The sequence below is a fragment of the Pocillopora damicornis genome, chromosome 8 (genome assembly GCF_964200805.1).
Source record: "Pocillopora damicornis chromosome 8, jaPocDami1.2, whole genome shotgun sequence".
Lineage (NCBI taxonomy): Eukaryota > Metazoa > Cnidaria > Anthozoa > Scleractinia > Pocilloporidae > Pocillopora > Pocillopora damicornis.
In genome coordinates this window covers 1-65,689 of record NC_142677.1, presented here as the reverse complement: position 1 = coordinate 65,689, position 65,689 = coordinate 1, and the positions used below count along the sequence as shown (strand labels likewise).

At 39.3% G+C, this 65,689-nt stretch overlaps 2 protein-coding genes, 2 long non-coding RNA genes and 1 pseudogene across 9 annotated transcripts; 2 read left to right on the top strand and 3 right to left on the bottom strand.

Annotated features, from left to right (window-relative positions):
• Positions 1-32,193: 32,193 nt before the first annotated feature.
• LOC149040797 (uncharacterized) lies at positions 32,194-45,443 on the top strand (annotated as a pseudogene).
• A 322-nt stretch (positions 45,444-45,765) lies between these two features.
• Positions 45,766-47,454, top strand: LOC149040796 (uncharacterized). The gene is made up of 2 exons (XR_016188903.1): positions 45,766-46,406; positions 46,914-47,454. It is a non-coding gene; the product is annotated as an uncharacterized LOC149040796 (long non-coding RNA).
• A 2,421-nt stretch (positions 47,455-49,875) lies between these two features.
• On the bottom strand, positions 49,876-54,805 carry LOC149040795 (PDZ domain-containing protein GIPC3-like). Of its 6 annotated transcripts, none has more exons than XR_016179471.1 (6): positions 54,648-54,805; positions 54,149-54,528; positions 51,698-51,758; positions 50,953-51,007; positions 50,541-50,613; positions 49,876-50,092 (listed from the first exon to the last, which is right to left on the bottom strand). XR_016179471.1 is itself a non-coding variant. In XM_089181241.1 (4 exons), exons 1-3 carry the CDS (start codon positions 54,662-54,664, stop codon positions 51,703-51,705), a joined length of 453 nt encoding a protein of 150 aa, XP_089037367.1. In that variant the 5' UTR covers positions 54,665-54,805; the 3' UTR covers positions 49,876-50,092; positions 51,698-51,702. The 6 variants fall into 6 exon arrangements, 2 of the variants coding, with proteins under 2 accessions (XP_089037367.1, XP_089037368.1); XR_016179472.1 differs by having other exon boundaries at positions 50,541-50,595; XR_016179473.1 differs by lacking the exon at positions 50,953-51,007.
• A 1,196-nt stretch (positions 54,806-56,001) lies between these two features.
• On the bottom strand, positions 56,002-58,848 carry LOC149040794 (uncharacterized). Its single transcript, XM_089181240.1, has 6 exons — positions 58,554-58,848; positions 58,218-58,432; positions 57,557-57,866; positions 57,320-57,412; positions 56,702-56,835; positions 56,002-56,531 (listed from the first exon to the last, which is right to left on the bottom strand). The coding sequence occupies exons 1-6, from the start codon at positions 58,710-58,712 to the stop codon at positions 56,027-56,029; spliced, it is 1,416 nt and encodes a 471-aa protein (XP_089037366.1). The 5' UTR covers positions 58,713-58,848; the 3' UTR covers positions 56,002-56,026.
• A 5,113-nt stretch (positions 58,849-63,961) lies between these two features.
• Positions 63,962-65,511, bottom strand: LOC149040793 (uncharacterized). The gene is made up of 3 exons (XR_016179475.1): positions 65,406-65,511; positions 64,622-64,722; positions 63,962-64,178 (listed from the first exon to the last, which is right to left on the bottom strand). It is a non-coding gene; the product is annotated as an uncharacterized LOC149040793 (long non-coding RNA).
• Positions 65,512-65,689: the final 178 nt, after the last annotated feature.

Here is a 65,689-nt window from a genome sequence, read left to right as displayed (position 1 = left end):
AACTCGACCTCCTCAGTACAGAATTCTTTGGTTCCTTTAGTGAAAATCTTCCTAGGTTGAGCTTCCAAATACTATAAACGTAAAGCATTGAAATTCACTAAATCGCTTGATCCCTAAATCGCTACACGAATTTTCTCTGGGTCATTTCGTAAAAATCTGAGGATGAAATCTACGCGAAGGAGCTCCGATCTCATTAATACAATACAGTACAATACAATACAATATTTTTCATTTAACGAAGGCGACGTACTTACCCCATGAGTTATCTAACTTACGGCCTTGCGCTAGTAGTATAATAATCTGTATTTACGCTTCCACTAACCTGTATGATAGAGTTCTTTAAGCAACAAAACGAACTGAAACATGCAAGTTTAGCCTGTAGACAATTTGTATTGGAGGCGGAGGAACAAGCCAGGGCAAGATGTGATTACCTGATGTGTACCTAACATTGTGTTTATACGAGCAATGATTAATACTTACGTAAAACGGCATATGTACCCCTGCATTTATTGCAATGAGTTATACATTAGTGAAACAGGAAGACGAGTAGGTGACCGATTCCAAGAACACCTTCGCCACGTGGAAAGAAATGACAAGGACGCATCGAAACCAGTCTCGTACGTATGGCAGTTTGCAGCCTTTCCTTAAATCTAGGCAGTTCGGAAAGCCGCAAAACACTATTAATAACAAAATTTTATCTTCCAAATCGGCACTCTTAATCCCTACGGTATCAACGAGCGCTTTTCATTTAGCTAATTTATTCTTTTTTTCTTGTCACCATACACCCACCAATAACGTAGCTGCACTTTCTGCCTCTAAACCCAAAGACAACCCACAATTCCTCCAGTCGCTCTGACGAAGGGTTGACGCTCGAAACGTCAGCTTTTTTACTCTTTACGGTGGCCAATCTACGTTTTCAACTCAGTTGTTAACACTAAATTACTTGCTATACTCTCCCACCGACGCAGTACCACAGTTTCTTTAGAAAGTTACCCCCTTTATTCTTTCAGGAAAGAGCTCATTAACCCGCAACGAGCGACTACGACAAAAATTGAAGTTTTGTTACTTCCTTTTGAGTTTCGTGCAAAACTTTTGTACTCGTTGCGAGTCCCTTTTGTATTTTGTCTTATACAAAAAATAGAAGAACCTAAATGTTAATTAGCCGTTTGCGTTTACCATAACAAAATGTGCCTCTAATGAATGGTACTAATTAGAAAAATCGTACGCGCTAAAAACCCGTGCAGCTAGACGAGCCACTCAGGGAAGACTGAGCTCAATGACCCACGACGAATGACTACGACAAAAAATGAAGTTTTGTTACTCCCTTTCAGTTTCGTGCAAAACTTTTGTACTCGTTGCGAGGCCCTCGTGTCTTTTGTCTTAGAAGAAAAATAGGAGAACCCAGATGTTAATTTGCCGTTTGCGTTTACCATAACAAAATGTGCCTCTAATGAATAGTGCTAATTAGAAAAATCATACGCGCTAAAAATCCGTGCAGTTAGACGAGCCATTCAGGGAAGAGCTCAATAACCCACCTGCACGCATAAGTTTTAAAGGGCGCACTTTTTGAAATTATCACAAGATTATATAAATTCTTCTTCAGTCATCAATTCTTGTCACAATTTTAGCACTTACACAGTGTTTTTTTCCTCGGAAACCCTCTTTCGTTTCTCGTTTTGTCAAACTTAACATCACGTATCATTTCTGGCAACGGACAGAAGCAGGTAAGCGTTTATAGACGCTTATATTAACAAGTAAATCTGTATAAACTATAATTCCAAAAGAAGCCAAGCCATTAACAAATTCAAGAGGTCGAAGCTTCGTTTTATCAAATCGTTTAATTCTTTCCAGTCGCTCGTATTTCTGCCCAGAAGCTGTCAATTACTTCGCAGTGGAAATTCGGTAAAATTTCCGCACAGCCTCGTACTATTGTAAAACAAATCTGTTCTCCCACTGTCAATTTATTATTTTTTTCATTTTTCTCTCTATCCAAGAACTGAATGCATAATGTAGTATGGAGCTGTGCGGAATTTTTACCAGAATTTTTCTGCGTAATTTTTTTGCAAAGTCGGCGAACTTGAAATTCTGACATTGTTGTCGCGCGGAGGACCATTGCTAATCTTTCATCTTCTTGTCTGAAATTCCGCGTTAACAATGTGGCGAAAGCGTGGTTCGTGCTCTTAAATTTAAATTAGTTACAAGTTTGAAGCGAAACTCGGAGTGTAAAGTAATGCATATTAATTTTGTGACTATATTTATAGCTTGTTCATAGAGGCATTAGTTTTGAACATTGTGCGTAATATAGAGATGACGAGTGAATTAAGGAAATATTTCAGTTGACTTCCAAAGCAGATTACGAGAATTTCCTTCGTCTCAACTCTTAAATTCCAAGACCAGATCGTCAATTCTCCCTTTTGGCTGCCAAACATTTCCTTCCAATTGGTTGCAAGAATTTGATATCAGATCAAGATAACAACATCTGGGAGATAAATTGAAATATTCTCATTACCTGTTTGCTGGATAATGTATGAATAATACAGGGAGAGGTTACATGTTAATCACTTCTTAGAGTTAAAGAGTCAACGGCTTGTTATGAAAAGTGAAAAATTAAGTTCACACTTCTGGTTTTTTTCTTTTTAATCGAAACATCTGAATTATAAAAAATTCAGTTATACGGTTTTTACTCAAAGAAGGTTTGTAAATCTACTGATATTTTAGACGAAAAGCCCCTTTTTCCAAGCAGGTTTTGATTTTCGGACATTTAAGACAAAAAGCCCTTTTCTTTACTTAGTTGCTTTTATAAATTCAAATCTTGTTTACACGATTGACTGCTATCTCCACTATTTGCATAAGATTTTGCCTGTCTGTTTGCTTCTTTTCTGGGCTTGAAATGACGCGATAATCTGCAAATGTATAAATTCAATTCTACAATAAGATTCTCCAAATTTCGCAAGGAAAAATTAAGGTACGCCTCGACGTTTACATACCATGACTCAAGATGAAACTGATGTTTGGCAATATGAAGGGACCTTCGTTCTCAGACATTAGTCATTTTTTGGGTAATTTTTAAAACCAATTGTTACTAACATTTAATTTCTCGTTACATTACTACCCCTTAATCACAAATTAAGGTCACACACATAAGAAGAAAGGAATTAATCACCAACAAACGAAGCTCGTGATAGTTGAACAGGCTCTCCCTAAGAAATGTATAGAGAACAGTGTTGAGAATAAAAACACTGATGTAAAGGTGTGAAGGGCCTAGGATTAACTCGATCTAAAAAGTTTTTCCAATCTTATTACTCCCGAAGGTTACTCTGGAAAGATGACTTAGATTTATCGCATGTTGACCAACCAAGTTTTGCAATGTTTCAGTAAAGTGTCTGACAGAAAATACTTATGCAGTTCTTCTGATATGTACGATGGTTGCGAACTCAGAATGTGATTATTTTGCAATGTTTTCCACTTTTCACGTATTTTTTATTTCAGCAATATCTTTCTCATTTAGACATACGACACACTCCAGTCCAAACACCGCTCACTCCATTCCAGTCTAGCTAGTCCAGTTCACTCAACCTCAATCACGCTCACTCCATTTCAGTAGAGTCCAGTTCATTGTGAATTTAGTCCAAAACTTAGCGTCCAGTTCCATGCAGTCCAGTACGACCCGCTCCAGTCCTCGCCATCCCTTTCCATACGGTCCAGTCCATCATCACAAGACATGTGCTGACTCTCGTTACCTCATGGACGGGAAAGCGTGGAGAAGAAAAGGGCCAACGCTCCACTGGGTTTTTTCTTCTCTTCCTTTCTGTTGCATACGCGAAGGCTGGGAACAGATCTGTTAGAAGACGCTGATATCCGGCCGGTTAGTGAGATTCTGTGTAGGTTGGGATGAAGAGAGGGTTAAGAAATAGTGCCCTGCTCAAACCATAAAATCCAAATTCTACCGGAAGTTTTCTGCTTATGATTCGGCTCAAAGTAGTTAAAGTAAAGAATTTAGCCAGCTTAGTTTGCGGGTCCCCTCTGGGTTGGGCGAGGTCCTCCCTCCAAATTTTTTTTCTCAAGGTTTTTTTCTTTTAATCGAATACTGTTCAGCATATTTCCGGTTTGGATCGTCTCTTCTTCGTCGCTTCGGTTTGTCACAATATCGGCTTCATTTATATTTTAGCTCTTCATCAACAGGTCTTTCGGTGTTCATATGCATCAGTTGCTCATCGAATTTAGCGCACGTCATCCCTCATGGTTACTCCGACTGCGGCCAATTACATTTTCAGTTTTAGTTGATTGAGGGGATCTTCAACACCGTGATCGAGTAAGACTGTTTAACATGAAAAAAAGTTTGGCTCGAAGGTTCAACCAGATTTTAACGTTATTATTGGAAATCGGATAATTAAGTAATTCAGCTGTGACAGCAGATTGGAACTGAAAATTAGTCTTAGAGAAAAGGTTATGCATGCATTGATGAAAATTGAGATCGTGTTGCCTTCAGAGTTCGGCTTCACCTTCGGTTCGAATTTCACTTCACGCTGTCCATTTTCGGAAGCTCAAAAACTTTTCAACATTTTTTCTTTGAGTTTCCCATATCTGCAGCTCAACCTGATAGGCCTGTTTTCAGGGCTGTGCATCACTGAGACAGTAAGTCAAGAATTATCATAATTTTGACATATCGATCTGTTTAAGATGGGTTTCTTCGCTTGATAATTCAATAAGAGTAAACCTAATAAGTTGAAATAAACAAAAACAATGGGTCAATAAAAGATAAATTGAGAAATAAAATGTATATTGATAACATTGATTAATTCTCGAAGAACTGAAGAAATGATGAATTAAAAGGGAGATGAATGAATATGTAAATAAATTTATCTATGAATAAGTTGATAAATAAATAAATTATTCAATAAATACAATTTATCATATGGTCAATGCATTGAAAATCTTTTTGCAAAATATTAAAATATGGTACCACGTTGTCTTAAAAGTTTTCAAGTATTTTTTCTCATAAGACTCATTTTTCCCAAGACACGAGCAATCACAGCGTTGTTAGTGAATCATGGCAGAATTTGTAACACTGGGATATCAGTAGAGCAGGACAGGAATGAATAATCGTAACAACAAGCTGAGCAACAGCTGCGAGGAGAACCCAGAGCTAGGACATAACCACAGGTACGTTAAATTTCAGAGTGATGAGTTAAAAGCTAATCAAAGCAGATCGTCTTCCTCTTACAAAAGTACTGCTTGGTATAGTGTAGTATAGTATTGAAGTTAAAGCTGGGAAATCAGTAGAGCAGGACTAGCGTAATTCATAAAATGATAGCCATAACAACAAGCTGAGCTACAACAGCGAGGAGAATCCGAAGTTAGGACATAACCACAAACACGATAAATTTTTTCGATTTAAGAGCTTGAGACATATTAAATTTCTGCAGCTCCAGATAAGCTCATTTTCAGGGGCTTTGCATTACTGAGAGGGTAAGTAAAGAATTGTAACGTTGTGATACTAACCTGTGTAAGATGGGTTCGTTCGCTCATAGGAAAACCCTAATGCGTTGGATAGAGCAGTTGGAGGAAAATGTTATGGTCGATCAGCACCACAGGTCATCTGAAAGAGATAAGGCCGGCATCTTTTGATTGCAACAAGTTTTGCTGGAATTTTTCTTTTCAGATGACCTCGTGGCTCACTTCGGATCATGTCATAAAGAAGTAGCACATCGAGCGCTTTAAAGGTAATATGTAATCATTTATAACAATTCTTTTTTCAGGATTATCTGAAATTTTCTGTTTACAGAATCTTTTAGGTGGCTTTCTGATTAATTGATTTGATGACAACGTTTCACAACTAACAATGTGGCGTGTTGAATATTTTAACACGTTTTAGTCTCTCAACAGTTTTCTGTTTTCAGTGGAAAAAAACTAGTGTTTTTAAACAAGGTCCAATCAGCAGCCTATCAGAAAGGTCACAGATGACGATTAGGTATTCAGTTAAGGTGCAGTTCAAGAACAACTAACACGATTTCCGTTGTTATTTGTTTCGTATGCTCAAAACGCGAATTGTCTTAAAAAAAAGGACACTGAAACTAGCTTCATAATATAATTTAATTTAGTAGATCTTTTCTCTAATTATCAGATTGTTATCAGTCTTTATCAGCAGTCTTTTGCATACAAGTAAAGTGTAAATTAATGTAGTGCCGTCAACTAAATTGCAGTTTAGGCAATCCAGACCAATCCTTTTAGGTTATTTCCAGTGCTGTGCAAAGCTCTCATATGTGTTCTTGTCCAGTGGAGTAAATTCACGAGCAGCGCAGCACAGTCTTTATCAGTTTCATTTGGAAACATACAATGCAGTTTAGTGCAGATCAGTCTAGTGAGGTGCAATGAACTGGCTGTCCTGTAGTGCACTTTCCGATGCATTCCAGGGCATTGCAGTGTAGTGTCGTCTGGTAAAGTCAATCTCGGGCTAAGACAATCCAGTCCAGTGAAATGTAGTGCCGCCCAGTTCATTCCTCTCAAGTACCGTCCGGCTCAGTCTGCTCCAGTCCAGTCTAGTCCAGTCCATTCAGTGGAGTCTGTGCCCGTCCAGTCCAGTCCAGTCCAGTCCAGTCCCGTCCCATCCACTCCTGTCCGCTCCCGTCCAATTCCATTCAGTCCCTTCCAGTTAAGTACATTTGAATCCAGCGTAGCCCAGGTCCATATAAGTCAGAAGCAGTCGAGTCTAATCCAGTCAAGTGCAGTGCAGAGCAGTGCAATCCGTAACAGCTCAGTCTAGTCCCGTCCAGTCCAGAACAACTAACTGCTGTCGAGTCTAGCACATTGCAGTCCTGCTCAGTCGAGTTAGGAACAACCTAGTGCGTTGCGGCCCCATTGGTCGAATGAGGTGCTATTCGGAGAAGCCCACATTTAAGCCCAATTAAGTGTATTTCAGTCCAGTCTTCTCTTCAGTTGTCACACCGACACAATGGAGAGCGTCTACTTAATTGTCGTATGCAGATCTTTTTAATAATAACCTTAATAAAACCTAATAACTTGACAATAAAAAAAGTAATTGATCAATAAAAGATAAAAAAAACGCATGAATTGTATCTTAATAACTGATAACATAGATTTATTCCTAAAGAACTGAGGAAATGATGAATTAATAGGGAGAGGAATAAATATGCAAATAAATTGATATAAAAATACGTTGATAGATAGATAGATTGTTAAATAAATACAATTTTATCGTATGGTCAATGTATTAACCATCTTTTTGCAGAATATTAATATACAGTACCACGTCGTCTTAAAAGTTTGCAAGTATTTTTTTACTAACAAGACTCAGTTTTCCTATGACACCAGCTGACCTTTGGAAAGACACCAGCAATCAGTGTCGTTAATCATTTATGGCTGAATTTGCAACACTGGGATATTACAAGAGCAAGACTGGAATGGATAATTATAACAACAAGCTAAGCAACAGCTGCGAGGAGAATCCAAAGCTAGGACATAACCACAGGTCCGTTAAAAATTTGAGTTATAGATTACAAGCTAGTCGAAGCGGATTGTCTTCCTCTTACAAAAAGTACTACATAGTAAAGTATACCACAGTATTGACGTTAAAGGACGGATATCAGTAGAGAAGGAGTGGAGTGCTTTATAAAAAGATAGTCATAACAACAAGCCGAGCTACAACAGCGAGTAGAATCCAAACCTAAGACATAACCACAGGTAACTTAAATTTCTGAGTACTGGATTAAAGGCTAGACGAAGTGGATTGTCTTCCTCTTACAAAAGTACTACATAGTATAGTATAGTACAGTATTGAATTTAACGCTGGAATATTAGTAAAAAAGGACTGAAGTGCTTCAAGAAAAGATAGCCATAACGACAAGCTGAGCTAAAACAGCGAGGAGAATCCAAGGCTAGGACATAACCACAGATAATTAAATGTATCAGTAAAGGAAGTCTAGTCTATTCTAGTCTAGTGTAGGAGTTAAGGTTGCCTCGAGTTTGCCAGAATTAACATAAAAGAAGAGCGGGCCTTTTTTTCCATTTAAGAGCTTGAGACATTTAAACACTCTGCAGCTCAAGATAAGCTCATTTTCAACAGCTTTGCATCACTGAGAAGGTAAATAAAGAATTGAAACAATGTAATACTAACCTGGTTAAGATGGGTTCGTTGGCTGATAGGAAAACCCTGATGCGTTGCATAGATCAGTTGGAGGGAAAAGTTATGGTCTATTAGCACTACAGGTCATCTGGAAGAGGCAAGGCTGACATGTTTTGATTGCAACAAGTTTTGTTAGATTTTTTCTATTCAGCATGACCTTGTGGCTCAGTTCGGAGCAGAGCTGGACTGGAGTGCTTCCTGAAAAGATAGCCATGACCACAAGCTGAACTACAACAGCGAGGAGAATCCAAACCTAGGACAGGTATGTTAAATGTCTCAGTAAAGGAAGTAATTGTAACAATGTGATACTAACCTTTGAAAGATGAGTTCGTTGCCTGATAGGAAAATTCTGATGCTTTGCATAGAGCAGTTGGAGGTAAAAAGTGATGGTCGATCAGCACTACAGGTCATCTGGAAGAGGTAACACCGACATGTTTTGATTGCAACAAGTTTTGTTAGATTTTTTTCTTTTCAGCATGACCTCGTGGCTTAGTTCGAATCTGAACTACGACAGCGAGGAGAAGCCAGACCTAGAACATAACCACTGGTACCTTAAAGTTCTGAGCAATGGATTAAAGGCTCGTCGAAGCATAAAAGTATTTATCAGTGCAGTATAGTAAAGAATTAAATTTGAAGCTGGGATATCAGTCAAACAGGACTTGAGTGCTTCACGAAAAGATTGCCATAACAACAAGCTGAGCCACAACAGCGAGGAGAATTCAAGGCAAGGACATAACCGCTGGTGTGTTAGATGTCTCGGTAAAGGAAGTGCAGTAGTCTAGTCTAGTCTAGTGTAGGGGTTAAGGTTGTCTCGCGTTTGCCAGAATAAATAGAAAAAAGAGTGGAGAATCAGCTATCCAATCAGCAGCCCATGGGACCGAGCACAGATGACGAGTAAGTGAAAGTATTAACTCAGGGGACAATTCAAGTACAACTTACATGATTTCCATTGTTGCGTTTCATATGCTCGAGACGCAAATTGTCTTAAATATGTGCGACTAGCACTAGCTTTAGAAAATATGATTTAGCGGATCTATTCTAAATCCTTAGTATATTATCAGTCTTTCTTAGCAGTCTTTCGAATTCAAGTTAAGTGCAGTACCATTAACTCTATTGCAATTTGGGCAATCCAGAGCAGTCCTTCCAAGTTAAGTCCAGTGCTATGCAAACTATCCTGTATGGTGATTTCCAGTTCAGTCCAAGGCAGTGCAGTGTAACGCAGTCTGGTGAAGTCAAGCACAGTCAAGTGCAGTCAAGTGCAGTGCTGTCTGGTCCATTCCAGTCAAGTGGCGCTCACTACTATCCAGTCCCGTCCACTCAAGTGAAGTCTTATACACGCAAGTTGATTGCAGTGTATTTCCATCCGGAACAGCCTAAGTCCCTAAATGCCAACTGAAACAGTCCAGTCCAGTCTAGTTCCGCCCACTGAAGTACACTGCGGGGTATATCAATCTGGAGTGCAATGTCGAGAGCAATGCATTCCCGCTGAGTCAAGTGAAGTACAACCTACGATAGTGCAGTGCCGTCCATTAGAGTAAACTGCCATTCAGAAAAGGCCACATGCATGTCGAATTCAGTACAATTTAGTGCAGTCCAGTTCAGTGTAATCCAGTTCAGTGCAGTCCAGTCCAGTCCAGTCACATCAGCCCAATGATGTGTCTACAAATCCTGTGGGAGGGGGGGAGTTTCTCTAAATGATAGCTAATAAAAGTATACCTAATAACTTGAAATACACAAATAAAATCGATGAATAAAAAAATGAATTAATAAAGAAATAAAATAAATCGTAATAACTACTAACAGTGATCAGTTCTCAGCTAAATTCCTAAGAAGATAAAGAAATGATGACTGAGTAGGAAGATAATAAAATGTGTAAATAAATTAATAAATAACTAAAAAATAAATAACTATGATATTATTGTATGATTTATGTATTTATGATTTTTAATGCAGAATATTAAAAGCGGTTGGAATGCTTCAAAAATTTTCCAGGTATTTTTTTCTCCCAAGAACTAGTTTTATCGAGCAATCAGCTGATCTTTGGATGGAGACAAGCAGCCACAGGGTCGCCAGTGATTTCGTGGCTGAAATTTGTAGCACCAGGATATCAGTAGAGCAGTAGTGGAGTGCTTCACGAGAAGATGATCAAAATAACAAGCTAAGTTACAGCTGCGAGAAAAATCCAAAGCTAGGACAGCCACAGGTGCAATAAAATTTCTGAGTAATGAAAGTAAAAGCTTGTCAAAGCAGATTGTCTTCCTTAAAAAAAGCACTCCTGAAGGGTGATAGAGCATAGCCCTTAGATTAGTCTTAAATTGAAAAGAGAACACGGGTTTTCTTATTGCTTTCAAACTTGAGAATATGACATCTCACAATAGTTTTTATGGCAGTATAAATGAAATTATTACACATACATCTAAGTACTATACAGCAGAGTATGGTATAGTATAATATAGTATAGCATGGTTTGGTACTGTTCACTAAAGTATAGTATAGGAGTGAATGTGGTGTTAAGCTTAATAGAAAGAATAGAAAAGGGATTTGGGATGTTAACACTTTTTAAAATTATTCCAGCTCAAAATGGGCCCACTTGTGGGAGCTGTGCATCGCTGAGTAGGTATGTAAAAAAATATTATACTTTTTTTATACTAAACTGAGTAAGATGCGTTGGTTCAGTGATAGGAAAGCTCTGATGCGTTGCACCGAGAAGTTGAAAAAGGACTGAATATCAATTAGCTCTACAGATCATCTAAAAAGAGGTAAGGCCGGCATGTTTTGATTGCAACAAGTTTTGTTAGATTTCTCTTTTTTTTTTTTTTTTTTTTTCAGCATGACTTCGTAACTCACTCCGAATTACATCATAACTAAATAGGGCATCAGACACCTCAAAGGTAACATAAAAACATTTGTAAGAATTAATCTTGGTTATGTACTATCTGAAATTTCCTCTTTAAAAAAATTGAGGCGGCTTCCCGACTCATTGCTTTGATGTCAATGCTTAATAACTTACAAGGCAACATGTCAAATATTTCAGTCCTTAACCCTAAGCTAGAATATCAGTGGAGCAGGACTTGAGTGCTTCATGAAAAGATAGCCATAACAACAAGCTGAGCTACAATAGCGAGGAGAATCCAAAGCTAGGACTTAACCACAAGTATGTTAAATGTCTCAGTAAAGGAAGAATAGTATAGTCTACCTTAGTCTAGTCTAGTTTGGTACTTAAGGTTGTCTCGAGTTTGCCAGAATTAATAAAAAAGAGGAGCGGGCCTTTTTTCGATTTTAGAGCTCGAGACATTTTAACTTTCTGCAACTCAAGATAAGCTCATTTCAGCGACTTTGCAGCACTTAGAAGGTAAGTAAATAATCATAAGAATTTGATACTAACCTGTGTAAGGTGGGTTTGTTCACTGATCGGAAAATCCATAGAGCAGTCAGGATAGGAAAATCATAGAGCATTTGGAAGAAAAAGTTATGGTCGATCAGCACTACAGGTCATCTGAAAGAGGTAAAGCCGGCATGTTTTGATTGCAACAAGGTTTGTTTGATCTTTCTTTCCATCATGATCTTGTGGCTCAGTTCGGATCAGAGCAGGACTGGAGTGCTCCATAAAAAGATAGCCATAACAACAAGCCGATCCACAAAAGCGTGGAGAATCCAAAGCTAGGACATAACTACAGGTATGTTAGGTTTCTGAGCAATGGAAGTATAGTGTACTTTAGTCTGGTGGAGGAACTAACGTCGTCTCGAGTTTGCCAGAATTGATATAAAAGAAGAGGGGGCCTTTTTTTCGATTTAAGAGCTTGAGACATCTTAACTTTCTGCAGCTCAAGATAAGCCCATTTTAAGCGTCTCTGGATCACTGTGAGGGTATGTAGAGAATTGCAACAATGTGATACTAACCTGTGTTAGATGGGTTCGTTGGCTGATAGGAGAACGCTGATCAGTTGCATAGAGCAGTTAGAGGGCAATGTTATGGTCGATCAGCACTACAGATCATCTGAAAGAGGTAAGGCCGACATGTTTTGATTGCAACAAGTTTTCCTAGATTTTTTCTTTTCAGCATGACCACGTGGCTCACTTCGGATCACTTCATAAACAAGAAGCACATCAAGCGCCTCATAGGTTATACGTAATCTTTTGTAAGAATTATTCTTTATTCTAGACTCTAAAATGTTTTGTTTAAAGAACTTTTTAGGTGGCTTCCTGATTAGTTGGTTTGATGACAACGTTTCACTACTCGCTATGTTACGTGTTTAATATTTCAACACCTTTTTTTCTCTTATCAGTTTTCTGTTTTTGGTGGAGAAAAAGTAGTATTTTTAAACAAGACCTAGTCAGCAGCCCGTCAGAAAGGTCACAAATGACGATTAAGTGTCAGTATTCAGTTATGGGACAATTCAAGGACAGCTAAAACGATACCCATTGTTACATATTTCGTATGCTCAAAACACGAATTGTCTTGAGTATTTAAAACTGAAACTGAAACTGAAACTAGCTTCATAATATAATTTTTATTTAGTTGATCTTTTCTCAAAACATCAGCATATTATCAGTCTTTAGTAGCGGTCTATTTGCATGTAAGTCAAGCGTAGATTAATGCGTTGCCATCAACTCCATTGCAGTTTAAGCAATCCAGAACAATCTTTTTAAGTTACTTCCAGTGCTGTGCAAAGCTATCTTGTGTCGTCCAGTCCAGTGGAGTACATTCACCTGAAATCTAGTACAGTCTTTATCAGTTTCATTTGGGAACGTGCAATGCAGTTCGGTGCAGATCAGTCTAGCGAGGTACAGTAAACTGACTGTCCTGTATGGTACTTTCCAGTTCAATCCAGGGTAGTGCAGTCTGGTGAGGTCAAGCTCAGGCTAAGACAGCCCAGGGAAGTGCAGTGCCGTCCAGTTCAGTCTTCTGAAGTACTCTCTGGCTAGGTCTAGTCCATTCCACTCCGCTGACGTGCACTCCAGTCCAGTTTATTCCGGTCCAGTCTATCGAGTGGAGTTTGTGCCCGTTCAGTCGAGCCCCATGCCATCCAATTCTGTTCCTTCCCGTCTAATTCCTTTCATTCCCTTCCAGCTAAGTACATTTCAACCCAGCATAACCCAGGTCCATACAAGTCAACAGCAGTCGAGTCTAGTCCGTCAAGTGCAGTGCAGAGCAGTGCAATCCGTAACAGCTCAGCCCAGTCCTGTCCCGTCCAGTCCAGAACAACTAACTGCCGTGGAGTCTAGCACAACGCAGTCCTGCTCAGTCAAGTTAGGAGCAATAAGTATTGCGGCCCGTGAAGTCAAGTGAAGTGCTATTCCGAAAAGCCCAAATTTAGGCCCATACAAATGTATTTCAGTACAGTTTTGTCTTCAGTTGTCACACCAACACAATCAGGAGCGTCTACTTACGGCATTGTCGTAGACAGGCCTTTTTTGATGATACCTCAATAAGAGTATACCTGATAACTAAAAAATAAACAAGAATAATTGATAGTCAATATAAGGTAATAGAAATTAAATAATATATATATCTCAATAACTGATAACATTAATTAATTTTTGAAGAACTAAAGAAATGATGAATTAATCGAGAACTGACTATATATGTAAATAAATTGATATATAAATAAGTTGAGAAAAAGTTACGTTGTTAAAAAAATACAATTCCATCGTATGGTCAATATATTGACAATCTTTCTGCAGAATATTAAAATATAGCACCACGTTGTCTAAAAGGTTTGCAAGCATTTTTTGTCACATGACTTAACTTTACCAAGACACCAGGTGACCTTCGGAAAGACACAAGCAATCACAGGGTCGCTTGTGATTCATGGCTGAATTTGCAACACTGAAACATCAGTAGAGCAGGACTGGAATGAATAATCATAACAACAAGCTGAGCTACAACAGCGACGAGAATCTAAAGCTACGACATAACCACAGGTACGTTTAATTTCTGAGTAATGGATAAAAGGCTTAAGACATTTTAACTTTATGCAGCTCAAGATAAACTCATTTTAAGCGGCTTTCCATCACTGAGAAGGTAAGTAAAGAATTATAACAATATCATTGTATCCTGTGTATGATGGGTTCGTTGGCTGATAGGAAGACCCTGATGCGTTGCATAGAGCAGTTGGAGGAAAACGTTATGGTCGATCAGCAGCACAGGTCATCTGAAAGAGGTAAGGCCGGCATGTTTTGATTTCAACAACTTTTGTAAGATTTTTTTATTTTCAGCATAACCTTGTGGCTCAGTTAGGATCAGAGCAGAACTGGAGTGCTTCATAAGGAGATAGCCACAACCACAAGCTAAGCTACAACAGCGAGAAGAATCCAAAGCTAGGACCTAGCCACGAGTGCATTTAATTTCTGAGTAATGGATTAAAGGGGCTTTGCATCACTGAGAAGGTAAATAAATAATTGAAACAATTTGATACCAATCAATATTATAGGATGGGTTCATTCACTGATAGGAAAACCCTGATGCGTTGCATAGAAAAGTTGAAGGAAAAGGTTGTGGTCGATCAGCACTACAGTCATCTGAAAGAGGTAAGACAGGAATGTTTTGATTGCAACAAGTTTTGTTGGATTCTTTCTTTTCAGCATGACCTCACGGCTCACTTTGGATCACGTCATTAACAAGTAGTACATCGAGCACTTCATAGTATGTAATCATTTGTAAGAATTATCCTTTCTTCTGGACTATCTGAAATTTCCTGTTTAAAAAACTTTTTACATAGCTTCCTGATTACCTTAAACACTTTTTTGTCTCTTAAATCTTTTCTGTATTTAGTGGAGAAAAACTAGTGTATTTAAACAAGGCCCAATCAGCAGCCCATCAGAAAGGTTACGGATGACGATTAAGTGTAATTATTCAGTTATGGGACAATTCAAGGACAACTAACACGATATCCATTGTTACATATTTCGTATGCTCCAAACACGAATCGTCTTAGATAATTAGAATAGTTTTTATGGCAAAATAAGTGAAATTATTACTCGTGTCTAAGTACTATATAGAAGGATAGAGCAGAGTATAGTATAGCATAGTTTAGTAATGTTCACTATCGTATAGTATAGGAGTTAGTGTGGTCTGAAATTTAATAGAAAGAATAGAAAAAAGATTTGGAAGGTTAAAATATTTTTTAAATTATTGCAGCTCAAGATAAGCCCATTTTCGGGAGCTGTGCATCTCTGAGTTGGTAAGTGAAGAAATATTATAATATTATGATACTAACCTGAGTAAGATGGGTTGCTTTGCTGATAAGAAAACCCTGATGCGTTGAACTAAAACGTTGGATAAAAACTTAGTATCTATTAGCTCTGCAGATCAATCTAATAGGAGGTAAGACCGGCATGTTTGATTGCAACAAGTTTTGTTAGGCTCTTTTTTTTTCAGCATGGACTCAAAACTCACTCCGGACTACATCATAACTAAGTAGGGCATCGCACACTTTAAAGGTAACATAGAAACATTTGTAAGAGTTAATCTTTGTTCTGGACTATCTGAAATTTTCTGTCTAGAATTTGAGGTGGCTTCCCGTCTCATTGCTTTGCTGTCAGTGTTTAATAATTTACAAGGTGACAGGTTTAATATTTCAATCCTTTTTTATATTCTGAAAGTTTTCTTTTCAGAAGAGAAAAGCCATCAATGGGTAGTGCTTTTAAACAAAACCAAGTTATCCAATCAGCAGTCCATGGGACTGGTCACAGATGACAAGTAAATGTAAGTATTAACTCAGGGGACAATTCAAGGACAACTTACATGATTTCCATTGTTGCGTTTCATATGCTTGAAACGCAAATTATCTTAAATATGTGCGACTAGCACTAGCTTTAGAAAATATGATTTAGTGGATCTTTTCTAAATCCTTAGTATATTATCAGTCTTTCTTAGCAGTCTTTTAAATTCAAGTTAAGTGCAGTAGCATTAACTCTATTGCAATTTGGGCAATCCAGAACAATACTTCCAAGTTAAGTCCAGTGCTCTGCAAACTATCCTGTACGGTGATTTCCAGTTCAGTCCAAGACAGTGCAGTGTCATGCAGTCTGGTGAAGTCAAGCACAGTCTATAGAAGTGAATTTTAGTGCTGTCTGCTCCATTCCAGTCATGTGGCGCTCACTACAATCCAGTCCCGTCCACTCAAGTGAAGTCCTCTACACGCAAGTAGATTGCAGTGTATTTTCATCCGGAACAGCCTAAGTCCCTAAGTGCCAACAGAAACAGTCCAGTCCATTCTAGTCCAGCCCACTGAAGTACACTGCGGGGTATATCAATCTGGAGTGCAATGTCAAGAGCAATGCAGTCCCGCTGAGTCAAGTGAAGTACAACCTACGATAGTGCAGTGCCGTCCATTAGAGTAAACTGCCATTCAGAAAAGGCCACATGCATGTCGAATTCAGTACAGTTTAGTGCAGTCCAGTTCAGTGTAGTCCAGTTCAGTGCAGTCCAGTCCAGTCACATCAGCCCAATGAAGTGTCTACAAATTCTGTGGGAGGGGGGGAGGTTTTCTAAATGATAGCTTAATAAAAGTATACCGAATAACTTGAAATACACGAATAAACTTGATGAATAGAAAAAAAGAATTAAAGAAATCAAATAAATCGTAATTACTACTAACAGTGACCAGTTCTGAGCTTAATTCCTTAGAAGATAAGGAAATGATGAGTAAGTAGGAAGATAAAAAAAATATGTAAATAAATTAATAAATAAATAAAAAATAAATACCTATGATATTATTGTATGATTTATGAATTTATGATATTTAATGCACAATATTAAAAGCGGTTGGAATGCTTTAAAAGTTTTCTAGGTATTTTTTTCTCCCAAGAACTAGTTTTATCGAGCAATCAGCTTATCTTTGGATGGACACAAGCAACCACAGGGTCGCCAGTGATTTCGCGGCTGAAATTTGTAGCACAAGGATATCAATAGAGCAGTATTGGAGTGCGATCAGCACTACAGGTCATCTGAAAGAGGTAAAGCCGGCAGGTTTTCATTACAACGAGGTTTGTTTGATCTTTCTTTCCATCATGATCTTGTGGCTCAGTTCGGATCAGAGCAAGAATGGAGTGCTTCATAAAAAGATAGCCATAACAACAAGCCGATCCACAACAGCGTGAAGAATCCAAAGCTAGGACATAACTACGGGTGTGTTAGGTTTCTGAGCAATGGAAGTATAGTATGCTTTAGTTTAGTCTAGTGGAGGAGCTAACGTCGTCTCGAGTTTGCCAGAGTTAGTACAAAAGAAGAGCAGGCCTTTTTTTCGATTGAAGAGCTTAAGACATTTTAACTTTCTGCAGCTCAAGATAAGCCCATTTTCAGCGGCTTTGCATCACTGAGAAGGCAAATAGAGAATTGTAACAATGTGATACTAACCTGTGTAAGATGGGGTCGTTGGCCGGTAGGAGAGCCCTGATCCGTTGCATAGAGCAGTTAGAGGACAATGTCATAGTCGATCAGCACTACAGGTCATCTGAAAGAGGCAAGGCCGGCATGTTTTGATTGCAACAAGTTTTCCTAGATTTTTCTTTTCAGCATGACCTCGTGGCTCACTTCGGATCACGTCACAAACAAGAAGCACATTGAGCGCTTCATAGGTAATATGTTATCATTTTTAAGAATTATTCTTTCTTCTAGACTATCTCAATTTTTCTGTTTAAAGAACTTTTTGGGTGGCTTCCTTACTAATTGGTTTGATGACAACGTTTCACTACTCACTATGTGACGTGTTTAATATTTCAACACCTTTTCTGTTTTTATTGGAGAAAAATGAGTATTTTTAAATAAGGCCCAGTCAGCAGCCCGTCAGAAAGGTCACAAATGACTATTAAGGGTAAGTATTCAGTTATGGGACAATTCAAGGACAACTAATACGATACCCATTGTTAAATACTTCGTATGCTCGAAACACGAATTGTCTTGAATAACTGAAACTAACTTCATAATATAATTTTTATTCAGTTGATCTTTTAGTAGTCTATTTGCATATAAGTCAGGTGTAGATTAATGTATTGCCATCAACTACATTGCAGTTTCGGCAATCCAGAAAAATCCTTTTAAGGTACTCCTATTGCTGTGCAAAGCTATCCTGTGTGGTCTAGTCCAGTGAAGTACATTCACGTGAAGTGCAGTACAGTCTTTATCAGTTTCATTTGGAAACGTGCAATGCAGTTCAGTGCAGATCAGTCTAGCGAGGTGCAGTGAACTGACTGTCCTGTATGGTACTTTCCAGTTCAATCCAGGGTAGTGCAGTCTGGTGAGGTCAAGCTCACGCTAAGACAGTCCAGGAAAGTGCAGTGCCGTCCAGTTCAGTCTTCTGAAGTACTCTCCGGCTAGGTCCAGTCTAATCCACTCCGCTGACGTGCACTCTAGTCCAGTTTATTCCGGTCCAGTCCATCGACTGGAGTCTGTGCCTGTCCAGTCAAGTCCCATCCCATCCAATTCTGTTTCTTCCCGTCCAATTCCACTCATTCCCTTCCAGCTAAGTACATTTCAACCCAGCATAGCCCAGTTCCATATAAGTCAACAGCAGTCGAGTCTAGTCCAGTCAAGTGCATTGCAGAGCAGTGCAATCCGTAACAGCTCAGCCCAGTCCCGTCCCGTCCAGTCCAGAACAACTAACTGCCGTGGAGTCTAGCACAACGCAGTCCTGCTCAGTCAAGTTAGGAACAACCGAGTGCATTGCGGCCCGTCCAGTCAAGTGAAGTGCTATTCGGAAGAGCCCACATTTAGGCCCATACAAATGTATTTCAGTACAGTCTTGTCTTCAGTTGTCACACCAACACAATGAAGAGCGTCTAGTTACGGCATTTTCGTAGACAGGTCTCTTTTAATGATATCTTAATAAGAATATATCTGATAACCTAAAAATAAACAAAAATAATTGATAATCAATAAAAGATAAAATAAAAAAATGAAATATATATCTCAATAACTGTTGACATTAAGTAATTCTTGAAGAACTTAGAAAATGATGAATTAATAGGGAGAGGAATACATATGTAAATAAATTGATATAAAAATACGTTGATAGATAGATAGATTGTTAAATAAATACAATTTTATTGTATGGTCAATGTATTAACAATCATTTTGCAGAATATTAAAATATAGCATCACGTTTGCAAGTATTTTTCTCACAAGACTCAGTTTTACCAAGACACCAGGTGACCTTTGGAAAGACACAAGCAATCACAGGGTCGCTAGTGATTCATGGCTAAATTTGCAACACTGGGATATCAGAAAAGTAGGATAATCATAACACCAAGCTAAGTAACAGCTGCGAGAAGAATCCAAAGCCAAGACATCACCACAGGTACGTTAAATCTCTGAGTAATGGATAAAAGGCTAGTCGAAGCAGATTGTCTTCCTCTTAAAAAAGTAATCCATAGTATAGTAAGGTATTGAGTTTAAAGCTGGGAGATCAGTAAAACAGGACTGGAATGCTTCATGAGACGACAGCCATAACAACAAGCTCAGCTCACAACCGCAAGGAGAATCCAAAGCTTGGACATAACCACAGGTATGTTTAATGTCTCAGTAGAGGAAGTAAAGTATAGTTTAATCTAGTCTAGTGTAGGAGTTAATGTTGTCGCGACTTTGCCAGAATTAATATAAAAGAAGAGCGAGCCTTTTTTCAGATTTAGGAGCTTGAGACATTTTAACTTTCTGCAGCTCAAGATAAGCTTATTTTCAACAGCTTTCCATCACTAAGAGGGTAAGTAAAGAACTAAAACAATATGATGCCAACCTGTGTAAGATGGGTTCTTTGGCTGATAGACCCTGACGCGTTTCACAAAGCAGTTGGAGGAAAACGTTATGGTTGATCAGCACTACAAGTGATCTGAAAGAAGTAAGTCCGGCATGTTTTGATTGCAACAAGTTTTGTTATATTTTTTTTTTTCAGCATGACCTCGTGGGTCAATTCGGCTCAGAGCAGGACTGGAGTGCTTCATAAAAAGATAGCCACAGCAACAAGCTGAGCTACAACAGCGAGGAGAATCCAAATCAAGGACATAATCACAGGTTCGTTAAATTTCTGAGTAATGGATGAAAGGCTAGTCGAAGCGGATTGTCTTCTTCTTAAAAAAGTACTAAATAGTACAGTATAGTGTAATATTGAATTTAAAGTTGGAATATTAGTAGAGCAGGACTGGAGTGCTTCACGAAAAGATGGCCATAACAGTAAGCTGAACTACAACAGCGAGAAGAATCCAAGGCTAGGACATAACTACAGGTATGTTAAATTCCTGCGTAATGGAAGTATAATATAGTTTAGTCTAGTCTAGTGTAGGAGCTAACTTCGTCTCGAGTTTGCCAGAATTGATATAAAAGAAGAGGGGGCCTTTTTTACGATTTAAGAGCTTGAAAAATTTTAACTTTTGGCAGCTCAAGATAAGCTCATTTTCAAGGGCTTTGTATCACCAAGAAGGTAAGTAAAGAATTACAACGTTGTGATACTAACCTGTGTAAGGTGGGTTCGTTCGCTGATAGGAAAATCCTTATGCGCTGCATAGAGCAGTTAGAGGAAAAAGTTATGGTCGATCACCACCACAGATCATCTGGAAGAGGTAAGGCCGGTATGTTTTGATTGCAACAAGTTTTGTCAGATTTTTTCTTTTTAGCATGATCTCATAGCTCACTTCGGATCACGTAATAAACAAGTAGCACATCGAGCGCTTCATAGGTGATATGCAAGCATTTGTAAGAATTTTTCTTTCCTCTGGACTATAGGTGGCTTCCTGATTAATTGGTTTGATGACGTTTCACTACTCACAATGTGACGTTTCAATATTTCAACACTTTTTTGTCTCTTAACAGTTTCTGTATTCAGTGGAGAAAAACTAGTGCTTTTAAACAAGGCCCAGTCAGCAGCCTATCAGAAAGGTAAAAGATGACGGTTAAGTGTAAGTACTCAGTTATGGGCCAGTTCAAGGACAACTAACACGATATCCATTGTTGCATATCTCGTATGCTCAAAACACGAATTGTCTTAAATAATTGAAACTGAAACTAGCTTCTTAATATAATTTTTATTCAGTTGATCTCATCTTAAAACATCAGTATATTATCAGTCTTTATTAGCAGTCTTTCCGCATATAAGTCAAGTGTAGATTAATGTATGGCCAGTTTGCCAAAATTAATATAAAAGAAGAGCGGGCCCTTTTTTGGTTTAGGACATTTTAACTTTCTGCAGCTCAAGATAAGCTCATTTTCAGCGGCTTAGCAACACTGAGAAGGTAAGTAAAGAATTATAACACTGTGATACTAACCTGTGTAAGTTGGGTTCGTTGGCTGAATGCACAACCCTGATGCGTTGCATAAAGCAGTTGTGGGAGAAAGTTAAGGTCGTTCAGCACAACAGGTCATCTGGAGGAGGTAAGGCCGGCATGTTTTGATTGCAACAAGTTGTTAGATTTTTTCTTTTCAGCATGACCTCGTGGCTCACTTCAAATCACGTCAAATCCAACTGGCACATCGAGCGCTTCATAGGTAATTTGCGATCATTTGTAAGAATTATCCTTTCTTCTTGACTATCTGAAATTTTCTGTTCACAGAACTTTTTAGGTGGTTTCCTGATTAAATAGTATAATGATAACGTTTCACAATGTCGCGTGTTTAATATTTCAACATCTTTTTTTCTCTGAACAGTTTTCTGTTTTCAGTGGAGAAAAACTAGTGCTTTCAAACAAGGCCCAATCAGCAGCCCATCAGAAAGGTCACAGATGATAGTTTATTGTAAGTATTTATTTATGGGCCAAATTAAGCATAACTAACACGATACCCATTGTTACATATTACGTATGCTCAAAACACGAATTGTCTTAAATAATTGAAACTAAAGCTAGCTTCATAATATAATTTTCATTTCGTTGATGTTTTCTCAAAACATCAGTATATTATCAGTCTTTATAAGCAGTCTTTTTGCATGTAAGTCAAGTGTAGATTAACGTATTCCCATCTACTCCATTGCAGTGTAGGTAATCCAGAACAATCCTTTTAACTTGCTTCTAGTGCTGTGCTAAACTAGCCCGCGTGGTCTAGTCCAATGGAGTACATTCATGTACAGTGCAGTACATTCTTTGTCAGCTTCATTTGGAAACGTGCAATGCAGTTCGGTACAGATCAGTCTAGCTGTCCTGTATGGTACTTTCCAGTTCGATCCAGGGTAGTGCAGTGTAGTGCAGTCTGGTGAAGTCAAGCTCAGCCCAAGACAGTCCGGTCCAGTGAAGTGCAGTGCCGTTCAGTTCAGTCTTCTGAGGTGCTGTCCGGCTCAGTCCAGTCCGGTCCACTCCACTGACGTGCGGTCCAGTCCATTCAGTGGAATCTGTGCCCGTCCAGTCCAGTCCAGTCCAGTCCCGTACCGCCCAATTCCAATTCATCTCTAAGCTAAGTTCATTTCAATCCGGCATAGCTCAGGTCCATATAAGTCGACAACAGTCGAGTCTAATCCAGTCAATACCTTAATAAAAGTATACCTAATAACTGAAAAGTAAACAAAAATAATTGATAGTCGATAAAAGATAAAATGAAGAAATAAAATATATATCTCAATCACTTAAACATTGATTAATTCTTTGAGAACTAAAGGAATGATTAATTAATAGGAAGATGAATAAATATGTAAATAGATTGATATATTTATAAGTTCAGAAATAGTTACGTTATTAAATAAATACAATTTTATCGTATTGTTAGTGTATTAACAATATCTTTGCAGAATATTAAAATACAGCACCACGTTGTCTTAAATGTTTGCAAGTACTTTTTCTCACAAGACTCAGTTTTACCAAGACACCAGCTGACCTTTGGAAAGACACGAGCAATCACAGGATCACTAGTGATTCATAGTTGAATTTGCAACTCTAGGATATCAGTAGAGCAGGACTGGAATGGATAATCCTAACAACAAGCTGAGCAACACCTACTGGGAGAATCCGAAGCTAGGACTCAGGTGTGTTAAATGTTTGAGTAATGGACTAAAAGCTAGTCGAGGCGGATTGCCTTCCTCTTGCAAAAGTGCTACATAGTATAATATACTAAAGTATTGAAGTTAAAGGACGGATATTAGTAGAGGAAGACTGGAGTGCTTCAAAAGAATATTGCCATAACAACGAGTTGAGCTACAACAGCGACGAGAATCCAAACTTAGGACATTACCACAGGTACGTTAAATTTCTTAGTAATGGATTAAAGGCTAGTTAAAGCGGATTGTCTACCTCTTAGAAAAGTACAACATAGTACAGTATAGTAAAGAATTGAAATTAACGCTGCGATATCAGTAAAACAGGACTGGAGTTCTTCATGAAAAGATAGCCATTACAACAAGCTGAGCTACAATACCGAGGAGAATCGAAACCTAGGACATAACCACAGGTATGTTAAATGTCTCAGTAAAGGAAGTATAGTATAGTCTAGTCTAGTCTAGTGTAGTCTAGGAGTTACGGTTGTCTCGAGTTTGCCAGAATTAATATAAGATAAGAACGGGTTTTTTTTCGATTTAAGAGCTTGAGACATTTGAACTTTCTGCAGCTCAAGACAAGCTCATTTTACGCGGCTTTCCATCACTGAGAAGGTAAGTGAGGAATTATAACAATGTGATACTAACCTGTGTAACATGGGTTCGTTGGCTGAAAGGAAAACCCTGATGCGTTGCATAAAGCAGTTGTAGGAAAAAGCTGTGGTCGATCAGCGCTACAGGTCATCTGAAAGAGGCAAGGCCGGCATGTTTCCATTACAACAAGTTTTCTCAGATTATTTTCTTTTAGGCATCACCTCGTGGCTCACTTGGGATCGAAGCAGGACTGGAGTGCTTCATAAAAAGATGGCCACAGCCATAGGCTAAGGTAAAACAGCGTGGAGAATCCAGAGCTAGGACATAAACACAGGTACGTTAACTTTCTGAGTAATGGATTAAAGGCTAGTCGGAACCGAAAAATTATATTGTAATATAGTAACGAATTGAATTTTAAGCTAGGATATCAGTAAAACAGGACGGATTCCCTCAGGAAAAAATGGCCATAACAACAAGGTGAGCTATAACAGCGAGGAGAATCCAAGGCTAGGACATAACCACAGGTATGTTAAATGTCTCAGGAAAGGAAGTACAGAATCGTCCAGTCTGGTGTAAGGGTTAAGCTGTCTCGAGTTTGCCAGAATTTATGTAAAAGAAAAGCAGGCCTTTTTTTCGATTTAAGACCTTGAGACATTTTAACTCTGTCCAGTTCAAGATAAGCTCATTTTTAGCGGCTTTCCATCACTTAGAAGGAAGGTAAGGAATTATAATACTGTGATTCTAACCTGTGTAACGTGGGTTCGTTGGCTGATAGGAAAACCCTGATGCGTTGCATAGAGCAGTTGGAGGAAAAACTTATGCTCGATCAACATTACAGGTCATCTGAAAGAGGTAAGGCCGGCACGTTTCCATTGCAACAAGTTTTGTCAGATTTTTCTTTTCAGCATGACGTCGTGGCTCAGTTCGGATCAGAGCAGGACTGGAATGCTTCATAAAAAGAATGCCAAAAAAACGAGCTGAGCTACAACAACGAAGAAAATCCAAAGCTAGGACATAACGATAGGTACGTTAAATTTCTGAGTAATAGATTAAAGGCTAGTTGAAGTGGATTGTCCTGCTCTTAGAAAAGTGCTTCATTGTAGAGTATAGTATAGTATAGTATTGAATTTAAAACTGGAATATCGGTAGAGTAGGACTGGACTGCTTCACGAAAAAAATGGCTAAAACAACAAGCTGAGCTACAACAGCGTAGAGAATCCAAAGCTAGGACATATCTACAGGTATGGTAGATGTTAGTTTAGTGTAGTAGAGGAGGCAACGTCGGTAGGCTCGTTGGCTTATGAGAAAACCCTGATGCGTTGCATAGAGCAATTGGAGGAAAAAGCTATAGTCGATCAGCACTACAGGTCATCTGAAAGAGGTAAGGCCGACATGTTTTGATTGCAACAAGTTGTTAGATTTTTCTTTCCAGCATGACCTCGTGGCTCACTTTGGATCACATCATAAACAAGTAGCACATCGAGCGCTTTATAGGTAATATATAATCATTTGTAAGAATTAATCTTTCATTTAGACTATCTGAAATGTTCTGTTTACAGAACTTTGTAGGTAGTTTCCTGATTAATCGGTTTAATGACAACGTTTCACTACTTACTATGTGACGTGTTTAATATTTCATTACCTTTTTTTTCTCTTAACAGTTTCCTGTTTTCAGTGAAGAAAAACTGGTGTTTTCAAACGAGGCCTAATCAGCAGCCCGTCAGAAAGGTCACAGATGACGATTAACTTTCAGTATTCAGTTATGGGACAATTCAAGGACAACTACAACGATATCCATTGTTACATTCTTCGTATGCTCAAAAACACGAATTGTCTTGAATAACTGAAGCTGAAAGTAGCTTCATAATATAATTTTTATTTAGTTGATCTTTTCTCAAAACATCAGTATATCATCAGTCTTTATAAGTAGTCTTCCCGATTAACTGGCTTAATGACAACGTGTTTAATATTTCAACATCTTTTTTTCTCTGAACAGTTTTCTATTTTCAGTGGAGAAAAACTAGTGTTTTGAAACAAGGCCTAATCAGCAGCACGTCAGAAAGGTCACAGATGACGATTAACTGTAAGTATTCAATTGTGGGACAAATTAAGCACAACTAACACGATACCCATTGTTACATATTACGTATGCTCAAAACACGAATTGTCTAAAATGATTGAAACTGAGCTAGCTTCATAATATAATTTTTATTTAGTTGATGTTTTCTCAAAACATCAGTATATTATCAGTCTTTATCAGCAGTCTTTTTGCATAAAAGTCAAGTGTAGATTAATGTATTGCCATCAACTCCACTGCAGTGTAGGTAATCCAGAACAATCCTTTTAACTTACTTCAAGCGCTGTGCAAAGCTATCCTGTGTGGTCTAGTCCAGTGGAGAACATTCATGTGCATTGCAGTGCAGTGCAGTACAGTCTTTATCAGTTTCATTTGGAAATGGCAATGCAGTTCGGTGCAGATCAGTCTAGCGAGGTACAGTGAACTGACTGTCCTGTATGGTACTTTCCAGTTCAATCCAGGATAGTGCAGTGTAGTGCAGTCTGGTGAAGTCAAGCTCAGGCAAAGACATTCCAGTCCAGTTAGGTGCAGTGCCGTCCAGTTCAGTCTTCCGAAATGCTGCCTGGCTCAGTCCAGTCCACTCCACTCCACCTCGCTAATGTTTACTCCAGTCCAGTTTAATCCGGTCCAGTCCCATTAAGTGGAGTCTGTCCCCATACCTTCCAGTCTAGTTCCGTCCCGTTCAAATCTATTCGTTCCCATCCAATTCCACAATAAAGAGCGTTTACTTACTGCGTTGTCGTAAACAGGTCTTTTTAATGATACCTTTATAAAAGTATACCAGATAACTAAAAAATAAACAAGAATAACTGATAGTTAATAAAAGATAAAATAAAGAAATAAAATATATATCTCAATAACTGATAACATTGATTAATTCTTAAAGAACTTAAGAAGTCATGAATTAATAGGGAGATAAATAAATATGTAAACAAATTGATATATAAATAAGTTAAGAAATACTTACGTTATTAACTGAATACAATTTTGTGGTATGGTCAATGTATTACAAATGTTTTTGCAGAATGTTAAAATATAGCACCACGTTGTCTTAACGGTTTGCAAGCATTTTTTCTCACAAGACTTAGTTTTACCAAGACACCAGCTGACCTTTGGAAAGACGCAAGCAATCACAAGGTCGCTAGTAATTCATGACTGAATTTGCAACACTGGGATATCAGTAGAGCAGGAATGGAATGGAAAATCGTAACAACAAGGTAAGCAACAGCTGCAAGAAGAATCCAAGGCTAACACATAAACACAGGTACGTTAAATTTCTTAGTAATGGATTAAGGGCTAGTCGAAGCGGATTGTCTTCCTCTTAGAAAGGTACTACATAGTATACTACAATAAGGTATTGAATCTAAGGCTGGGAGATTACTAAAACAGGACTGGAGTGCTTCGTGAAAAGATAGACATAACAACAAGCTGAGCTACAACAGCGAGGACAATCAAAGACTAGGACATAACCACAGGTACGTTAAATGTCTCAGTAAAGAAAGTATAGTCTAGTGTAGTGTAGGAGTTAAGGTTGTCTCGAGTTTACCAGATTTAATATAAAAGAAGAGCATGTAGATCGCAACGCCTTACATTCTTTTTCGTTTGTTTATTGTTCTTGTGCAAGAGTGCTAATTTTGTGTGCGCTTTCTTTGTGTCATTGCGTAACGTTGCGTAACGTAACATGTATTCAACCGTATTGTTCATCGAAGTTTGGTGCAGTTTTTGCAGTGTCGTTTCGTCGAGTGTAGTTTCGTATATTTGTTCTTTTCGCTTCGTGCAGTTTGTTCGCCACTAGGCAGGATCTAGAACATCGCAACAAATGTAAGTTTTGTATCATGTAGTTTTTTTCGTTGTTTTCGTTATAGCTTTCCTTGTGTATTTAGTCTAGTTTATATTGTAATAGTTTTCGTTCGCTGTTTTATTTGCAATTTTAACCGTGCCATGTCGTTTCGTTCCGCGTTAAAAATTGCGCTAGAATTAGTTAGTATTAGTCGCCAGTGGCAGTTACAGAGCAAGCCATTTTTTTCGATTTCAGATCTTAAGACTTTCTAACTTTCTGCAGCTCAAGATAAGCTTGTTTTCAGCGGATTTCCATCACTAAGAAGGTAAGTAAAGAACTAAAACAATGTGAAATAAACTTGTGTAAGATAGGTGCGTTGGCTGATAGGAAAAACCTGGGGCGTTGCAGAGAGCAGCTGGTAAAAAAAAGTTATGGTTGCTCAGCTCTACAGGTCATCTGAAAGAGGTAAGGCCGGCAAGTTTTGATTGCAACGGGTTTTGTAAGATTTTTTTTTTCTTTTTTCAGCATGACCTCGTGGCTCGGTTCGGATTAGAGCAGGACTGGAGTGCTTCATAGAAAGAGAGCCATAACAACAAGCTGAGCTACAACAGAGAGGAGAATCCAAAGGTAGGACAACCACAGGTATGTTAAACTTCTCAGTAAAGGAATTCTAGTCTAGTTTAGTTTAGTGTAGGAGTTAAGGTTGTCTCGAATTTGCCAGAATTAATATAAAATAAGAGCGCGCCTTTTTTCCATTTTAGAGCTTGAGACATTTTAACTTTCTGCAACTCAAGATAAGCTCATTTTCAGCGGCTTAGCAACACTTAGAAGGTAAGTAAAGAATTATAACACTGTGATACTAACCTGTGTAAGTTGGGTTCGTTGGCTGAATGCACAACCCTGATGCGTTGCATAAAGCAGTTGTAGGAGAAAGTTAAGGTCGTTCAGTACTACAGATCATCTGTAAGAGATAAGGCCGGCATGTTTTGATTGCAACAAGTTGTTAGATTTTTTCTTTTCAGCATGACCTCTAGGCTCGCTTCAAATCACGTCAAATCCAAATGGCACATCAAGCGCTTAATAGGTAATATGTAATCATTTGTAAGAATTATCCTTTTCTTTCCTAATCAGCAGCACGTCAGAAAGGTCTCAAATGACGATTAACTGTAGGTATTCAATTATGGGACAAATTAAGCACAGCTAACACGATACCCATTGTTACATATTACGTATGCTCAAAACACGAATTGTCTAAAATAATTGAAACTGAGCTAGCTTCATAATATAATTTTTATTTAGTTGATGTTTTCTCAAAACATCAGTATATTATCAGTCTTTATTAGCAGTCTTTTTGCATAAAAGTCAAGTGTAGATTAACGTATTGCCATCTACTCCATTGCAGTGTAGGTAATCCAGAACAATCATTTTAACTTACTTCTAGTGCTATGCTAATTTATCCTGTGTGGTCTAGTCAAGTAGAATACATTCATGTACAGTGCAGTACAGTCTTTATTCAGTTCGGTGCAGATCAGTCTAGCGAGGTGAAGTGACTGTCCTGTATGGTACTTTCCAGTTTAATCCAGGGTAGTGCAGTGTAGTGCAGTCTGGTGAAGTCAAGGTCAGCCTAAGACAGTCCGGTCCAGTGAAGTGCAGTGCTGTCCACTTCAGTCTTCTGAAGTGTTGTCCAGCTCAGTTTAGTCCACTCCACTCCCACTGACGTGCGGTCCAGTCCATTCAGCGGAATCTGCGCCCGTCCAGTCCAGTCCCGTCCCGTCCAATTCCAATTCATTCCCTTCCAGCTAAGTTCATTTCAATCCAGCATAGCCCAGGTCTATATAAGTCAACAGCAGTCGAGTCTAGTCCAGTCAAGTGCAGTGAAGAGCAGTGCAATCCGTAACAGCTCAGCCCCGTCCCGTCCCGTCCCTTCCAATCCAGAACAACTAACTGCCGTTGAGTCTAGCACAACGCAGTCCTGCTCAGTCAAGTTAGGAACAACAAGTGCGTTGCGGCCCGTCCATTCAAGTGATGTGCTATTCGGAAAAGTTCTCATTAAAGCCCACACAAGTGTATTTCAGTCCAGTCTTCAGTTGACACACCAACACAATCGAGAGCGTCTACTTACGGCATCGTCGTAAACAGGTCGTTTTATTGATACCTTAATAAAAGTATACCAGATAACTTAAATATAAACAAGAATAACTGATAGTCAATAAAAGATAAAATAAAGAAATAAAGTATTTATTTCAATCACTTAAACATTGATTAATTCTTGAAGAACTAAAGAAATGATCAATTAATAGGGAGATAAATAAATATGTAAATATATTGATATATTAATAAGTTCAGAAATACTTACGTTGTTAAATAAATACAATTTTATCGTATTGTCAATGTATTAACAATATTTTTACAGAATATTAAAATACAGCACCACGTTTTCTTAAAAGTTTGTAAGTACTTTTTCTCACAAGACTTAGTTTTACTAAGACACCAGCTGACCTTTGGAAAGACACAAGCAATCACGGGGTCACTAGTGATTCATGGTTGAATTTGCAACACTAGGATATCAGTAGAGTAGGACTGGAATGGATAATCATAACAACAAGCTCAGCAACACCTGCTAGGAGATCCCGAAGCTAGGACATAACCATGGGTACGTTAAATGTTTGAGTAATGGATTAAAAGCTAGTCGAAGGGCATTGCTTCCTCTTACTAAAAGTGCTACATAGTATAGTATACTGTAGTATTGAAGTTAAAAGACAGATATCAGTAGAGGAGGACTGGAGTGCTTCATAAGAAGATAGCCATAAAAACCAGTTGAGCTACAACAGCGACGAGAATCCAAACCTAGGACATAACCACAGGTACGTTAAATTTCTGAGTAATGGATAAAAGGCTAGTTAAAGCGGATTGTCTTCCTCTTAGAAAAGTACAACATAGTATATTATAGTAAAAAATTGAATTTAAAGCTGCGATATCAGTAAAACAGGACTGGAGTTCTTAATGAAAAGATAGCCATAACAACAAGCTGAGCTACAATACCGGGGAGAATCCAAAGCTAGGACAACCACAGGTATGTTAAATGTCTCGGGAAAGTATAGTATAGTCTAGTCCAGTCTAGTCTAGTCTGGGAGTTACAGTTGTCTCGAGTTTGCCATAATTAATATAAGAGAAGAGGGGTTTTTTTTTTATATAAGAGCTTGAGACATTCGAACTTTCTGCAGCTCAAGACAAGCTCATCGTACGCGGCTTTCCATCACTGAGAAGGTAAGTAAAGAATCAAAACAGTGTGCGACTACCCTGTGTAACGTGGGTTCGTTGGCTGAAAGGAAAACCCTGATGCATTGCATAGAGCAGTTGGAGGAAAAAGTAATGGTCGATCAGCACTACAGGTCATCTGAAAGAGGTAAGGCCGGCATGTTTCCATTGCAACAAGTTTTGTCTGATTTTTTTTTTCAACATGACCTCATGGCTCAGTTCGGATCAGAGCCGAGCTGGAGTGCTTCCTAAAAAGGGAGCCTTAACAACAAGCTGAGCTACAACGGCGAAGAGAATCCAAAGCTAGGACATAACCACTGTTACGTTAATATTTTGAGTAATGGATTAAAGGTTAGTCGAAACAGAAAAAGTATGACATAGTGTAAAATAATAACGAATTGAATTAAGGCTGCGATATCAGTAAAACAGGACTGGAGTGGTTCAGGAAAAGATAGCGATAACAACAAGCTGAGCTGCAACAGAGAGGAGAATCCAAGGCTAGGGCATAACCACAGGTATGTTAAATGTCTCAGGAAAGGAAGTATATTCTAGTCTAGTCAGATGTAGGAGTTAAGGTTGTCTCGGATTTGCCAGAGTTTATATAAAAGAAAAGCAGGCCTTTTTTTCGATTTAAGACCTTGAGACATTTTAACTTTGTCCAGTTCAAGATGAGCTCATTTTTAGCGGCTTTCCATCACTGAGAAGGTAGGTAAAGAATTACAATACTGCGATACTAACCTGTGTAACGTGGGTTGGTTGGCTGATAGGAAAACCCTGATGCGTTACATAGAGCAGTTGGAGGAAAAACTTAAGATCGATCAGCACTACAGGTCATCTGAAAGAGGTAAGGCCAGCATGTTTCCATTGCAAGTTTTGTCAGATTTTTCTTTTCAGCATGACGTCGTGGCTCAGTTCGGATCAGAGCAGGACTGGAATGCTTCATTAAAAGAAAGTCATAACAACAAGCTGAGCTACAACGGCTAAGAGAATCCGAAGCTAGGACATAACCACAGGTACGTTAAATTTCTGAGGAATGGATTAAAGGCTAGTCGAAGCGGATTGTCTTGCTCTTACAAAAGTGCTACGTTGTACAGAATACAATTCAGTAATTCCCGTGAGAACAACCACACGCGCCATCTCCAGTAGTTACACAAGACCAAGAACTGTTAATTGCTATAACTCTTCCATCTTGAATGAATCTTTACGGTTCAATAATCACGCTTTACCGAGACTTTCAACAATTCCCGTGAGAGTAACTACGCGTGTTTCCTCGAGCCGTTACACAGAAGAAAGAGCCGTCAATTTCAATAATCTGGCTATTATCAAGCCTAAGAGAAACATCGACGCAAGGAAAAACACCTTGCAGTTCGTACCGTCAATAGCTGTGTCTAATGTAATGAGTTTGGCACCAAAAATAGACGAACTTCGTATTTTTTTGAACACCCACGAGTTTGATCTTTGTTGTATAACGGAGACATGGCTGAAAGATTCTATTGATGACAGCGTAGTTGACATTAGTGGCTACAACATCATACGCAAAGATAGGACCCACAAGCTACATGGGGGTGTGGCTCTATATGTAAAAGATTCCATCAAATTCTCAATTCTACGGGACTATGAGTTTCCTGACCCCGAGGGCCCTGAGGTTTTGTGGGCCAAAATCACGCCCAACCGATTGCCCCGGGGTTATAGCTGCCTTATCAATGGTACAGTATACCATCCTCCACCGCCTGCCAAAGATGAGCCCCTCCTTGATTACATGATGGATTCTCTCTCTAGGATAGAGAGTGATATCCCTGGCGCAGGTATAATTCTCGCTGGCGACTGGAACAGGGCAAATGTTTCACCAGTTATTAAGCAGTTCCGCCTCACGCAAGTCGTCCATTTTCCAACAAGAGGGGATCGTACACTCGACAAAGTGCTAACTAATCTTACAGAGCACTACGAGAAACCTTCTCCATTCCCGCCCTTCGGACTATCCGATCATTGTACTGTTGGTTTGTTTCCAAAAATTAGATCGAAGGCCAATATTCCTGCAAACAGAACGGTTACTACACGTGCTGTTAACGCCGAGTCCAAACAGGCTTTTGGTCGTTATATGACGGGGGTCGACTGGTCATTAATCGACACTATAGATAGCGTCCAAGAACAGTATGCTCACTTCAGTGACCTAATTCACATAGGGTTAGATTCTATCCTTCCCAAAAAGCGAGTTAAGTTCCACCGAAACGACGCACCATGGATTTCACCCAAACTCAAGGCACTTATAGCACACCGTCAAAGAGCATATTACCAAGACAACAAACCATTGTTCCACTACTACCGGAACAAAGTAAACAGGGAACGGAAGCTCTGCAAACGCTCTTATTACAACACTAAAGTCAGCGTTTTGACCGAAAACAATCCTAAAATGTGGTGGTCCGAATGTAGGCGGTTATGTGGAATGAACAAAACATCTACAAGTGTCGCAAATCAGCTCCTAGCAAGTAAACCAGCTACCTCAATCAACCTTAAGATCTTGGCTAATGAAATCAACACAGCTCTGCTAGAACCTCAAGCTTCGTTTGACCCACTTTTAGATAATATCGAAACTGTGAGCACTGAGGGTTTTAAAACTCCCATTATTTCACTGGAAGCTACCTTCAAATGCCTTAGTACGGTCAGCTCCTCCAAAGCTGGGGGCCCAGATAATATCCCAAACTGGGTCTTGCGTGATTTCGCTCCTGAGCTAGCTCAACCTCTTCGTTGTATCATCAATTCCTCGATTAGTCAAGGGACTTTACCGGACTTTTGGAAATGTGCAAACATCACCCCTCTTCCCAAAACAAAGATAGTTGAGGATGCGGCGAAAGATTTGAGACCTATTTCACTGACACCAACGTTGTCCAAAATTGCCGAGCACTACGTCGTCCATGAACATGTGAAACCAGCACTTCTGAAACGCCTGGAACCCGATCAATTTGGGTGTATTCCAGGATCCTCCACTGCGCATGCATTGATAAACCTGATGCACAATTGGGCGCAAGCAACAGACGGAACGGGGAACACCGTGCGGATCTTTGCGTTGGACTATAGAAAAGCCTTCGATCTGATAGATCACAGCCTCTTGCTATCGAAACTCTCGACCTACAACATCAACCCTTACATCATTAATTGGATAATAGCCTTTCTTAAAGATAGGAAACAAAGGGTCAAACTTGCACATGATTGTCTCTCAGAGTGGGGATCGGTCCGAGCAGGAGTACCGCAGGGAACAAAATTGGGACCGTGGCTATTCTTGGTTATGATAAATGATTTGAAAGTACCATCAGCCAGTGATTGTATAAAATATGTAGATGACACGACAGTGTACGAAATCATAAGCAAGGGTGGTCCTAGCAATGCTCAGTCTATGATAAACGAAGTAGCTACCTGGTCAACACTTAACTCGTTTCAACTTCATCCGAAAAAATGTAATGAGCTAAGAGTTTCCTTCGGGCGCTCCCCTCCTTCCTACGATCTCATAGAAATTAATGGCTCTAAGGTCAGCGCCGTTAGTGTCGTGAAATTACTGGGTGTGTATTTTCAAGACAACCTCAAGTGGAACACTCACGTTACTGAGATGATTAAAAAGGCCGCTAAGCGCCTTTACTTTTTAACTCAGTTAAAGCGAGCTAAGGTACCATCACCAGAATTAGTGAATTTTTATGTTGCTTGCATTCAATCCGTCTTACTTTATGGATGTCAGGTCTACCACTATAGTCTCCCCGATTATTTGAGCTTAAGTTTAGAGCGTGTCCAAAAGAGAGCCTTGAAAATTATATACGGTTATGATAATCATTATAGAGAAGTGCTTCAGATGGCAGAGCTGAAAACCCTAAGGGATCGGAGGGAAGACCTTTGCTTAAAATTCTTTAACAACATCGTCTCCAATCCCTTGGATTGTTTGTACCACTTACTGCCTTTCGACAACCGAGATCAACTTAGGGAGTTACGACGACGCAGACCATTTAGAGTTTCCTTTAAAACAAATCGGTTCAGAGATACTTTCATTCCAGCAAGCGCAAGACATTTTAATTGACATCTATTACAATTGTATATGGGCCCATATGTAAATTAGTTCCCTTTTAGGTTTGATTTTATTGTATAGTTCTATTATATAATTTGTACACCTTTGTAATTCAGCTTCCAGCTGCTATTAAGGTATTATTAATAAACGTCTATCTATCTATCTATCTATAGAATAGAATAGTATTGAATTTAAAACTGTAATATCGGTAGAGCAGGAATGGACTGCTTCACGAAAAAATGGCCAAAACAGCAAGCTGAGCTACAAGAACGTGGAAAATCCAAAGCTAGGACATAACTACAGGTATGGTAGATGTTAGTCTAGTCTAGTAGAGGAGGCAACATCGGTAGGTTCGTTGGCTTATAAGAAAACCCTGGTGCGTTGTATAGCGCGGTTGGAGGGAAAAGCTTTGGTTGATCAGCACTACAGGTCATCTGAAAGAGGTAAGGCCGGCATGTTTTGATTGCAACAAGTTGTTAGAGTTTTTCTTTTCAGCATCACCTCGTGGCTCACTTTGGATCACATCATAAACAAGTAGCACAACGAGCGCTTCATAGGTAATATATAATCATTTGTAAGAATTATTCTCTCTTTTAGACTATCTAAAATGTTCTGTTTACAGAACTTTGTAGGTGGTTTTCTGATTAATTGGTTTAATGACAACGTTTCACTACTCACTATGTGACGTGTTTAATATTTTAACACCTTTTTTCTCTTAACAGTTTCCTGTTTTCAGTGGAGAGAAACTGGTGTTTTTAAACGAGGCCTAATCAGCAGCCCGTCAGAAAGGTCACAGATGACGATTAACTTTCAATATTCAGTTATGGGACAATTCAAGGACAACTAAAACGATATCCATTGTTACATTTTTCGTATGCTCAAAAACGCGAATTGTCTTGAATAACTGAAGCTGAAAGTAGCTTCATAATATAATTTTTATTTTGTTGATCTTTTCTCAAAACATCAGTATATCATCAGTCTTTATTAGTAGTCTTTTGCATAAAAGTCAAGTGTAGATTGATGTAGTGCCATCGACTCCATTGCAGTTTAGGCAATCCAGAACAATCCTTTTAACTTCATTCCAGCACTGTGCAAAGCTATCCTGTGTGGTCTAGTCCAATGGAGTACATTCACGTGCAGTGCAATGCAGTACAGTCTTTATCAGTTTCATATGGAAACGTGCAATGCAGTTCGGTACAGATCAGTCTTGCGAGGTGCAGTGAACTGACTGTCCCGTATGGTACTTTCCATTTCAATCCAGGGTAGTGCAGTGTAGTGCAGTCTGGTGAAGTCAAGCTAAGGCAAAGACAGTCCAGTCCAGTTAGGTGCAGTGCCGTCCAGTTTAGTCTTCCGAAATGCTGCCCGGCTTAGTCCAGTCCAGTCCACTTCGCCAATGTTTACTCCAGTCCAGTTTAATCCGGTCCAGTCCCATTAGGTGGAGTCTGTCCCCGTCCCTTCCAGTCTAGTTCCGTTCCGTTCAAATCTATTCGTTCCCGTCCAATTCCATTCATTCCCTTCCACCTAAGTACATTTCAATCTAGGATAGCCCAGGTCCGTATAAGTCAACGGCAGTCGAGTCTAGTCAGGTCAAGTGCAGTGCAGAGCAGTGCAGTCCGTAACACCTCAGCCCATTTCCGTTTCGTTCAGTCCAGAACAACTACCTACCGCTGAGTCTAGCACAACACAGTCCTGCTCAATCAAGTTAGGAACAACCAAGTGCATTGCGGCCCGTCCAGTCAATTGAAGTGCTATTCGGAAAAAGCCCACATTTAAGCCCATGCAAGTGTATTTCACACCAGCACAATGAAGAGCGTCTACTTACGGCATTGTCGTAAACAGGTCTTTTTATTGATACCTTAATAAAAGTATACAAGATAACTTAAAAATAAACAAGAATAACTGATAGTCAATAAAAGCTAAAATAAAGAAATAGAAAAATATATCTCAATAACTGATAACATTGATCAATTCTTGAAGACCTAAAAAAATGATGAATTGATAGGGAGATTAAATAAATAGGTAAATAAATTGATATATAAATAAGTTAAGAAATACTTACGCTATTAACTGAATACAATTTTGTGGTATTATCAATGTATTACAAATGTTTTTGCAGAATGTTAAAATAAAGCACCACGTTGCCTTAACGGTTTGCAAGTATTTTTTCTCACAAGACTTAGTTTTACCAAGACACCAGCTGACCTTTGGAAAGACACAAGTTATCACAAGGTCGCTAGTAATTCATGGCTGAATTTGCAACACTGGGATATCAGTAGAGCAGGACTGGAATGGATAATCATAACAACAAGGTAAGCAACAGCTGCAAGAAGAATCCAAGGCTAGGACATAAACACAGGTACGTTAAATTTCCTAGTAATGGATTAAAGGGTAGTCGAAGTGGATTGTCTTCCTCTTAGAAAGTTACTACATAGTATATTATAGTAAGGTATTGAATCTAAGGCTGGGAGATTACTAAAACAGGACTGGAGTGCTTCGTGAAAAGATAGACATAACAACAAGCTGAGCTACATCAACGAGGAGAATCAAAGACTAGGACATAACCACAGGTATGTTAAATATCTCAGTAAAGGAAGTATAGTATAGTCTAGTGTAGTGTAGGAGTTAAGGTCGTCTCGAGTTTACAAGAATTAGTATATAAGAAGAGCAGGCCTTTTTTTTTCGATTTCAGATTTTGAGACATTCTAACTTTCTGCAGCTCAAGATAAACTTGTTTTAAGCGGCTTTCCATCACTAGGAAGGTAAGTAAAGAACTAAAACAATATGAAACTAACTTGTGTAAGATGGGTGCGTTGGCTGATAGGGAAAACCTGAGGCGTTGGATAGAGCAGTTTGCAAAAAGTTTTGGTCGCTCAGCACTACAGGTCACCTAAAAGAGGTGAGGCCGGCATGTTTTGATTGCAACAAGTTTTGTTAGATTTTTTCTTTGTAGCATGACCTCGTGGCTCAGTTCGGATCAGACCAGGACTGGAGTCCTTGATAAGAAAATAGCCATGATCACAAGCTGAGCTACAAGCGAGGAGAATCCAAAGGTAGGACATAACCACAGGTACCATAAATTTTCGAGTAATGGATTAAAGGCTAGTCGAGGCAGATTGTCTTCCTCTTAGAGAAGCACTACATAATGTGGTATAGTAAAGAATTGAATTTAAAGCTGGCATATCAGTAGAACAGGACTGGGAAAAGATTGCAATAACAACAAGCTGAGCTACAACAGCGAGGACAATCCATGGCTAGGACATAACCGCAGGTACGTTAAATTTTTGAGTAGTGGAATAGAGGCTAGTCGAAGCAGATTGTCTTCCTCTTACAAAAATACTGCATAGTTTAATACAGTGTTGAATTTCAAACTGGGGCAGCAGTAGACCAGGACTGGAGTGCTTCATGAAAAGATAACCATAGCAACAAGCTGAGCTACAACAGCGAGGAGAATCCAAAGCTAGGACAGGTATGTTAAATATCTAGTGATTCACGACTGAAGTATAGTATAGTTTAGTTTAGTGTAGGAGTTAAGGTTGTCTCGAAGAAGAGCGCGCCTTTTTTTCGATTTAAGAGCTTAAGGCATTTTAACTTTCTGCAGCTCAAGATAAGATCATTCTCAGCGGCTTTGCATCACTGAGAAGGTAAGTGAAGAGCTATAACAATGTGATACTAACCTGTGTAAGATGGGTTCCTTCACTGATAGGAAAACCCGGACGCGTAGCATAGAGCAGTTGGAGGAAAAAGCTATGGTCGATCAGCACTACAGGTCATCTGAAAGATGTAAGGCCGGCATGTTTTGATTGCAGCAAGTTTTGTTAGATTTTTTCTTTTCAGCATGACCTCGTGGCCCAGTTCGGACCAGAGCAGAACTAGAGTGCTTTATAAAAAAGATAGCCACAACCACAAGCTAAGCTACAACAGCGAGAAGAATCTAAAGTTACGACATAGCCAAAGGTACATTTAGTTTTTGAGTAATGGATTAAAGGCTAGTCGAAGCAGAAAAGTACTACATAGTATGGTATAGTAAACGATTGAATGTAGAGCTAAGATGTCAGTAAAACAGGACTGGAGTGCTTCATGAAAAGATAGCCATAGCAACAAGCTGAGCTACAACTGAGAGGACAATCCAATGTTAGGACAATAACCACAGGTATGTGAAATGTCTCAGTAAAGGAAATATAGTCTAGTCTAGTCTAGTTTAGTGTAAGAGTTAAGGCTGTCTTGAGTTTGCCAGAATTAATATAAAAGAAGAGCGCGCCTTTTTTTCGATTTAAGAGCTTGAGACATTTTAACTTTCTGCAGTTCAAGAGAAGCTCATTTTCAACGGCTTAGCATCACTGAGAAGGTAGGTGTAGAATTATAACACTGAGATACTAACCTTTGTAAGATGGGTTCGTTGGCTGATAGGAAAACCATGATGCGTTGCATAGAGTAGTTAAAGGAAAAGTTATTGTCGATCAGCACTACAGGTCATCTGAAAGAGGTAAGGCCAGCATGTTTTGATTACAAATTTTTTTAGATCTTTTCTTTTGTCCATGACCTCGTGGCTCAGTTCGGATAAGAGAAGGACTGCATTGCTTCATAAAAAGATAGCCATTACAACATGGTGAGCTTCAACAGCGAAAAGAAACCAAAAGCAAGGACATAATAACAGGTACATTTAATTTCTGAGTAATGGATTAAAGGCTACTCGAAGTGGATTGTCTTTCTCTAAGAAAAGTACTACATAGTACAGGATAGTATAGTATTGAATTTAAAGTTGGATTATCGATAAAAGAGGTTGGAGTGCTTAACGAAAAGATGGCCTAAGCTGGATTGGTTCAATAACTTCCCAATCTGCCAATAAAAAAGCCCTGGAAGAAAAGTTATCTAGGTGTTTACTGCATGTTAGCCCATTTTTGGGAGGGTTTGGCCATTGTCCTAAATTTAGCCACAGTGATCCACTTTACACTGCAAACTGTTCATGCGACTTAAAGGTTTAAGATTGCAAAACTTCACTCTGTCCATTTTCGGGGACTGAACGAAAATTTTTATCTTTTTTCCCTTGAACTTCGTATATCTGCGGCTCAACATAAGCTCATTTTCTCACCGAGATGGCAATTAAAGAACTATAATTTTAGGATACAAATCTGCCTTAAAGATGGGTTTATTCGTTGATATGAAAACCCTGACACGTCAAATCGAGCAGTTGGAGGAAAAAATATGAAAGACCATCTACATACTCTCTAGTAGAGAGCTTTTTCTAAATATAGCTTAATAAAAATATACCTAAAGTATAACTTAAATAATCAAAAATAATTGATAAATAAAAAATTAAATAAATAAAGAAAATAAATCTTAATAACTAATAAAAGTGACTACCTCTTAATTAAACACTTAAGAAGATAAAGAAATGATGAATAAATAGGAAGATGAATAAATATGTAAATAAATCGATACGTAAATGAAACAATTAATAAATATAATATTATAGTATGATTTATGTATTTATGATTTTTGCTGAATATTAAAGTAAAATGTGACGTCTTAAATGTTTAAGAGATACTTTTTTCTCCCAAGACCTAGTTTTCTCAGGACATTAGATGACCTTTAGAAAGACACGAGCAACCACAAGGTTGCTAGTGATTTGTAGCTAAATTTGTGAAACTGGGATATCAGTAGAGCAGTACTGGAGTGCTTCATGGGAAGATCATCATAACAACAAGCTAAGCCACAGCTGCGAGAAGAATCCAAAGCTTGGACAGCCACAGGCACGATAAAATTTCTGAGTAAAGGAAAAGCTAGTCAAAGCAGATTGTCTTCCTCTGAAAAAAGCACGCATGAACGGATGATAGAGCATAGCCCTTACATTAGTGTTAACTTGAAAAGACAACAAGTGCTCTTATCACCTTCAAACTCGCGAATGTGACATCTTAGAATAGTTTTCATGGCAAAAGAAGTGATATTATTACACGTGCATCAAAGAACTATACAGTAGGGTGTAGTATAGTATAGCATAGTCTAGCATAGTTTGGTACTGTACACTATTGTAGAGTAGTTAATGTTGTCTCAAGTAAGACAAAAAGAATAAGAAAGGGATTCGGGAGCTTAAAACATTTAAAAAATTTTTGCAGCTCAAGATAAGGCGGTTTTCGGGAGGTGTGCATCAGTGAGTAGGTACGTAAAGAAATATTGTAATGTTATGATACTAACCTGAGTAAATTCTGTTGGTTCGCGAATAGGAAAACCCTGATGCGTTGGACGGAGCAGCTGGAGAAAAACGTAATATCAGTAATCTCTTCAGATCATCTAAAAAGGGGTAAGGCCGGCATGATTTTATTGCAACCAGTTTTGTTAGATTTCTTTTTTTTTTTCTTTTTTTTTTTTTTCAAAAGGACCTCGTTACTCACTCCCGATCACTTCGTGAAGAGGTAGGATATCAGACACCTCAAAGGTAACGTAGAAACATTTGTAAGAATTATTCGCTATCTGAAATTTCCTGTTTACAGAATTTATGAGTTGGCTTCCCGACTCGTTGCTTTGGTGTCAATTGTTAATAATTTCCAAGGTGACATGTTTAATATTTAATTTAGTGTTAACAACTGGGTTGAAAACGTAAATTAGCCACCGTAAAGTGTAAAAAAGCTGACGTTTCGAGCGTTAGCCCTTCGTCAATCGCTCTAACGAAGGGCTAACGCTCGAAACGTCAGCTTTTTTACCCTTTACGGTGGCTAATTTACGTTTTCAACCCAGTTGTTAACACTAAATTACCTGTTTAATATTTATATCCTTTCTTGTATTCTGAAAGTTTTCTGTTATCAGAGGTGAAAAACCATAAGTGGGAAGTGCTTTTAAACAAGGTCCAGTCATCCAGTCAACAACCCATGGGACTAGTCACACATGACGATTAAGTGTAAGTATTAAGTCAGGGGACAATTAAACGACAACTGAGATGATTTCCATTGCTGCACTTCATATGCTCGAAACACAAATTGTCTTAAACATATGCGACTAGCACTAGCTTCAAAAAAGCTGTCATTTAGTCGATCTTTTCTAAATCCTTAGTATATTATCAGTCTTTATTAGCAGTCTTTTGCAATCAAGTCAAGTGTAGTACCATTAACTCCATTGCAATTTAGGCAACCTAGAACAGCTCTTCCAAGTTAAGTTCAATGCTATGCAAGCTATCCTGTATGGTGATTTCCAGTTCAATCCAAGACAATGCAGTGAAATGCAGTCTGGTGAAGTCAAGCACAGTCTACAGTAATCCAGTTCAGTGAAGTGTATCGCTGTCTGGTCCAGTGCAGTCCTGTCCCGCTCACCCCAGTCCAGTCCCATCAACTCAAGTCAAGTCTCATCCATGCAAGTACATTGCAGTGTATTTCCATCCGGAACAAACCAAGTCAATATAAGCCAATTGCAACAATGCAGTGCAGTGCATTCCAGCTGAGACTAGTGAAGTACAACCTAGGGCAGTGCGGTGCCATCAATTAGAGTAAAGCTCCGTTCAGAAAAAGGCCCCAGTCAAATCAGGTTCAGTGAAGTTCAGTGCAGTCCGGTCCAGTCACATCAGCCCAACGAAGTGTCTACAAATACTGTCGTTGAGAGCCTTTTCTAAATGATAGCTTAAAAAAGTATACCTAATAACTTAAAATACACCAAAATTTTGATAAATAAAAAGTTGAAATAAAGTAATGAAATAAATCTTAATAACTAATGACAGTTATCATTTCTCAACTAAATCCCTGAGAAGATAAAGAGATGATGAATAAGTAGGAAGATTAATAAATATGTAATAAATAGATAAATACAGATAAATGTAATATTTTTGTATGATTTATGTATTCATGATTTTTAATCCATATTATTGAAAGAAATACAATGTTTTGAAAGTTTTCCAGGGATTTTTTTCTCCCAACAGGGTCGCCAGTGATTCGTGTCTGAATTTCTTAAAACTGGGATATCAGTAAAGCAGTACTGGAGTGCTTCATGAGATAATCATAACAACAAGCTAAGCTACAGCTGCAACAAGAATCCAAAGCAAGGACATGACCACAGGTACGATAAAATTTTTGAGAAATGGAAGTAAAAGCTAGTCAAGGCAGATAGTCTTCCTATAAAAAAGACATTCATGAACGGGTGATAGAGCATAGCCCTTGCATTAGTCTTAAACTGACAAGGGAACAAGTGTTCTAATCGCTTCCAAACTCAAGAATATGAAATTTTATGATAATTGTATGGCAAAATAAGTGAAATTATTACACATGCATCTAAGTACTATACAGTGGTGTGTAGCATAGTATGGTATAGCATAGTATGGTACTCTACACTATGGTATAGTGTAGTATAGGAGTTAATATTGTCTCAAGTTAGATAGAAAAAAAAAGAGAAGGGATTTGAGAGCTTAAAACGTTTAAAAGTTATTGCAGCTCAGGATATCCTCATTTTCGGATGCTGTGCATCGCTGAGAAGATAAATAAATTTAAGTGTTATTATTCTAACCTGTGTAAGATGGGCTCGTTCGCTGTTAGGAAAACCTTGATGTGTCGCACCGAGCAGTTGAAGAAAAACTTGATATCTATAAATTCTACATATCATCTAAGAAGAGGTAAGGCGGGTATGTTTTGATTGAAACAAGTTTTGTTTGATTTTTTTTCAGCATGACCTCGTTATTCACTCCGGATCCCACCGTAATGGAGAAGGACATCAGTCACTTCAAAGGTAACATAGAAGTTGTTATTTTTCTTAATTTATACATGAAAGTTAGGAACTATTACTTAAATCGTGTAACAATAATATAATTATAAAATTCATCATTTATTGCAGTCTAGCATTTGCCCATTTGAAAACCTTAATTGGAAACTTTTGCCCATAAATATTTCAACTTTAAGAAGATGTTCAATGAAAATATCAAAAAACTTAAGAAATTGCAAAAGATAACCATATTTAAAAACAACATTAATGCTTCTGATTGGATTTCAAAATAATATCTGGTATTGCATAGGTTCGCTATGATGTTGAAGCTATGATGTATGATGCATCTTACTGAGCAACTAAAAATTCACCAAGCATACTTATGTCTAGTATTATCACTTGATTACTCAGAAAAATAAATTCCTAATCTGTTGTTAACCAACATATTATATATGCTATCAGTGAACTTCCTAGGTAACTTTTACATTCACAGGGAGAAAACCTTCAAGATAGAAGATGGCAAAAAGAAAGAGGTGTCTGTTGTGCGAACTGAATTTGAGCTAACTGATGAGGCTACTGATAAATTCAAAGCAATCCATGATGAATGGGAGTTCGAAGTGTAGAAAAATCCCCCAGATGCACTGTGTAAAGGTAACTTCAGAGAAAGTCATTTTAGTGAAAATTCCTTGGACACATTATTTAGTTTTTGGTTCAACTTAACGTTCAACCTTACAAGGAGTTGCAAAATACAATGTGTTAAGAACCCTAACCCTAACCCTAAGCAACATCTCAAATTAATTTCCATGCAACTTATTACAACCCAACATTTATTTTTGCATTCAATACAGTCGCTCCACATTGCAGAAACTATGAATCGAAGAGCCTACTCATGATCCAAATGAACATTCATCTACCAAACAAGTATATTTTAAAATTATACTTTTATGAAAAACATTATGTTAGAAAATGCACACTTACAGCAAATTCCCAGCAGAGCTACTATGTTCTTAAACTTCATATGCCTAAAATGCTGTATATCATTGAGTTAGAGTTTTTGTTTATTTTCTGAATGCTGTAGGTATTTATTCGAGTGGAAAATCCCATGTGCTTCGCTTGGGAGCTCCCATTAAGCTGCTGTTGAAAAAAAATTACAACCCTTGGATGACAAGGTAAACCGCAACAATTTTTTTCAATGTATTTACCCAGTAAAAAATTCAAAACAATTTCTATTGAAAATAACATCTTGTCCTAATATCAATCTGAGGTTTGAAACCCGATAAAGGTAATTAGCGGATTCTTAACCAAGATATTCCCTTAGCACCAATAATAAAACAATCTTCCCATCTGTGCTTACATCATCAGTGCTAAGAGAATCATGCTCAACTAACGGAAATTTTAAAAAACTATGGGGAAGTATATACTACAAGAGTCTTACCATCACATAATTAAAAGCAATGGAAATTATCCTGCAATTCACTGTTAATTTATATGCTTAAAAGTGTGATGATGTGTAGTACATATATGAATAAGTTGGATCTGGTTTAAGATATATATATATATATATATATATATATATGTGTGTGTGTGTGTGTGTGTGTGTGTGTGTGTGTGTGTGACAATTTTTACTTACATTTACAAGGGTTTCTTTTGTTCCTTTGTATATGACAGAACACCTCGGAAAGCAACCTGATAACGATAACCTGTATCAATGGTGTAACTGAAGAACAATTATCTAACACAGGTATAAGCAGAATTCATCAGGAAATTACATCTAAGTGTGTTTCCAATTATGTTCACAACATTTTTTATTCTTCAGGTTCTTTTTTCTTCTCAATTCTTTTAAATTTAAATTAAAGGAAATCCCTGAGAATGTCGATGAAGTAAATGGGGAATCAGCACGCACTCTCCAACCAAAAATTTCCTAAAGAGCAATTGGAATAGCACATTCGCTCGTAAAAACTTTTTTCAGGAGACCAAGTATTTTAATCCCTTTTCAATTTCTCACTCTCCAACAGGTTCACTCAATGAGAAGACATATATCATAAATACCGTAAAATGAAAATCAGATGAGCAGTTCATCTATAGTTCCAGAAGGAATGAATGAAATATTTCATGCCATCCTGTCTTCTTCAGGCCCTGACCTACGTTACTCAAGATAAGTGAAAAAAAGTCTTAATAGACAACATGACCAGCAAAGATCTGATGATAAGAACAGTTGATAAAATCTCACAGTATCAATTTGATTGTGTAAACTTTCATACCACCATCAAATAATTCAAAAGTAAAACAGAAACTTAAAACTTTTTCATGTTATGTAATTCCAAGCTATTGGAAGTTCGCTTATTCTAATCTAGGCAAGTCTGTTATAGGTTTAAACATCTTGTGTGTTATCTCTAATTCATAATTCAATCTACAATAGAATGACCAAAACAAAACAAAAATCTGTTAGACAAAATAAAATGTCAAAGTGCATCAAGTCGATATACCTCCTGTGGCAATAGTTTAAATCAAACCATTTGTAGGCCCACTGGTTAAACTTAGTGGTGAATAAATTCCTACTCCCTAAATATACTGCCTACCAAAAAAAAATTTAGCAAAATCTGAAAACCTCAGTTGAACTGAAAACATCATAGCATGTGACTAAAAGATTTTCCAATTAAAATTTCAGTAACACATATTTCTGAAGCATTGAATTTATTAATTACAACCTTGTATATCCAGTTATGTAGTAAATTCTAAGCCAAAATTTCCCAAATACATATTTCCAGGTTTATTTCTGTAAGGAACAGCCACCAGAAGATCGAAATGCCACCGTGTTCAAGACTCGCAAAAATTGGTATGTCGCTGCCCAAGTACGTTAGTGCTTATGAGATGGCTGATAGTGAAAGGTAAGTTGATGTGTTTATTACTTTTACAACTAGACAATAGATAGAAACTACAACCTAGAATTGAATAATGGAAAAAAACAACCAGTTGAAAAAGAGGGACTTTTCAAACTGGCCCTTTATTAGGTAAACTACAAATATGCGGTATCATTCTGAATACAAGCTGGCAACCAGGTGTTACTTGTTCACATAATAGCTTTGTTTAATTTGAAATTAAATTCAAACACAATCAAAGCCTGTATTAAGCAAACGAGGTTGAGAAACCATTTAAACTAGAAGTAGAAATTGACATGCCCTAATATAGCCTTACACTCTTATATAATTACAAATAAGTTTAAAGGACAGCAAAACTAAATAATTATGATAATAAAAACACGCCAGCACCAGTTATTATGAACATAGTTGCTAATTTCATCTTTAGTGCAATTCGATCCGATATTAGCAGCTATAGTTTACTTTTGTATTGAAACCTTGAATGAAACTAACTTAATATCGCTCCCTTTTATCTAGAAACAGTGTCAAACGTGAAGAGGACTACAAAATCAGGAAAGAGGCAGAAGAATATACATCCTACCCTAGGAAGCAATCTTAAAATTTTTCTTTTCCAAATCGCTATGATGAGCGACCTAGTTAAAAATTACTACCACGTATATCTGAGAGAAAGCCTTTTAAAAAACTCTTTTGCTTATGAAATAGAAAAACTGTAGCAACTTAGAAGAGTTTTCCTGAATTGAATAATTTTAAAGGCAGACTTACACCATCACAAAATGTAAGTTATTTAAAAAAAAAAGCCCAATTCTTCAACCGCCGGCCAACGATAAGCGCGTAATTCGATTGCCACACAGTTAGTAATGTCAAAGTATAAGATTCCTTGCCTATATTTTTGTATGGAAGTCTTCGTTGTATTCTGATAAAGTTGCCGTTATGGTTTATATATGGAATATTACCAAAGTGAGTGTAAAATATGTGTGAAAAATCAACCAATAAAACTTTGATTAAAGATTTACTATTACAGCAAGAGAGTCGACTACCACCTTGACTTGATTAGGAATTAAACCCAACCCCAATCCTAAACCGTAAACAAATTCAAATTCTTTTTCCAATTCTCACTATCAGATCTTTTTTTATAATCAATTTTGCCAAATTTCATTCGCCATATTGCAAAGAAAGAAATGCTCATTAAGAAAAGCAGCGCATTATAGTCTAAATTAAAGGTTTTACCCAAACGTACGGTAAGGGTTATTATTTCAGAAAATCGAACCGACCTTATTTATTTCCAAGAGCCATTTAAGCTCGGATATTTCCCAGCAAGGCGGCTAAGATTATAATTTGGTAAAATTCATTTCAAGTTAATGGTTCCAGCAAAAAAATTCCACCCTAGCCTAGATATTTCCCTAAACAACCGGTAAGGGTTATAACTTTGGAAAATCCACCCGACCTTATTTATTTCTAAAAGAGCCGTTTCAGCTCAGATATTTCCTGAAAGGCAGCTGAGGTTATAATTTGGCAGAAGTCATTTCAAATAGATGGTTCCAGTTATAAAATAACCCTATCCTAGATATTTCCCAAGAAACGGTTAAGGTTATTATTTCGAAAAACTAACCCTTAGCATATTTATCTCCAAAAGGGCAGTTAAAGCTCGGATATTTCCCAGCAAGGCAGCTAAGGTTACATTGTGGTAGAGTTCATTTCAAATAGATGGTTCTAGTAAAAAAACTCAACTCTATCCAAGACATTTCCCAGAGAAACGGTAAAGGTTGTTATTTCGAAAACCTAACCCTAAGCATAGATATCTCCAAAAGAGCAGTTAAAGCTCCGATTTGTCCAAGCAAGGCGGGTAAGAATACAATTTGAACACAAAACCACTCTATACCCTGAAAAACCCTAAACCCTACCAACCGTAAGCAACCCTAAACGCAAAACCACTCTATACCCTCAAAACCCAAAACCCTACCCAACCGTAAACAACCCTAAACAACCCAAAGCGCGAAACCACTCTAAACCTTAACCCTATCCCTAAACCCTACACAACCGTAACTAACGCTAAGCAATACCCAAACCGAAAAAAACCTCTAAACACTAAAAAACCTAAGCAACCCTACTCAACCGTAAAAAACCCTAAATAACCCTAAATAACCCTAAGCACAAAACTACTCTAAACCTTTAGGAAACCTAAACTCTACACAACCGTTACAACCGCTAAGCAATATCCTTGCCGCAAAAAACTTCTATACCATAAAAAACACTAAACCTTGGGTTAGGGTTAGGGTTAGGGTTAGGGTTTAGGGTTAGGGTTTAGGGTTAGGGTTAGGGTTAGGGTTAGGGTTAGGGTTAGGGTTAGGGTTAGGGTTAGGGTTTTGCTTTAGGGTTAGGGTTTAGGGTTTAGGGTTAGGGTTAGGGTTAGGGTTAGGGTCCAACAGTACGCCAAACGACTGGGTACATCCGTTCAGTTTGTCACCCTCAACTGTAAATATGTGTAGCTCTGGATTCATACACTTTTAAAGCGCGTTCCTTCGACGTACGAGTTTCTACCAAAGTACACAAAACGAAGCAAAAATGCCTGGGATATTTGACAGGCACTTGCGACCTCCCTTTAGAAAATGGACCGATCGTCGGGAAAATACTCTCCGTTTACCGAGCAGAATAAGCCTCAGAAGGTTGGTTCTACGAGTCTTAGACTGAAAGTCCTTGACATCTACTCACTACCTTCGCCATGTGTTTTGTCTGTTTCCATTTCGACACCGAGGGGGTACTGGGGTGTATGCATAGAGTTGAGCCCGCGCTCCAAAATTTAAAAAAAAATTATTGGAGCCAAAATCAAAAAGCTTCGGACAATGAAATACTCCTAGAGGAAATTCTAATCACAGAAAACGTGCCTGTCAAATTGGCGAAATGAAATAAATTTGAACCCTCCACTCCCACAAGTGACCAAGACAGAACTTCTCCTTACTGTATGAATACAATATCAAGCAGGCAGGTGACGAGAATGGAGAAGAACATCGATCATGGGATTAGTAGTTGAGCCAATACCAAATTCTTTGAACTCACATCATAAGAGTTGTCTGGCAGATAGTAAGGACAATTACTAATCAGATCTTGGGAGTGAAAGGGTTTCATACATCGAGGTTGCACTGTCCGGTTTTAATGCCCGTATACTAGCACATGAGACATTTCTGCGATTTGATTGGCTTAGAGCAGTGGTGTTTCAGCTTAATTTAAGCCAAATACCTACATGTGAAAATTACAAACTAAACCCGGGTAGCGGTAGAGACGAATAACAGCATAATTTGTACCTGATGTTTGGCATGAATACCACTGGTGATATTTCAAAATTGCCTCAAATGCCACCGGCCTAACAGCTGGTGAGACTACGCATAACAATTTCGAAATATCACTGCAGGCATTTAGGTCAAATATCGCTAGAGATCATCCAATTACCTACACAAAGACAAAGGACAAAACCACACACTCCTTTGAATATAAATTTGGGCATCAGTCTTTATTTTCAACAACAATACCAATGAATGTGTCAAAACTTTTCTTGTCTACTCCATTCGGTTAGGCAGTATTGTTTAGAGGGGGAAAAAATCTCCAGTCATCACTGCCTGCACACATTCAACCTTGATGGTGGCACTTGATAGCTACATCACACCAGCACAGTTCCTGCCCTTGCATGTCAGCTGCTGCAACTGAAGAAAAGAGAGAATTTTGCTCATCTGTTGACACTGATAGAAACATGAAATTGCACAGCAAAAAGTATGACAATTCCTTAAGGCCAGAGCTAGCTTCACACTGAATTCCTGCACTTTTTGAAGCAATAATAACCAATCCAAAGTGTCTGAATGAAATTCAGCTGCAAAGGAGGAATGAATTAATGTCAAGGGTTGATGTGATAATGATGGACGGAGTTAAAAGTTTCTGATGGCTGTCATTTCCATAGCGCTGGTCGCAGGCCTGCGGCAGACTGTTGAGGTGGTAGCCCCAGGTGCCCAGAAGGCCTGCGCGCGTAGCGCAATGGTGATCATGGCCTGTCAGGGGAACGACAGCCTCTTGTGTGTTCAGTGGGGGAAATGTTACGTAGACGGGTAAATGGATGGTATAATCCAGAAATCTAGTAATGTCATTGACCATATTTACCTGCAGGCGAGGCGATGTGATAGCTCTTAATAACCCTTTCACTACCGCAAATGACCTGGAGAGAGAATTTTTCCTAACGATATAAATACAATATGAACAGGGTGAGTGCTGAGAATCCAGAACATCATCTCAATTTGGGGACCATTGGTTGATGCCATACTAAATTCTACCAAGGAACTACCATCATAAGGATTGTATGGTTGACAGTGAGGAGAGGTGCAAATTTGATCTGGGAGCTAAAGGGTTACACTCAAGTGGTAAGGGACGTACAGGTGCAATCTGGTTTGAAGGGAATTTCATTCCTGTGCAAGCCCTGTCATTTCAAATGGCTGACAGATAACAATAATAATATTATCTCGGAGTGGGTGATCAATCATTATTCTCACGGATTTGATTTTATGAATTGACTGACCTTTTTTTTTCCCAGGGAAGGATTCAATTTGTACTTCACTTGGTCCTTGTTTCCCCTACAGGCAGGAAAGCAGGAAAATTCACATTGACATTCAATTTACAGCCTCCTTTTAATGAAGCCTTTCACTCCCTCCCAAGATCTCCATAGTAATTCTCCTTACTGTCAGCCATACAGTTCTGGTGACGTTGGCTTGGAGAATTTTCTATTGGATCAGCTCAAGTTCCCTTCATTTCTATTTTTCTTTGATCTCATCACTTGTCTGCTTGATATTGCACATTGTATATTGTATATTGGATATTGGATATTGGATATTGGATATTGGATATTGTATTATCATTTCTACTATTATTAAATGAGATTGCTAAAAACATGAAATTTCTGCCAACAATGCCAATAGGCAGTGGAGAGAAGAGGTAGAGAGAGAGAGAGGCGATGGAATGGTCAGTGCAGGAGAGTGGAAGAAATGCTCACAAGTTGTAGCTGCAGAGGTGAAACTTTGAGGGGCTGTCGTTCCTAGACCGCTGGCCGGTTGGTGAGGGCAAACTGTTGAGGCCGGAGCCACAGGCTCCACCAGCGCTAGCGCGCGTCGCAAAGCGAGCAGCGGGGCTTGCCAGGGGAAAGGCAGGGCACTGTTTGTGCAGAGGTCAAGGAGGGACATAGACCAGCAGGTAGTAGAAGGATGTTTTTTCTTTCAATGGTCTGTTTTCAGTGGTGCACTTTGGGAACAATTGATTGTTATTCATACCTCAGTCACTGGGTGGATTTGCAGGTGCAGGTGCCTGTACAGGACTTGGTCCTTGGTTGGCCTAGAGGAAAGAAAAGCAGGGGTCAAAAATTAGCATTGACATTTTTGATTTGAAACATGTAATATCATCATTATTATTATTATTATTATTATTATTATTATTATTATTATTATTATTATTATTCAGATTGCATTTCATGCATTTAACCCCTGGCCAGTAATTCTGGAAATGAAGAAAGGAAAGCCTGCCCTCTTACCACAGGTAGAGGGTTGTTTTGGGCATCATCATTGCAAAACTGTTCTAATTTGTACTCCTAACGATATCAATACAGCATCAACAGGATGAGTGCTGAGAATCCAGAACATCATCTCAATTTGGGGACCATTGGTTGATGCCATACTAAATTCTACCAAGTAGCTACCATCAAAAGGATTGTATGGTTGACAGTGAGGAGAGGTGCAAATTTGATATGGGAGCTAAAGGGTTAACCCTTGAACTCCTGTTAGTGTTTGACACTATATAACTCCCTATAATATCCATACATTATTCAGCAAACAGGTGGTGAGAATCATCAGACATATCAGGCACAAGTGGTTACCTTGATATACATATATATATATATATAGCCACTTTCCCAGGCAAGGATTGGATTTGTACTTCACTGGAGGAATGTGCATGACTTGGTCCTCGGGCCGGGAGAAGTCACATGTCGATCACCTCTGGCAGTTTGAGGGTGAAATGAAATGAAATGGCACAGCAAGACACTGACTCTTTTGGCATGCAAAACACTCAAGCGGAGACCTCTCGGGTCTTTCTTTCTTTCTTTTTTTGGATGCCACCCACCGTGAGAGAGAGAGAGAGTAACCCTGATGCAGATCATCCGATGAATCAGTAGGTAGATGAAAGTTGTTTCTCACCAATTTAAAAAAGTTGTGTGCAAAATAAATACAGACATCAGTACAATATCTAGGAGGTACTTAGGTACACGATACATCATCATTTTTATTATTGGACGAATCTATTTAACAAACAGATATGAACGAACCATGAATTAACCCTTTAACTCCCAGATCAAACTTGTAATTCTTTTGACTGCCAACCATACAATTCTTATCATGTGAGTCCGGAGAATTTAGTATTAGATCCACTAATTATCCACAAAATCCACATTTTTCTCTCTTCTCGTCACCTAGATGGTCGATATTGTGTGGATGATGTAAGGAGAAACTCTGTGTCGGTCACTCACTTCTGTGTTGGTTGGAGTTGAAGGGTTAAATATAAAAGTTGCATTGCACTGTCTAACCCTAAGCAAGCAAAAAAAAAAAAACCCAACACATCAAGTGTCAACCCCAAGCAACTAGTTCCCACACAAAACTCTGAGGACATTCTTACAAAAAGTCTTAAAATCTCTTGCTTTAACCGGCCTTTGACTCCCAAGATCTGATTGGCTGCCACATAATTGTAAATAAGTGACAAGAATTTGGTGTTAGATCAAGATCACCACTTCTACTCGATAAGGTTGAGTTTTCTCCTGACCTGTCTGCCAGATAATGTTTAGATATTAATTACAGGGAGAAGTTACATGTGAATCACTCTTGGGAGTCAAAAAAGGGTTAAAGCCTCAGAATTGGCCAAGGAAGAACCTTCCCAGATTTCTACATCTAGTTAGCAGCCCATGCAGCTAGCTAGCTAGCTAGCCTCTACAATCTACACTTGTAAAGAATTGAGAAAATTTAAACAAGCTGGCCAAACCAGTAATCTCAATACTCACTCGTAAAGAAAGAATCGAGAGATTTCAACAAGGTGGCCAAACCCAAAAGAAAAGGTTCATTGCACTTGCATTATTTTCATGCTCATGCAGACAACATTCAGACAACCTGTGTCGGTGAAACAAAACACTTTGGACTTTCGTCAAGGAGTAAGTGACGCGTTTTCAAAAAAACTGATAACAATTTCAACCTTCCACTTCTACCATCCGACACTGCACCCCGAATGTCAAATATAAAATCAACTGGGAACTGGAAATCTGCAAATTCTTCATCTGGCAACGGCCATAGCAGAATCACTTGGATTGGAGACTCAGTGTCTTACTCTTCAGTAACTACCAGTGAGTGTCTGGGCTGAGGGGGGAAAAAAAAAAAAGAAAAGAGGATCGGAGAGCCACATTACTTCTCACTACAGCGAGAAAGTCAAATGGTCTGCAAAGGCTTCGAACAAAGAGCAGAGTGCCATCGGCATGACTTTATTCAGCAACCAGAACGCAAATTATTGTTTCTGAACTGTTACCACGATCGATCTTGTATTTTTTCACGACAAAAGAGGTCCCTTTGGATGCCGTGTCAATGTTCCATTCACTTACAGTGAGAGCATTTGACTTATCAGCAGTTAGAATATATGGCATGGCAGATTGTAACTCTGTCATAATAGATAATAGATGATAGCTGACTTACCGGAGCTGAGCTGCTCTCTCTCAGGCTCGATCAACCCAAAGACGACTATCCCTCCGACCGGAACCCATGCTATCATAGCAGCTACATCACGGTGCCCGGTACCGACGACAGTCGTGCCGTTTATAGCTACTATACGATCTCCGACGCAGATCCCGGGAGCTTCGTGCGCAATGCTTCCTGGATCGATACCTTCGATGAGTGCACAACCCGAACTATCATTTGTTATGTGAAGACCCAAGGATGGGCCTGCTTTAGACACTGTCACAGTTTTGCGTTCTCCTTTAACAGGTGCAGACGTGAAGCCATCAGCTCCAGTTTGCCCTCCGAGTAACCCTTCCGTGACCATTCCGCATGCAGTTAGCGTGGACATAAGACAAGATCTGATGGAAAGAAATGTAAATTCTCAGGTCAACTCAATTCAGATAATGTATACAGCCACTAGAGAGTCTCGAAATAAGTGCTCTCCTCGCCCAACGAATCATTCTTTGCACAGGGTTACCTTGAACACAGCAACATCGCAACTTCGAAACCTCGGGGATGGAAGGTGTGTGATGCCACATTCCCACTGCCTCCGATTTCGTGGAGGCGAAACGAAAAGACATGTCTGTCTAGCTCGCAGGGCTAGCTAGTCGAGTCACCTAATGCGCGTGCGCGCGCGCCTTGGGGAGGGGGGGAGGGGGGAGGGGGGGGACATTTGGCGCTAGGCCGAGATGGCCGGCCAACTAGCCAATCAAATAATAATAAATAAAATCATCATAAGCTTTATTTACGTGTCAAATAAGATAGCAGTTTCCCACTAGGTAAGCACACCTAAACTAAACTCGTCTGATCTATATAAAACTATGCGTTAAAAATTTATTGGAATATGATAAAAGAGCTCTTCCCATATAAAACTACCCTACCCCGAAAATAGTAGACCCCACGTTTATAATACCCCACCCTGTATAATAAGATGATAACCTTCATATGATGAGATAATAAGATGATAATAATTACAATAATATGATCTTGATAGTATTTAAAATATTTAAGATTGACGTTCTTGTACCCTCTCTACTTTTCTAGAATCACTAGCTTTGCAACAATTCCATACAGTACCACAGTAAGTTAAATAAGGCAGAAGAGCAGCCTTAAAAAGTTGTAATTTAGCCTTGGCTGGGATTAACTTCCTTAATCTATTAGTTACACCCAGCCTTTGACTGCTTCCTTTTTTTTTCTTTTTTTTTTTAATTTTTTTTTTTTTTTTTTAACAGATGTTACTCACGCGATCAGAAAAATGTAAATTATCATCAATATTTACACCCAATAACTTAGAATAGAATTATATGATTTAATGGCTGTTCCGTTAACATTTAGCTCTAACTGTTCATCATTTAGTCTACCTCCTTTCGATATCATTGATCCATATTTATCAAAGTTCCCTTTGAACCGTCACATGTTTCGACGCGCGAGCTGTGGGCAAATAATTAATTCGTGTGCGGGCAAGTCCGAATCGGCCCGGACGTGCGTGGGCAAGTTTGAATCGGGGAAAAATCACCATTCGTGGCCGGTTTTTGCCTGTCGGGTGTATTGCTTTTGTGACGGACGGCTTCAAATGAAATAATTCCGGGTGCAAAAAAAAAACAAAAACAAAATCAAAACAAGAAAACAAGAAAACAAGAAAGCGAGAAAACAGGACAGGACCGAACAGAACAGCAAAAGCCAGACAAATTCAAATTCACACACTTTTTATTATTTATCTGACAGCTAGAAATCTCTCTGGCGGCTTCCAAAAGTCCAACAACAATAGCGAAGAAAAGGGATCTTCTTAGAGTTCTCGTTCTGTTTTTTTTTTTCTCCTCTTTGTCCTTTTGCTTTGTCCTTTTTTTTTTTTTGAGGTCAGGATCCCCGCTCCCCGCCCATGACTGCCTTGTGTATCTCGCGCACGCTGGTCAGCAGTCGCATGGCGTAGGGACTGCCTTTGGCAGCAGCCACCTTCACAGCGACTAGCGACTCTCTCGACTCCACCCACTGCTCACCGTCCAAGTCTGGGGCATAGTTAGAACCTCCGGTGTGCCTGTACCATAGAAGGAGGGCTTGGCCTTCCGGCAGGAAAGCTTGAACACGCCCCAGGAAAATCGAAGGCTTCTGTAGGGTGCTGTCCTCGGCCACGAGTCCCACAAAGTCGCCCACGTCGATCTCCGGCTCCGAGATCTCTGGCAGCTGGAGAGACCTGGTCATGGGCCCGGCCACAAGCTCCTCTTCTTCGGCCTTGCGCCTGGCCAGATCTAATGCCGGGGTCTTCTTCTGGTTTGCCGTGCGTCGGTCGTAAGTGTGCTGGGCCTGCTCTCGGGAGTGCCGGAGACAAGCAGCAAGGCTGTCTTTCATCTGATCGTCGCATCCGCTGCAGATAGACAGAGGGAGAACGACAAAAAGAAAAACGTATCAAACGGTTATCAGCGATGTGGCTATGCCGGCGTTTTAAAGCAACAGATTCCAAAATTCGCGGGGAACGAACGAAGGAAGGAAGGAAGGAAGGACGTGACTTGCAGTTCAATAGCCATGTCGACCTACCTCTGGGAATATGCCCAGGTCACGAAAGATGACCTTAGTCCGCATACCGCCACCTTGCTTCCGGTCAGGAGTTCGAACATTTTCTGTAAACGTGTTGTGAACGACGTGCTCGAGTACGGTGCACCCTTGGAATTCTGAAATGAAATAGGTCAGAGTCAAAATGATCTGCTGCTGCACAGCAGTGGGCCCAGTTGTTCAAAGGCCGATTAGCTCTAACCCAGGGTTAAATTTTAATCCAGCTTTCTTTATTTCTTTGTTCAGAAGTCTTTTGGGGAAAGTCTTCACTATTCTTTTTAGAACATGCAATGATCAAATTGCAAGCAAAAAGATTTGAACTGAATTTTCTCTTAAAGTTTTCAGACCTGAAATCAAATTTCACACTAACCCTGGGTTACCTTAACCCAGCTTTGAACAACCAGGGCCTGTGGTGACTGTGACCCACGGCCAGTGTTTTCAAAGAGTCCTCTTCGGCCCAAAAATTCCTAACCAGTTAGCTAGTTTCAAGCGAGTGCTACTTCACCCGGCGACGGCATGAGTTGGACAATTTTGCCTTGCCGAGCCCGGCAATTTTAGCCCGCGCTAGCTAGCTGGCTATAAGACGGGGAACCCTATACTTACCAGAAACAGGTAGTTGCTGCACAGCGTCGGATTAAGCACCTTTCTGAATTCTGATACAAACTGTATGAACAGCCTGCAGAGTTGGCTGTCTGCCTGCGGGAGAGAGAGAGAGAGAGAGAGAGAGAGAGAGAGAGAGAGAGAGAGAGAGAGAGAGAGACTGTTATTAAAGTGTGCTCAGAACTCTTGTTAATTTCCGTACTCTGCTCGTGTCAGTCGTTCAGTCGTGACAAGAATTACCTGTATGGGAATAGTTTCAGGCCCGCTCTGCTTGCAGGTTTTGAACCTTCCGAGGTGTAGCACGATGCCGTCGCCATCTGTCTTGATCAAGGCCACGTTTCTGTCACGATAGTGCGCTTTCTGAAACGGTTCTTCCAGTTGGCTTTCCAAGACCAACTCCATCGTCCTGATTTCTAGGCCCCTGCTGGGCGGGAGGTGGGTGTACAGTGACAAAAGCAGCAGGTCGCGGGCCTCCTGAGCGCGTTGCTGTCTGCCCTTGGCCAATTCAAACCGGCACCGCTGGGCTTCCCTAGCTAGGAGGACTTGTTCCCTTAAGAGAAAGCGGGGACCAGTGTTCTTTAATATCTTTAGAAACGATTCATTCCTACAAATTGAAACTGTACTTCTTGCATTTATTTTCAAGCATTTCAACTCTGAATGCAGTCGTCTACTCAAAAGGGCAGGCAGGCAGGCAGGCAGGCAGGCAGGCAGGCAGGCAGGCAGGAACTGTAGACCTCGAGGACAAGCGTTCACAAAACACGATTCTGACTATTTTTAAATTTTTTACCTTTTCCCGATTGATCATCCAAGATGTTTAAAAGACAGACACGTTTTGTTTCCGTTTTGTTTCCGTTTTGTTTTGTTTCTGTTTTGTTTTACACTAACTAACTAGCACACTTACCAATCCAGCCACTTGCTTTGCGCTTTGAGATCTTCGACTGCGGTCGCCCTCTCCAGATCCCCCTGCTTCTGAAGTACAGTGGCCGTTCTTCTGAGCTGGGAGATAATGCGGATACCTTCGAATTGTGGCCCCAATCCCCGATAGCAATACTTCAGTGGGTACAGCAGACTGCTCGCGTGCACGCTTAGGGTCGCAGGACTCAAGTTCCTCTCCTCCTGATGTAGAGACGAGATGGCAACGTGTCGTAAATGTCTTTTAGCAGGTCAAATGATAATCTACAATCATCTGTCGTTGTCGTTGCAACGTGCAACGTTCTAAAACAACCTCGATACCCACCTTCAGATAGTCTAGGTATCCTTCGATAAGATCCCCGCGATGGAAGTCTTGGACTGAAGGCGACTCTCCGGGCCGGATTCGCTGAACGTATCCAAGATAACCTACAATATACAATATACAATATACAATATTTATTTGCCATATACGACATTTACACATGGAAAAAAAAAAAAAAATGAAGAAAATTGATGACAGAAAATAAATGGCGAGAAAACCTGAAAGAAACCACGAGGCTTATAACAAGTCAGGCTTTCTCACTTAAAATAACTAATCTTATATTAGAATTACAATATGGACTTATGGTAATTAACTTTGACCGCGCACACGTACACACACACACACACACGCACACGCATATTAAGTAAGTTAGTTAAGAATTACTGCCTTACAGAAGCTAATACTTAGAGAGAAGAAATTCCTTAAGCTTTCTTTTAAAAAAAGGGGAGGAGGGAGAACTGGTTATGTCAGAATTTAACGAATTATAAAAGTTTGGACCTTGAAAGTAAATTGAAAACTTCCTGGTGTTCGTTCTGCACAGTGGCAAACGGAAGGACTGAGCATTCCTAGTATTATAATTGTGGATTTGACTATTCAGTAAAAAAAAGTTATTGAATTTGGAAGGGAGTGTAGAGTTCTCGAATGAAAACATAAAAGTACCTAATTGAAACGAATGGATATCATGAAATTTTAAGAGTTTAAGTTCCTTTAAAATAGGGCCAGTATGGGCAATGTATGTAGAATTGCTTACTATTCTTAACGCACGTTTCTGTAAGGTTACAATTCTTTGAAGGTTTGACTTATAGGTACCAGCCCAAGCTGAATTGCAATAATACAAATATGGAAGGATCATAGAATTGTATAAAGTACGAAGGGAGTGAGTAGAGAGAAAAAACCTAGATTTATGAATAATACCTATAGATTTGGATAATTTATTTGCTGTTAAGGATATATGCGATTTCCAGGTCAAATTGTCATCTAATAAAACACCCAAAAACATGGTCTCAGAAACACGAAGAATAGGCTGCTCGTTTATGAAAACTTGAAATTCAAAGGATTGCTTCTTTTGCCAAGGCTTGAATACCATAAAATTAGTCTTGGCTAAATTCAAGGAGAGCCGCTTTGCTGCAAACCAGGTTGACAATTTGTTTAATTCTCTATTTAATGTGTTAATTAGGTAAACAGGGTCATTATGGGAGATAAATAAGTTTGTATCATCAGCAAGCAAGATTGCATCAAGCAGGGAAGCATTGTTCAAATCATTAACATACAGGATAAAAAATAAGGGACCAAGAATAGAACCTTGAGGCACCCCACAGGGAATCCCCTGTGGGGCAGATCTAACGTTATTAACCTGAGGATAGATGGCCGAGAAACATGAAAAGAGGACCAGAAAATTGGAGCGCGTTCCATTCCTCTGTTTGCTTATCTGGTTTGCCTTTCTTTCTCTTCTTTTTTTTTTTTTGTTTTTTTTGTTTTTTTGTTTTTTTGTTTTTTTTTGTGTGCTCCATCACCGAAAATGCCACGAGCGATGCAACTAGCAAATAATGTAAAATGCGGAGCCGCCATACTCACACAGGATGCGTTCCAAGGCTTTGTCGAACGTGCTCGCGGCGAGCATCTGTCCGTGCCTCTCCAGCGCATGAGGCCTTGTGAAAAAAGACTTGGTCTCCTGCATGAACCATTGCAGATCTGGTGGGAGATCTGTGAGGCGCAGCGCGTAGGCCGACCTCTTGGGAGGAAGGGGGGCTACGGGAACCTGCTGTGGGGTTTCCTCGGCACGATCATGCCCTGGCTTCTCCTCACGATCGGGTGTGCTCGTTGTGACGGGTGGCGGTATTTCCAGCCGTGCGGCGGGCATGGGTTGACCGTGATGAGATGTGGCCGCCTTCGGGAACCTTTGCAGATGTGGTGGGAAGTCTGTAAGAGGCGGCACGTGATGCGCCACCCTCTTCGGAGGCTGTGGTAAGGTTTCCTCCACACGATCGTCTCCGTGCTGCTGGTCGTCGTGGGCGTGGGGTATGCCGGTGGTGACGGGCGGCGCTAGTTGCGGCCTTGTTGCCGCGAGCACGTGTTGACCGTGGTGACGTGCGGTTTTCTCCCTGGACCTTTTCAGCTTCGGCGGGAGATCTGTGAGACGCGGCACGTGATAGGCCGCCCTCTTCGGAGAAAGGGCGGCTACGGGAGGCTGTCGTGGTGCTTCCTCTGCGCCACCACCTGGTTGAAGCTGCTCGTCACCGTCGTCGTCGGATACTACTGCGCTTATTGCAACGGGTGGCGGTTGTTGAGATGCGGTCTTCTTCCTGGACCTTTGCTTAGGGTTTGCGGGCGGGAGATCTGTTAGACGCGGCGCGTGGGATGCCCTCTTGGGAGAGAGGGCGGCCACGGGAGGCTCTTGTGGGGCTTCGTCTCCACCATCGTCTTCTCCGCGCTCCTCGTCGTCCGATACTAGGTTTATTGCAACGGGTGGCGGTGATTCTGGCCTTGCTGCGGGCGTGGGCTCGCCGGCGGGATCAGTTTCTTCCTGGTCGCTAGAGTCGAGAGAACAACTATCCATGGATTCGGCCGACGGGCTCGGATAGCGGGGGCTGTCGTCGCCGTCGACCGAGCAGTCAGCGTAGCTTTGATCTTCACCTCCCCCCTCGATATCGCTCATCGTGTCAGTATTCCACAACAGTCACACGCTTACCAAATTCCACTTTCAAAAGAAAAAAATTAAAAAAAAAAAAAAAAATTAAAAAAAAAAATAGATGAAATAAGATGAACACGAATTAAAACAGAACAAAAAGACTTTGCGATGTTGTCTAGGTACTACCATCACTGATGCTTACGGCCACCTAAAAATCGAATTCGTGAGATCTCGAGACGCGGTTAACGAGGCGTTTGGGTCGAGATTGAACATTAACCAAGCCAGACCAGACCAGAGTTGACCGTTGACGCGAATGTCTCGTCTTGCGAGTAAAGCAGGGTCAATCCAAAAAAGAAAAAAAAAAAAAAAAAAACAGCAAACAAAAAGACAAAAACTGGGTACGGTACAGACGATACAAACGGCGTTCAAGCACAAAAGTTTCGGTACAACAAAACGACAAGAATTTGCTGGCTGGGTGTTCACTCGCATCTGAGACAATTTTGGCCTTTAAATCTCGAATCCATTGAAAATTCCGACAAATGCCACAAGAAAGATCAGTTTGCATACTCTCGCCCAATGCTGATAAAACGGAGTTACAGAGCCGGTAACTCACCTATCGGTCCCGCCTGTGCCCTGGGCTTCGACAAAGGAAAATGCGAGCGTTAGGGACGCCAAACTCGCTTTTGGCATATGCGCGCGGTGACGCTGAAAGGTCCGATCCGAGACGATTTTGGCCTTTAAATCTCGAATCCATCGAAAATTCCGACAAATGCCACAAGAAAGATCAGTTTGCATACTTTCTCTCAATGATGAAAAACGCAGTTACAGAGCCGGTAACTCACCTGTCGGTCCCGCCTGTGCCCTGGGCTTCGATCAACGAAAATGCGACCGTTGGGGACGCCAAACTCGCTTTTGGCATATGGGCGCGGTGACGCTGAAAGGTCCGATTACAAAACCAAACAGACAAGTGTAAACAAACAGACAAGCATTGCAACTATGTTCGTATCTACGATCACTCTGAGTAACGACCAAATTAACCGACAATCGATTCAATAAAAACGAGCCATCTGCTCCATGTGGATTGTGCTACCTTATTAGGCGTAGACATTGACAGCAAATTGTCATTTAATGAACATGTTGAGAAAGTATGTAAAAAGTTGGCCTCTAGAATCGCAATATTGCGTAAGATCCGAGCGTGTCTACCCCTTAAACAGCGACTTCAGTTTTATAATAGCATTATTCGCCCCGTTATGTCTTACGCTAACGTTGTTTGGGCAAATTGCGATAAAGAGCGGCACGCGTTATTTGTCATGCCGATCGCATGACACCATCAGTTGCTTTGTTTAACAAGCTAGGTTGGATCCCGTTTTATGAGCAACCTAAGATTGATAGATGCACAATAATGTATAAGCGAATTAATGGGACTTTGCCGAATTATCTAAATGAACAGGAGGACGCTCTTTCGCTGTTTCGGCAACAAGACTGTGGAACAGTACACCAATTGAAATTAGGAAACTAAATTCTGTAGCATGTTTTAAAAAGAACATGTTTGCCAATATTTTTAAGGAACAACAACTTTTGCATCATTTCGTAATTTAATAATTTATTTTTTATCTTATAATTGAATCCTGTCATATTTTATATTTTAACTGTATATATATATATTTTAGCTTACAGTATTTTAGATTGTAAATAGTTGTGAGGGCCACAAGTTTATTAGCCTTTGGCTATTAAGTGCCACCCTCTTTAAATAAAGGCTTATTATTATTATTATTATTATTATTATTATTATGTCTTTACCACTAAGTGACGCCGACACGAGTCGCGCCGCAGCGCACCTCTAGCACAAATAATAATAATAATAATAATAATAATAATAGCGTATGTCTGTTTGTGGTTATAATAATCATCTTTATTGAGGAAACTTTCAGAAAAAAAGATATGGTTTTCAAAGAGGACCTCAAAACTAGATATATCTAGTAAAAACAACAACTACTCACTACCTTCGCCATCTCTTTTGTCTGTTTCCATTTCGACACCGAGGGGGTACTGGGGTTGAGCCCGCGCTCCAAAATTTAAAAAAAAATTATTGGAGCCAAAATCAAAAAGCTTCGGACAATGAAATACTCCTAGAGGAAATTCAAATCACAGAAAACGTGCCTGTCAAATTGGCGAAATGAAATAAAGGCCACAGGTCAAAACCCAGTAGAATGATGAACCCTCCACTCCCACAAGTGACCAAGACAGAACTTCTCCTTACAGTATGAATACAATATCAAGCAGGCAGGTGACGAGAATGGAGAAGAACATCGATCGTGGGATTAGTAGTTGAGCCAATACCAAATTCTTTGAACTCACATCGTAAGAGTTGTCTGGCAGATAGTAAGGACAATTACTAATCAGATCTTGGGAGTGAAAGGGTTTCATACATCGAGGTTGCACTGTCCGGTTTTAATGCCCGTATACTAGCACATGAGACATTTCTGCGATTTGATTGGCTTAGAGCAGTGGTGTTTCAGCTTAATTTAAGCCAAATACCTACATGTGAAAATTACAAACTAAACCCGGGTAGCGGTAGAGACGAATAACAGCATAATTTGTACCTGATGTTTGGCATGAATACCACTGGCGATATTTCAAAATTGCCTCAAATGCCACCGGCCTAACAGCTGGTGAGACTACGCATAACAATTTCGAAATATCACTGCAGGCATTTAGGTCAAATATCACTAGAGATCATCCAATTACCTACACAAAGACAAAGGACAAAACCACACACTCCTTTGAATATAAATTTGGGCACCAGTCTTTATTTTCAACAACAATACCAATGAATGTGTCAAAACTTTTCTTGTCTACTCCATTCGGTTAGGCAGTATTGTTTAGAGGGGGAAAAAATCTCCAGTCATCACTGCCTGCACACATTCAACCTTGATGGTGGCACTTGATAGCTACATCACACCAGCACAGTTCCTGCCCTTGCATGTCAGCTGCTGCAACTGAAGAAAAGAGAGAATTTTGCTCATCTGTTGACACTGATAGAAACATGAAATTGCACAGCAAAAAGTATGAAAATTCCTTAAAGCCCCAGCTAGCTTCACACTGAACTCCTGCACTTTTTGAAGCAATAATAACCAATCCAAAGTGTCTGAATGAAATTCAGCTGCAAAGGAGGAATGAATTAATGTCAAGGGTTCCTGTCATTTTTTTAAAGCATGGCCTCACAAACTTTTTCCGTTGGCTCCACCAATAAAAAACATTTAGGGAAAGTCAAATAATCAATACCACAACTAGTACTTAAATACTAAGTTAGCAATTGACTGAGACACCATTAGCACCACCATAAAAAAATGTAAGAACCCTCAACTGGCTGAAACTTGCATCATTCAGTTGCATACTATTCTTCCCATATACTGACTAAGTATTCTTTGGCAGTACTTACTTGTATTTTCCAGCTGGAGGTAACTGCTATGTCTAGGCACAATTCTTTTCTGGCCCCTCTTGGCTGATTGGAGTTTGCCTGCTCCAGTTGACTGTTATTTTCTGTAAAACAGAATAATATACATAAGGACCCAGGCATGAAGTGCAGAAACCTTCCTTGGAAACCTTGGAAACAACACAATGTTTTTAATTGCTCAGATCAAAACCAAAAAATTTTACTGTTTGTTAAAAACAATGTTATGCAATGTTAAATGTTACATAATGTTAAAAACATCAAGGCCAAAAGTAATTCTGAACACAAAATTTAATAAATTTGACAGCTGTGAAGTATATAGCATTGCTTATGAATGAGACAAGAACGTGCTTTTAAATTTCCATCATACCTGAATAATGTCTGCGTAAAAATTGAGCTCAAATGTAGTATTTTTAACTTATAAATCTACTCCTAGTAAGTGGCCCTGGCAAACTATCTTTACATGTCACTGCCAATAAAATAACCCTCCATCTTCATAAAGATCTAAGTAGGCTCTTAAGGCCTTCCTGTCATTTTTTCAAAGCATGGCCTCACAAACTTTTTCCGTTGGCTCCACCAATAAAAAACATTTAGGGAAAGTCAAATAATCAATACCACAACTAGTACTTAAATACTAAGTTAGCAATTGACTGAGACACCATTAGCACCACCATAAAAAAATGTAAGAACCCTCAACTGGCTGAAACTTGCATCATTCAGTTGCATACTATTCTTCCCATATACTGACTAAGTATTCTTTGGCAGTACTTACTTGTATTTTCCAGCTGGAGGTAACAGCTATGTCTAAGCACAATTCTTTTCTGGCCCCTCTTGGCTGATTGGAGTTTGCCTGCTCCAGTTGACTGTTATTTTCTGTAAAACAGAATAATATACATGAGGACCCAGGCATGAAGTGAAGAAACCTTCCTTGGAAACCTTGGAAACAACACAATGTTTTTAATTGCTCAGATCAAAACCAAAAAATTTTACTGTTTGTTAAAAACAATGTTATGCAATGTTAAATGTTACATAATGTTAAAAACATCAAGGCCAAAA

What these genes read in the sequence shown, in the direction of transcription:
- LOC149040794 (XM_089181240.1), bottom strand. Translation starts at nt 58,712, where the DNA reads ATGTGTAAATGTCGTATATGGCAAATAAATATTGTATATTGTATATTG. An exon ending in CAAAGCAAGTGGCTGGATTG is followed by an intron (nt 57,867 to 58,217) that starts GTAAGTGTGCTA and finishes CTTTCTCTTAAG; the next exon opens with GGAACAAGTCCTCCTAGCTA. An exon ending in CTGAAACTATTCCCATACAG is followed by an intron (nt 57,413 to 57,556) that starts GTAATTCTTGTC and finishes TCTCTCCCGCAG; the next exon opens with GCAGACAGCCAACTCTGCAG.
- LOC149040795 (XM_089181241.1), bottom strand. An exon ending in GAGAGAGCAGCTCAGCTCCG is followed by an intron (nt 51,759 to 54,148) that starts GTAAGTCAGCTA and finishes TCTTTCCTCTAG; the next exon opens with GCCAACCAAGGACCAAGTCC.